Source organism: Triticum aestivum, chromosome 7B (assembly GCF_018294505.1).
Source record: "Triticum aestivum cultivar Chinese Spring chromosome 7B, IWGSC CS RefSeq v2.1, whole genome shotgun sequence".
NCBI lineage: Eukaryota > Viridiplantae > Streptophyta > Magnoliopsida > Poales > Poaceae > Triticum > Triticum aestivum.
Window position 1 is genome coordinate 646,042,348 of NC_057813.1, and position 72,089 is coordinate 646,114,436.

Below are 72,089 nucleotides of genomic sequence, written 5' to 3' on the forward strand. Positions count from 1 at the left end.
TGAGAGATATGTTTTATGGTCATGCCCCGCTGATCAATGGTTTATTCTTAATGAATCTCGAACGTGATGTTACACATATTGATAGTGTGAATACCAAAAGATGTAAGGTTGATAATGATAGTCCCACATACTTGTGGCACTGCTGCCTTGGTCACATTGGTGTCAAACGCATGAAGAAGCTCCATGCAGATAGACTTTTGGAGTCTCTTGATTACGAATCATTTGACACGTGCGAACCATGCCTCATGGACAAAATGACCAAGACTCCGTTCTCCGGAACAATGGAGCGAGCAACCAACTTATTGGAAATCATACATACTGATGTGTGCGGTCCAATGAACGTTGAGGCACGTGGTGGCTATAGTTATGTTCTCACCCTCACTGATGACTTGAGAAGATATGGGTATGTCTACTTAATGGAACGCAAGTCTGAGACCTTTGAAAAGTTCAAGGAATTTCAGAGTGAGGTTGAAGATCAACGTGACGGAAAAATAAAGTTCTTACGATCACATCGTGGAGGGGAATATTTAAGTCACGAATTTGGCACACACTTAAGGAAATATGGGATCATTTCACAAGTCACGCTGCCTAGAACACCTCAGCGAAATGGTGTGTCCGAACGTCGTAATCGCACTTTATTGGATATGGTGTGATCTATGATGTCTCTTACCGATCTACCACTCTCATTTTGGGGCTATGCTTTAGAGACTGCCGCATTCACTTTAAATAGGGCTCTGTCAAAATCCGTTGAGACGACACCGTATGAATTATGGTTTGGGAAGAAACCTAAGCTGTCATTCCTAAAAGTTTGGGGATGCGATGCTTATGTCAAGAAACTTCAACCTGAAAAGCTCGAACCCAAGTCAGAAAAATGCGTCTTCATAGGATACCCTAAGGAAACCATTGGGTATACCTTCTACCTCAGATCCGAAGGCAAGATCTTTGTTGTCAAGAACGGGTCCTTTCAGGAGAAAGAGTTTCTCTCGAAGAAGTAAGTGGGAGGAAAGTAGAACTTGATGAAGTACTGCCTCTTGAAGCGGAAAGTAGCGCAACTCAGGAAGATGTTTCTGTGGTGCCTGCACCGGCTAGAGAGGAGGTTAATGATGATGATAAAGGTACTTCAGATCAAGTTGCTACTGAACTTCATAGGTCCACGAGGACACGTTCCACACCAGAATGGTATGACAACCCTATCCTGGAAATCATGTTGTTAGACAAGGGTGAACCTTCGAACTATGAAGAAGCGATGGCGGGCCCAGATTCCAACAAATGGCTTGAAGCCATGCAATCCGAGATAGGATTCATGTATGAAAACAAAGTTTGGACTTTGACAGACTTCCCCGATGATCAGCGAGCGATAGAAAATAAATGGATCTTTAAGAAGAAGACGGGCGCGCATGGTAATGTTACCATCTATAAAGCTCGACTTGTTGCTAAGGGTTATCGACAAGTTCAAGGGGTTAACAACGATGAGACCTTCTCACCCGTAGCGAAGCTTAAGTCCATCTAAATCATGTTCGCAATTGCCGCATTCTATGATTATGAGATATGGAAAATGGACGTCAAAACGGCATTCCTTAATGGCTTTCTTAAGGAAGAATTGTATATGATGCAGCCGGAAGGTTTTGTCGATCTTAAGAATGCTAACAAGGTATGCAAGCTCCAGCGCTCCATCTATGGGTTGATGCAAGCATCTCGGAGTTGGAACATTCGCTTTGATGAAATGATCAAAGCGTTTGGGTTTATGCAGACTTTTGGAGAAGTCTGCATTTATAGGAAAGTGAGTGGGAGCTCTGTAGCATTTCTCATATTATATGTAGATGACATAATGTTGATGGGAAATGATATAGAACTCTTGGAGAGCATAAAGGCCTACTTGAATAAGTGTTTTTCAATGAAGGACCTTGGAGAAGCTGCTTACATATTAGGCATCAAGATCTATAGAGATAGGTCGAGACGCCTCATAGGTCTTTCACAAAGCACATAACTTGATAAGATATTGAAGAAGTTCAATATGGATCAGTCCAAGAAGGGGTTCTTTCCTGTATTGCAAGGTGTGAAATTGAGCTCAGCTCAAAGCCCGACCACAGCAGAAGATAGAGAAAAGATGAGTGTCATCCCCTATGCTTCATCCATAGGGCCTATTATGTATGCCATGCTGTGTACCAGACTTGATGTAAACCTTACCGTAAGTTTTGTAGGAAGGTACCAAAGTAATCCTGGCATGGAACACTGGACAGCGGTCAAGAATATCCTGAAGTACCTGAAAAGGACTAAGGATACATTTCTCGTTTATGGAGGTGACGAAGAGCTCGTCGTAAAGGGTTACGTCGATGCTAGCTTCGACACAGATCTGGATGACTCCAAGTCACAAACTGGATACGTGTATATTTTGAATGGTGGGGCAGTAAGCTGGTGCAGTTGCAAGCAAAGCGTCGTGGCGGGATTTACATGTGAAGCGGAGTACATGGCAGCCTCGAAGGCAGCACGTGAAGCAATCTGGATAAAGGATTTCATTACCGACCTAGGAGTTATTCCCAATGCGTCGGGCCCGATGACTCTCTTCTGTGACAACACTGGAGCTATTTCCCTTGCCAAGGAGCCCAGGTTTCACAAGAAGACCAGACACATCAAACGTCGCTTCAACTCCATTCGTGAAAAAGTTCAAGATGGAGACATAGATATTTGTAAAGTGCATACGGATCTGAATGTCGCAGATCCGTTAACTAAACCTCTTCCGCGAGCAAAACATGATCAACACCAGAACTCTATGGGTGTTCGATTCATCACAATGTAACTAGATTATTGACTCTAGTGCAAGTGGGAGACTGTTGGAAATATGCCCTAGCGGCAATAATAAAATGGTTATTATTATATTTCCTTGTTCATGATAATTGTCTATTGTTCATGCCATAATCGTATTGATCGGAAACCGTAATACATGTGTGAATACATAGACCACACCATGTCCCTAGTGAGCCTCTAGTTGACTAGCTCATTGATCAACAGATGGTCATGGTTTCCTGACTATGGACATTGGATGTCATTGATAACGGGATCACATCATTAGGAGAATGATGTGATGGACACGACCCAATCCTAAGCATAGCACAAGATCGTGTAGTTCCTTTGCTAGAGCTTTTCTAATGTCAAGTATCATTTCCTTAGACCATGAGATTGTGTAACTCCCGGATACCGTAGGAGTGCTTTGGGTGTACCAAACGTCACAACGTAACTGGGTGACTATAAAGGTGCTCTACAGGTATCTCCGAAAGTGTCTGTTGGGTTGGCATGAATCGAGACTGGGATCTGTCACTCTGTGCGACGGAGATGTTGAAGGAAATATGCCCTAGAGGCAATAATAAAGTTATTATTTATTTCTTCATATCATGATAAATGTTTATTATTCATGCTATAATTGTATTAACCAGAAACATGATACATGTGTGAATACATAGACAAACTTAATGTCACTAGTATGCCTCTACTTGACTAGCTCATTAATCAAAGATGGTGATGTTTCCTAAACCATAGACATGTGTTGTCATTTGATTAACGGAATCACATCATTAGGAGAATGATGTGATTGACTTGACCCATTCCGTTAGCTTAGCACTTGATTGTTTAGTATGTTGCTATCTTCATGACTTATACAAGTTCCTATAACTATGAGATTATGCAACTCCCATTTTCCTTAGGAACACTTTGTGTGCTACCAAACGTCACAATGTAACTGGGCGATTATAAAGGAGCTCTACAGGTGCACCAAAGGTACATGTTGAGTTGGCGTATTTCGAGATTAGGTTTTGTCACTCCGATTGTTGGAGAGGTATCTCTAGGCCCTCTCAGTAATGCACATCACTATAAGCCTTGCAAGCAATGTAGCTAATGAGTTAGTTAAGGAATGATGCATTACGTAACGAGTAAAGAGACTTGCCGGTAATGAGATTGAACTAGGTATTGGATACCGACGATCGAATCTTGGGCAAGTAACATACCGATGACAAATGGAACAACGTATGTTCTTATGCGGTTGGACCGATAAAGATCTTCGTAGAATATGTAGGAGCCAATATGAGCATCCAGGTTCCGCTATTGGTTATTGACCGGAAACGTGTTTTGGTCATGTCTACATAGTTCTCGAACTCGTAGGGTCCGCACGCTTAAGGTTTCGATGACAGTTATATTATGAGTTTATGAGTTTTGATGTACCGAAGATTGTTCGGAGTCCCGGATGAGATTACGGACATGACGAGGAGTCTCGAAATGCTTGAGACATGAAGATTGATATGTTGGAATCCTATGTTTGGATATCGGAAGTGTTCCGAGTGAAATCGGGATTTTACCAGAGTACCGGGAGGTTACCGAAACCCCCCGGGAGCTTAATGGGCCTTAGTGGGCCTAGGTGGAAGAGAGGAGAGGAGGCTAGGGCTAGTCCGCGCGCCCCTCCCCCCTAGTCCGAATAGGACAAGGAGAGGGGGGCGGTGCCCCCCCTTTCCTTCCTCCCCTCCACCTCTTTCCCCTCTCTCTCCTAGTCCAACATGGAAAAGGGGGGAGTCCTACTCCCGGTAGGAGTAGGACTCCTCCGGCGCGCCTCTCCCCTTGGCCGGCAGCACCCCCCCTTGCTCCTTTATTTACGGGGGCAGGGGGCACCTCTAGGCACAACAATTGATCTCTTGATCTCTTAGCAGTGTGCGATGCCCCCCTCCACCATAGTCCTTGATAGTATTGTAGCGGTGCTTAGGCGAAGCCCTGCGACGGTAGAACATCAAGATCGTCACCACGCCGTCGTGCTGACGGAACTCTTCCCCGACATTCTGCTGGATCGGAGTCTGGGGATCGTCATCGAGCTGAACGTGTGCTAGAACTCGGAGGTGCCGTAGTTTCGGTGCTTGATCGGTCGGCCCGTGAAGACGTACGACTACATCAACCGTGTTGTTCTAACGCTTCCGCTTTCGGTCTACGAGGGTACGTGGACAACACTCTCCCCTCTCGTTGCTATGGATCACCATGATCTTGCATGTGCATAGGAATTGTTTTGAAATTACTACGTTCCCCAACAGTGGTATCCGAGCCTGGCTTTATGCGTAGATGTCATATGCACGAGTAGAACGCAAGTGAGTTGTGGGAGATATAAGTCATACTGCTTACCAGCATGTCATACTTTGGTTCAGTGGCATTTTGAGATGAAGGGACCCGGACCAACATTACGCGTATGCTTACGCGAGACTGGTTTCACCACTACGAGCACTCGTTGCTTAAAGGTGACTGGCGGGTGTCTGTCTCTCTCACTTTAGTTGAACCGAGTGTGGCTACGCCCGGTCCTTGCAAAGGTTGAAACAACATCAACTTGACAAACTATCGTTGTGGTTTTGATGCGTAGGTAAGAACGGCTCCTGCTAAGCCCGTAGCAGCCACGTAAAATTTGCAACAACAAAGTAGAGGACGTGTAACTTGTTTTTGCAGGGCATGTTGTGATGTGATATGGTCAAGACGTGATGCTATATTTTATTGTATGAGATGATCATGTTTTGTAACCAAGTTATCGACAACTGGCAGGAGCCATATGGTTGTCGCTTTATTGTATGAAATGCAAACGCCCTGTAATTGCTTTACTTTATCACTAAGCGGTAGCGATAGTCGTAGAAGCAATAGATGGCGTAACGACAACGATGCTACGATGGAGATCAAGGTGTCGCGCCGGTGATGATGGTGATCACGAAGGTGCTTCGGAGATGGAGATCACAAGCACAAGATGATGATGGCCATATCATATCACTTATATTGATTACATGTGATGTTTATCCTTTATGCATCTTATCTTGCTTTGATTGACGGTAGCATTTTAAGATGATCTCTCACTAAATTATCAAGAAGTGTTCTCCCTGAGTATGCACTGTTGCGAAAGTTCTTCGTGCTGAGACACCACGTGATGATCGGGTGTGATAGGCTCTACGTTCAAATACAATAGGTGCAAAACAGTTGCACATGCGGAATACTCAGGTTAAACTTGACAAGCCTAGCATATACCGATATGGCATCAGAACACGGAGACCAAAAGGTCGAACGTGAATCATATAGTAGATATGATCAACATAGTGATGTTCACCATAGAAACTACTCCATCTCACGTGATGATCGGACATGGTTTAGTTGATTTGGATCACGTGATCACTTAGATGACTAGAGAGATGTCTGTGTAAGTGGGAGTTCTTAAGTAATATGATTAATTGAACTTAAATTTATCATGAACTTAGTACCTGATAGTATTTTGCTTGTCCATGTTTGTTGTAGATAGATGGCTCGTGATGTTGTTCCGTTGAATTTTAATGCGTTCCTTGAGAAAGCTAAGTTGAAAGATGATGGTAGCAATTACACGGACTGGGTCCGTAACCTGAGGATTATCCTCATTACTGCACAGAAGAATTACGTCCTAGAAGCACCGCTGGGTGCCAGGTCTGCTGCAGATGCAACTGATGACGTTAAGAACGTTTGGCAGAGCAAAGCTGATGACTACTCGATAGTTCAGTGTGCCATGCTTTACGGCTTGGAACCGGGTCTCAACGACATTTTGAACATCATGGAGCATATGAGATGTTTCAGGAGTTGAAGTTAATATTTCAAGCAAATGCCCGGATTGAGAGATATGAAGTCTCCAATAAGTTCTATAGCTGTAAGATGGAGGAGAATAGTTCTGTCAGTGAACATATACTCAAAATGTCTGGGTATAATAATCACTTGATTCAACTGGGAGTTAATCTTCTTGATGATAGTGTCATTGACAAAATTCGTCAATCACTGCCACCAAGCTACAAGAGCTTTGTGATGAACTATAATATGCAAGGGATGGACAAGACTATTCCCGAGCTCTTCCTAATGCTAAAAGCTGCGGAGGTAGAAATCAAGAAGGAGCATCAAGTGTTGATGGTCAATAAGACCACCAGTTTCAAGAAGAAGGGCAAAGGGAAGAAGAAGGGGAACTTCAAGAAGAATAGCAAGCAAGTTGCTGCTCAAGAGAAGAAACCCAAATCTGGACCTAAGCCTGAGACTGAGTGCTTCTACTGCAAGCAGACTGGACACTGGAAGTGGAACTGCCCCAAGTATTTGGCAGATAAGAAGGATGGCAAGGTGAACAAAGGTATATGTGATATACATGTTATTGATGTGTACCTTACTAATGTTCGTAGTAGCACCTGGGTATTTGATACTGGTTCTGTTGCTAATATTTGCAACAGAAACAGGGACTACGGATTAAGCGAAGATTGGCTAAGGACGAGGTGACGATGCACATGGGAAATGGTTCCAAAGTCGATGTGATCGCGGTCGGCACTCTACCTCTACATCTACCATCGGGATTAGTTTTAGACCTAAATAATTGTTATTTGGTGTCAGCGTTAAGCATGAACATTATATCTGGATCTTGTTTGATGCGAGACGGTTATTCATTTAAATCAGAGTATAATGGTTGTTCTATTTATATTAGCAATATCTTTTATGGTCATGCACCCTTGAAGAGTGGTCTATTTTTATTAAATCTCGATAGTAGTGATACACATATTCATAATGTTGAAGCCAAAAGATGCAGAGTTGATAATGATAGTGCAACTTATTTGTGGCACTGCCGCTTGGGTCATATCGGTGTAAAGCGCATAAAGAAACTCCATACTGATGGACTTCTGGAATTACATGATTATGAATCACTTGGTACTTGCGAACCGTGCCTCATGGGCAAGATGACTAAAACACCGTTCCCGGAACTATGGAGCGAGCAAATGATTTGTTAGAAATCATGCATACTGATGTATGTGGTCCAATGAATATTGAGGCTCGCGGCGGGTATCGTTATTTTCTCACCTTCACAGATGATTTGAGCAGATATGAGTATATCTACTTGATGAAACACAAGTCTGAAACATTTGAAAAGTTCAAAGAATTTCAGAGTGAAGTGGAAAATCATCGTAACAAGAAAATAAAATTTCTACGATCTGATTGTGGAGGAGAATATTTGAGTTACGAGTTTGGTTTACATTTGAAGCAATGTGGAATAGTTTCGCAACTCACGCCACCCGGAACACCACAACGAAATGGTGTGTCCGAAGTCGTAATCGTACTTTACTAGATATGGTGCGATCTATGATGTCTCTTACTGATTTACCGCTATCATTTTGGGGTTATTCTTTAGAGACGGCCGCATTCATGTTAAATAGGGCACCATCAAAATCTGTTGAGATGACGCCTTATGAACTGTGGTTTGGCAAGAAACCAAAGTTGTCATTTCTTAAAGTTTGGGGCTGCGATGCTTATGTGAAGAAACTTCAGCTAGATAAGCTCGAACCCAAATCGGAGAAATGTGTCTTCGTAGGATACCCACAAGAGACTATTGGGTACACCTTCTATAACTGATCTGAGGGAAAGATTTTTGTTGCTAAATTCGGATCCTTTCTAAAGAAGGAGTTTCTCTCGAAATAAGTGAGTGGGAGGAAAGTAGAGCTTGATGAGGTAACTGTACCTGCTCCCTTATTGGAAGGTAGTTCATCACAAGAACTGGTTCCTGTGACAACTACACCAATCAGTGAGGAAGCTAATGATATTGATCATGAAACTTCAGATCAAGTTACTACCGAACCTCGTACATCTGCCAGAGTAAGATCCGCACCAAAGTGGTACGGTAATCCTATTCTGGAAGTCATGTTACTTGACCATGGCGAACCTACGGACTATGAGGAAGCGATGATGAGCCCAGATTCCGCAAAATGGCTTGAGGCCATGAAATATGAGATGGGATCCATGTATGAGAACAAAGTATGGACTTTGGTTGACTTGCCCGATAATCGGCAAGCCATTAAGAATAAATGGATCTTGAAGAAGAAGACTGATGCTGATGGTAATGTAACTGTCTACAAAGCTCGACTTGTTGCGAAAGGTTTTCGACAAGTTCAAGGGGTTGACTACGATGAGACTTTCTCACCCGTAGTGATGCTTAAGTCTGTCTGAATCATGTTAGCAATTGCCGCATTTTATGGTTATTAAATTTGGCAAATGGATGTCAAAACTGCATTCCTGAATGGATTTCTGGAAGAAGAGTTGTATATGATGCATCTAGAAGGTTTTATCGATCCAAAAGGTGCTAACAAAGTGTGCAAGCTCCAGCGATCCATTTATGGACTGGTGCAAGCATCTCAGAGTTGGAATAAACGCTTTGATAGTGTGATCAAAGCATATGCTTTTATACAGACTTTTGGAGAAGCCTGTATTTACAAGAAAGTGAGTGGGAGCTTTGTAGCATTTCTAATATTATATGTAGATGGCATATTGTTAATTGGAAATGATATAGAATTTCTGGATAGCATAAAGGGATACTTGAATAAAAGTTTTTCGATGAAAGACCTCAGTGAAGCTGCTTACATATTGGGCATCAAGATCTACAGAGATAGATCAAGACGCTTAATTGGACTTTCACAAAGCACATACCTTGATAAAGTTTTGAGAAAGTTCAAAATGGATCAGGCAAAGAAAGGGTTCTTGCCTGTATTACAAGGTGTGAAGTTGAGTCAGACTCAATGCCCGACCACGGGAGAAGATAGAGAAAAAATGAAAGATGTTCCCTATGCTTCAGCCATAGGCTCTATCATGTATGCAATGTTGTGTACCAGACCTGATGTATGCTTAGCAATAAGTTTAGCAGGGAGGTACCAAAGTAATCTAGGAGTGGATCACTGGATAGTGGTCAAGAATATCCTGAAATACCTGAAAAGGACTAAGGATATGTTTCTCGTTTATGGAGGTGACAAAGAGCTAGTCGTAAATGGTTACGTCGATGCAAGCTTTGACACTGATCCGGACGATTCTAAATCGCAAACCGGATACGTGTTTATATTGAACGATGGAGCTGTTAGTTGGTGCTGTTCTAAACAAAGTGTCGTGGCGGGATCTACATGAGAATCGGAGTACATAGCTACTTTGGAAGCAGCAAATGAAGGAGTCTGGATGAAAGAGTTCATTTCCGATCTAGGTGTCATACCTAGTGCATCGGGACCAATGAAGATCTTCTGTGACAATACTGGTGCAATTGCCTTGGCAAAGGAATCCAGATTTCACAAGAGGACCAAGCACATCAAGAGACGATTCAATTCCATCTGGGACCAAGTCCAGGTGGGAGACATAGAGATTTGCAAGATACATACAGATCTGAATGTTGCAGACCCGTTGACTAAGCCTCTTCCACGAGCAAAACATGATCAGCACCAAGACTCCATGGGTGTTAGAATCACTATTGTATAATCTAGATTATTGACTCTAGTGCAAGTGGGAGACTGAAGGAAATATGCCCTAAAGGCAATAATAAAGTTATTATTTATTTCCTCATATCATGATAAATGTTTATTATTCATGCTATAATTGTATTTACCGGAAACATGATACATGTGTGAATACATAGACAAACTTAATGTCACTAGTATGCCTCTACTTGACTAGCTCATTAATCAAAGATGGTTATGTTTCCTAAACCATAGACATGTGTTGTCATTTGATTAACGGGATCACATCATTAGGAGAATGATGTGATTGACTTGACCCATTCCGTTAGCTTAGCACTTGATCGTTTAGTATGTTGCTATCTTCATGACTTATACAAGTTCCTATAACCATGAGATTATGCAACACCTGTTTGCCGGAGGAACACTTTGTGTGCTACCAAACGTCACAATGTAACTGGGTGATTATAAAGGAGCTCTGCAGGTGTCACCAAAGGTACATGTTGAGTTCGCGTATTTCAAGATTAGGTTTTGTCACTCTGATTGTCGGAGAGGTATCTCTGGGCCCTCTCGGTAATGCACATCACTATAAGACTTGCAAGCAATGTAGCTAATGAGTTACAGAATGATGCATTACGTAACGAGTAAAGAGACTTGCCGGTAACGAGATTGAACTAGGTTTTGGATACCGACGATCGAATCTCAGGCAAGTAACATATCGATGACAAATAGAACAACGTATGTTGTTATGCAGTTTGACCGATAAAGATCTTTGTAGAATATGTAGGAGCCAATATGAGCACCCAGGTTCCGCTATTGTTTGTTGACCAGAAACGTGTTTCAGTCATGTCTACATAGTTCTCGAACCCGTAGGCTCCGCACGCTTAGGGTTTCGATGACAGTTATATTATGAGTTTATGAGTTTTGATGTACTGAATTTTGTTTGGAGTCTCGGATGAGATTACGGACATGACGAGGAGCCTCGAGATGGTCGAGATATGAATATTGATATATTGGAAGCCTATGTTTGGATATCGGAAGTGTTCCGAGTGAAATCGGGATTTTACCGGAGTACCGGGAGGTTACCGGAACCCCCGGGAGCTTAATGGGCCTTAGTCGGCCTAGGTGGAAGAGAGGACAGGAGGCTAGGGCTGGGGCGCGCGCCCCTCCCGCCTAGTCCGAATAGGACAAGGAGAGGGGGGCGGCGCCCCCCCTTTCCTTCCTCCCCTCCACCTCTTTCCCCTCTCTCTCCTAGTCCAACATGGAAAGGGGGGGAGTCCTACTCCCGGTAGGAGTAGGACTCCTCCAGCGCGCCTCTCCCCTTGGCCGGCCGCACCCCCCTTGCTCCTTTATATATGGGGGTAAGGGGGCACCTCTAGGCACAACAATTGATCTCTTGATCTCTTAGCCGTGTGCGGTGCCCCCCTACACCATAGTCCTCGATAATATTGTAGCGGTGCTTAGGTGAAGCCCTGCGACGGTAGAACATCAAGATCGTCACCACGCCGTCGTGCTGATGGAACTCTTCCCCGACATTCTGCTGGATCGGAGTCCGGGGATCGTCATCGAGCTGAACGTGTGCTAGAAATCGAAGGTCCCGTAGTTTCGGTGCTTGATCGGTCGGGACGTGAAGACGTACGACTACATCAACCGCGCTGTTCTAACGCTTCCGCTTTCAGTCTATGAGGGTACGTGGACAACACTCTCGCCTCTCGTTGCTATGCATCACCATGATCTCGTGTGTGCGTAGGAATTTTTTTGAAATTACTACGTTCCCCAACAGATGTATCTCTGGGCCCACTCGGTAATGCATCATCCTAATGAGCTCAGTGTGACCAAGTGGTTGGTCACGGGATCATGCATTATGGAACAAGTAAACACTACTAGGGAAAACCTTATACACAGAATCTTAGCAGCAGCGTGGTTTAAAAACAAACGATACTGCTAATTAGCAGTAGCGAGCTTGAGGAAACCGCGCTACTAATAACCTGATAGTAGTAGCGCCGGTTTTTACCCCTCGCTACTACAAAGTGATTTCCACCGTGCCTCCCGGGACTAGTCGTAGTAGTAGCGCGGGTTATAAACCTACGCTACTACTAAGTCGATAGTAGTAGCGCTGGTTATAAACCCCACGCTACCACCTGCATCTGCTCCCACCCCACCAACCACTCAACCGTCCACCCGCCCACATTTATCAAAAAAAAGTTCCACCCAAACCTCGATCCAAACCCCCTCCACCGTCGGCCTTCTTCCACCTCCTCTCCTCTCCCAATCCACGAGTGTGTGTAGCCCCGAGCACTGCAGCCGGCCGGCAAGGCCTCCACACGACCGGCGCCACCGCCACCCTCACCCCTCCCCTCACTAGAAGACGATGAGAAGAGAATAGGTCAGGCGGCGGCTCTCAATCCGAGATCCGCCAAGGGCTTGGACCTGGAGATCCACATCCATGGCCGACGGCTAGGACCTGGAGCTCCACCTCCATGGCGCTGGCGCATCTCCCCAATCGCGAGCTCACGCGCCTGGACAGGACCTCCATCTGTCCATCTGCTTCCGCTCCGTTCGGCCGACGACTCCATGGCCGCCAAGGTTCTCTCTCGATCTACCTTCCTTTCCCTTTCCTTTTTTCCTTCCCTTCCCTCCCTCATGCGCAGCCAACTTTGGTTTGCACAGACGTAGACGCACACACACAGTAGTGTTGCTGACTTGTTGCGTGAGGCAGCAGGCGAGGTGAGGTGAGGCAGGAGAGGACTACCCCAAGAGCCTACAAGCCCTCCTTCCTCCACAACAATGAACAGATCCAACGGCCGTACCCACCTTCTTCCGATCCCCAATCTAATTTCTCTTCCTCTCTTGCAAAGGAAGGACAAATTTGATACTGTACCCGTCACTGTCGAGTCTCACAATCCCATATCAATTCATCTTCTCATCTATCTCAGTGGTGAATTACTACTATTATTATTATACATGTCGTCCTGTAGGTAAATTTGACCTTAATTTTGGCCCAATGTATGTACTGTAGATCTGAAAGTCCGCTTCTCCAATTCTTCTTATTTTAATGAGGCCAACTTTGTTCAAAGCAGAGTTGAGTTGAATTAATCATTAGGTTCGCTGGGATTCCACCTATTTGTGGTGTCCTTCCTCTAGCTGCTGACTATTATTGAGAATTATTACTAGTTCATGAACTATTATTGAATGAATCATTAAGTAGTATGTGTGTGTATGACAGGCCTGTTGTTGTGTTCATGTGAATATCATCATACTGTCGTGTGGTAATTTCGTAGCGGATCAATGTGTTGGATGATGGATCAATCTCTATATATCTGCTGTTGAATGGCTGCCCTGTGAATGGTTCTACGCTCTGCGATGAACAGATCATTGCGTGGCATGGCTTGTCGGCCTGTTCATGTAATGAGTTGTTGCTTGCCATAGCATATAGATCACTTATAAATGAAAATGGCAGATTTAACTCAGTTCAGTCCATTTTAATTCAGTTCATGCAATGTGTTTATTTTATCTTAATTCGGCGTAGCATATAGAGGTTTATGTCTGGCCTATTCATGTAATGTGTTTATTTTAACTTAGTTCAGTCCATTTTATTTTTTGCAGATAACGGATTGTAAACAATTTTGAGTTGCCCACAAGAGAAATAGAGGTTTGGAGTGACAATTGAAGCCGGCACAAACTGAAACTACCAAAGGTTGCATGTGAAAATCCACCTTATGCATATATTCATTTATTTTTTAAGTTACTATTAAGAAAAACTCGAATATGAAAAAATCCACCTTCATTTTAATATTCTGCACAATATTGGATCATAGTTCACTTGTCATTTTATAGTTGTTTGCTTCGTGCTATTTAAATTACATATTGTAGTAAACTGAAAGATGCTCTTGTCTGGTCCTTGAATAAAATTCCACTAGGCCTATGCGCTGTTGGACGGGGGTCATCCTCCTGTTCTAAAAAAATGCGCAGTTGGACTAGGTTTCCTTTTGTTCAGTTAGAATCTTGATGTTTTGTTTCCCCTATAAGTTAGCTAACTTCGCTTTTCTTGATGAAATTGTCAGGAGTGATGGTTTCTTCATATGTAGTTCTATCAAAGATATGTTCAATGTTCATGCAGAGCCATGGACCATTCTATTCTCTATGACCCCGGCGACGGAGGCTGCCAGGACGGAGCCGATGGCTCCGGCCAGCGAAGGGAAGGCAGATGACGAGTGGGTCAATGTATTTGGGTGAGGAAACCATGATGCTCTTCTTTACTTGTTTTTTGAGGAAGCTGTAGCCTCCCGCATGCGCATGGTAGATTCAGTTGTGCAAGTGGGTAGTATCTTGATTTCCACTGGACATGTTGCCAAGGAGCTGAAAACAATTGATGCTTTGCATAGGTTCATGGCCCTGCCATGTGCTTGCTCATGTCTATGTCCATGAGCAACAGCAAAATCAATCATTTAGTAGCATATCGTCTTAGACCTTAGTACTTGCCCTAGCAACTGGATATACCGGACTCTATAGTGCTAGTGCACTTTTATTTTTGTTAAATTTGTACACCCTGCCTGAGAAAACAGTAGCCGTCACTTAGCTTTTTGTTGGTGCCTTATATAGGATGCACTTCCTCTATTACCGGACGACATCCACTAGGTTGATGATCCTAAACAGCCTGGGAGAGTGAATGCTTCAATGCTCATCACATACGTGTATGTAGAGTCTGGACTAGTTCATAATCTGTTTTCAACATTTGTACTACTAGATAAGTAGTAATTCTGAACAACTTTGTGGCTTGCAAAAACCAGATTGCAAGTAATTCTTAACATCTTTGTAGCTTGCAAGAACATACTTGAAATCAGTTGACACATGACCCCCGCGACAGAAGGCACTGATTAATGCTAATGATTTAGTAACTACAAATTTCTGTATTTTTCTTTGCCTTGTCCCGCCCAGCAATGTATTGTATTTGTCTTCCAAGACTGAACTTGGTGCCAAACATTGCGGCGCGAAGTAAACACATCACCCTGCCTGATGTGGTACTATATATAGTGAATAACCTAACAAGAAATCTGCTAACACACAAAGTAATTTAGTTCACATATGCATTTCTGTGTTTCTTTTGGACTTTATGTTTTTCTATGCATTTGCCAAATCTATATATTTAGTTTGAATAAGAAGTGAGGAATTAAGCATATATATTCGGCATGAGCCCCTTTAAATTGCTAGATGATAAGGAATGTTAACTTAATGGGTCTTGTGAATTGTAATATACTATTTAGTTTAACTGATGCAATTTGCGTACTAACTAGTTTTCACTTTCCCGACGTGGGCGCAGGGGTGATCGACGGTGACTAGCGTGGCCCGGTGGGCGTTGTGCTCTTCAACCACTTGGAGGCGGACTCTGCTGTGAAGCACGGTGGCCACGTCGAACAGATGAACGTGCAGGTGATTTTGACACCGGAGGTCTTCGAGGTGGAGGTCCTCGACGCCATCGTCCGGGGGAAGGAGGATTTGGGTACATTGGCGTCTGAACTCCAAGCCTTGGTAGATATATATAGAGAAGTGATTTGTTTAGGTTGGTGGTGGACCACTAGGGGAGGTACTTCGATGATGGTTGTGTGTCTGATGTTAAATGGAATCCTGAGATGGTTCTCTGACGTTGGTTTGCTTTGCAATGGACGTAATACCATTCATGAATACCACATTTAACTTTTATTTTTTTAATTCCTAAATTGTTAGTAGTAGCGTGGGTTAAAAGTGAGCGCTACTAGTAGTTAGGTTACTAGTTAGGTTAGTAGTAGCGTGGGTGTTAGCTTAGTAGTAGCGCGGGTGCACCCGCGCTACTACTAATCATTTAGTAGTAGTGCGGGTTTAGCCCACGCTACTAGTAATAGTTAGCTGTAGCGCCTTATTGGTACCGCAGCTATCCACGCTGCTGATAGCCTAAAAACCCGCGCTGCTGCTAGCCTTTTCCCTAGTAGGGAAAGTGACTGGCCGGTAACGAGATTGAACGAGATATTGTGATACCGACGATCGAACCTCGGGCAAGGAACGTACCGATTGATAAAGGGAATTGTATACGGGATTGATTGAATCCTCGACATTGTGGTTCATAAGATGAGATTATCGTGGAGCATGTGGGAGCCAACATGGGTATCCATATCCCGCTGTTGGTTATTGACTAGAGAGTTGTCTCGGTCATGTCTACGTGTCTCCCGAACCTGTAGGGTCTACACACTTAAGGTTCGGTGACGCTAGAGTTGTAGAGATATTAGTATGCGGTTAACCAAAAGTTGTTTGGAGTCCCGTATGAGATCCTGGATGTCACGAGGAGTTCCAGAATGGTACAGAGGTAAAGATTTATATATAGGAAGTCCAGTTTCAGCCACCGAGAGAGTTTCGGGGGTCACCGGTATTGTACCGGGACCACCGGAAGGGTCCCGGGGGTCCACCAGGTGGGGCCACCTATCCTGGAGGGCCCCATGGGATGAAGTGGCGTGGGAACCAGCCCCTGGTGGGCTGGTGCGCCCCACCCAAGGGCCCAAGGCGCCTAGGGTTGGAAACCCTAGGGGTCGTTGCCCCCCGATGGGGCATGCGCCCCCCCGGTTGGAAACCCTAAGTGGGCCGTTGCCCCCCAAGGGGCCGCCGCCCCCCCTCTAGATGGGATCTCCAAGGGGGCAGGCACCCCCTAGCCCCTATATATAGTGTATGGGAGGGAGGGCAGCCGCACCCTTTGAACTATTGATTTACATAATTGGAAGTAACCAATTAGGTTCACAAAGAAACCTAGAAATCGATCACTGATCCAATTTGACTACCTCTATGGGATAGACCTCAACAAAAAACTGTTGAGTAACGGCAGCAAGTGATTGAGTTCAGTAGTTCCCCGTAGAAAATTATTGGCTCTAGAGATATGGTAATATGGAGAGGACAAAATTGTTTGAAGCACGCACAGAACCGGAAGCGCCCCTTGTTTCGAAGAAAGCCATGGCGCCTCCCTCTCCCTCCCATGACACCTCTTCCTCCTCAAGTAGCACTTGGCGAAGCCCTGCTGGAATGCCACTGCTTCCACCACCATGTCGTCGTGCTGCTAGATCTCCATCAACTTCTCCTTCCCCCTTGCTGGATCAAGAAGGAGGAGACGTCTTCGCTCCGTATGTGTGTTGAACACGGAGGTGTCGTCCGTTTGGCGCTAGGATCATCGGTGATTTGGATCACGACGAGTACGACACCATCAACCCCATTCTCTTGAACGCTTCCGCTCGTGATCTACAAGGGTATGTAGATGCACTCCTCTCTCTCTCGTTGCTAGATGACTCCATAGATTGATCTTGGTGATGCGTAGAAAATTTTAAATTTCTGCTACGATCCCCAACAATTAATGATTATGATGGCGAAGAAATTAATGATTATGATGGCGAAGAAAATATTGATCTTGATAAAAAAGAGACTGGTGAGGTATATTTATATAAGCAGGCATCTGGTGATCATCACATGTTTTAAATGATTTGAAGATATATTAACGAATCAATCTTTCTTCTTTTCAGCCCTTCGGATTGAGAAAATCTTCTACAGGAAGAGTGCGAGGCCCGGGAAAAAAGTTGAAGCAGGGCGTAAAGTACAACATCGATGCCGTCAAAACTAATGGCGAACCAATAGCGCCTAAGAACATTGCGAACAAGTTCGTTCGTCAGTGCGGAGTTCTTGTGAAGGGCAAACTCCCAATCTCCCTTCAACAATGGAAAGAGCCATCAAAGCCCCGTCTAGATCTTACTTTTGTCGATGACAGAGCAAAAAAAGCACTTTGGGAAGATCTCATGGAACATTTCACCCTACCAGATCATTTCACAACTGCAGATGTGGAGAAAGTCAAGGACGCTGCTCTTAGAAAGATGGCAATTGCATTCAACAACCACAAGAAAACCGTATGGAGTAACTACGTCAAAGCAGGAAAGAAGACTCCAGAATTCAGGGAAACACTGGAGAACGAAAGAGAACACTGGGACGATTTCGTGAAATTCAAGGAATCAGAATTATCTAAGGAACAGTCCAAAAAAACAAGGCCAATACCGCAAAAAAGAAGCAATTCCATAGGCTGGGGCGAGGTGGCTACGCGGTGGCAATGCCTAAGTGGGATAAGTCTGAACAAGAGATGCTGGCCGCACAGGTCACTCCAGTTACATTGAGCTGGCCCCCCAGGTGCAGAAGTTGGTTCTATGCGAATGGGGGGCATTGGACCCGAACACAGGCGAGGTTTCTAAGAAGGCATGTATTAAAGGAGCCGATGATAAGTTAGTTGAAGCAATAGAAGAAGCTCGAAAGGGGGTGTTCATGCCCAACAAAGAGAACGACGAGCTTACGCGCACCCTGGGATATCCTGAACACCTAGGAAGAAGACGAGGCAAGGGCGTTGTTCCGTGGTATGAGGGCTTTTTTGAGTGGAACGCCGACTACAGAAGTCGTGCGAGAATGAAGATGGAGGAGGAGAAGAAGAAGAAGCTAGAGGATGTTGGGGAACGTAGCAGAAATTCAAAATTTTCTATGCATCACCAAGATCAATCTATGGAGATTCTAGCAACAAGAGAGGGAGAGGATGAGCATCTTCATACCCTTGAAGATCGCTAAGCGGAAGCGTTACAAGAACGTGGTTTAAGGAGTCATCCTCGTAGCGATTCAGATCGCGGTTGATTCCGATCTAAGCACTGAACAATGGAGCCTCCGCATTCAACACACGTACAAACCGGTGACGTCTCCCATGCCTTGATCTAGAAAGGAGAGAAGGAGAGGTTGGGGAAGACAACTCCAGCAGCAGCACGATGGCGTGGTGGTGTTGGAGCAGCGTGGTACTCCGGCAGGGCATCGCCAAGCACCGTAGAACAAGGAGGAGGTGTTATAGGAGGGAGGGGCTGCGCCAGGGAAGGGGTAATGCAGCCCTCCCACCCGCCTCTATTTATAGGGTGAAAGGGAGAGGGGGCCGACCCCTCTAGATCCCATCTAGAGGGGGGCGGCGGCCAGGAGGGGTGGCTTGCCCCCCACGCAAGGTGGAGGCGCCCCCCTCCCCTAGGGTTTCCAACCTAGGCGCCTTGGGCCCTTGGGGAGGGGCGAACCAGCCCACTAGGGGCTGGTTCCCTCCCATATTGATCCCATTATGTCCCCCGGGGCAGGTGGCCCCACCCGGTGGACCTCTGGACACCTTTCGGTGGTCCCGGTACAATACCGATAACCCCCAAAACCATTCCGGTGACTGAAACTGGACTTCCCATATATAAATCTTCACCTCTGGACCATTTCGGAACTCCTCGTGACATCCGGGATCTCATCCGGGACTCCTAATAACCTTCGATAACAACGTACAAACTTTCCCTATAACCCTAGCGTCATCGAACCTTAAGTGTGCAGACCCTACGGGTTCGGGAATCATGCAGACATGACCGAGACAGCTCTCTGGCCAATAACCAATAGCGGGATCTGGATACCCATGTTGGCTCTGACACGTTTCACAATGATCTCATCGGATGAACCACGATGTCGAGGATTCAAGCAACCCCGTATACAATTCCCTTTGTCAATTGGTACGTTACTTGCCCGAGATTCGATCGTTGGTATCCCAATACCTCGTTCAATCTCGTTACCGGCAAGTCACTTTACTCATTCCGTAATGCATGATCCCATGACTAACTACTTAGTCACATTGAGCTCATTATGATGATGCATTACCGAGTGGGCCCAGAGATACCTCTCCATCATACGGAGTGACAAATCCCAGTCTCGATTCGTGCCAACCCAACAGACACTTTTGAAGATACCTGTAGTGCACCTTTATAGCCACCCAGTTATGTTGTGACGTTTGGTACACCCAAAGCATTCCTACAGTATCCGGGAGTTTCACAATCTCATGGTCTAAGGAAATAATACTTGACATTAGAAAAGCTCTTAACAAACGAACTATACGATCTTGTGCTATGCTTAGGATTGGGTCTTGTCCATCACATCATTCTCCTAATGATGTGATCCCGTTATCAATGACATCCTATGTCCATGGTCAGGAAACCATAACCATCTATTTATCAACGAGCTAGTAAACTAGAGGCTCACTAGGGACATGTTGTGGTCTATGTATTCACACATGTATTACGGTTTCCATTTAATACAATTATAGCATGAACAATAGACAATTATCATCAACAAGGAAATATAATAATAACCATTTTATCATTGCCTCTAGGGAATATTTCCAATAGTCTCCCACTTGCACTAGATTCAATAATCTAGTTCACATCACTATGTGATTGTAATGAATCCAACACACATGGTTTTTGATCATATCTTGCTTGTGAGAGAGGTTATTAGTCAACGGGTTTGAACCTTTCAGAACCGTGTGTGCTTTACAAATATCTATGTCATCTTGTAGATGTAGCTACCAGGCGTTACTTGGAGCTATTCCAAATAACTGCTCTACTATATGAATCCGGTTTACTACTCAGAGTTATCCAGATTAATATCAAAGTTTGCATCAACGTAACCCTTTACGACGAACTCTTTTACCACCTCCACAATCAAGAAAATTCCTTAGTCCACTAGTTACTAAGGTTAAGTTTGACCGCTGTCATGTGATCCATTCCTGGATCACTCTTGTACCCCTTGACTGACTCATGGCAAGGCACACTTATGGTGCGGTACTCAGCATAGCATATTGTAGAGCCTACGTCTAAAGCATAGGGGACGACCTTCGTCCTTTCTCTCTCTTCTGCCGTGGTCAAGTCTTGAGTCTTACTCAATACTCACACCTTATAACACAGCCAAGAACTCCTTCTTTGCTGATCTATTTTGAACTCCTTCAAAATCTTGTCACGGTATGTATTCATTTGAAAGTACTATTAAGCATTTTTTTATCTATCCTTATAGATCTTGATGCTCAATGTTCAAGTAGCTTAATCCAGGTTTTCCATTGAAAAACACTTTTCAAATGACCCTATATGCTTTCCAGAAATTCTACAGCATTTCTGATCAACAATATGTTAACAACATATACTTATCAGAAATTCTATAGTGCTCCCACTCACTTCTTTGGAAATACAAGTTTCTCATAAACTTTATATAAACCCAAAATCTTTGATCATCTCATCAAAGCGTATATTCCATCTCCGAGATGCTTACTCCAGTCCTTAGAAGGATTGCTGGAGCTTTGCATACTTGTTAGCATCTTTCAGGATTGACAAAACCTTCTGGTTGTATCACATACAACCTTTCCTCAAGAAAATCGTCGAGGAAACAATGTTTTGACATCCTATCTGCAAGACTTCATAAATAATGCAGTAACTGCTAATATAATTCCAATAGACTCTTGGCATCGCTACGAGTGAGAAAGTCTCATCATAGTCAACTCCTTGAACTTATCAGAATACATCTTAGCGACAAGTCGAGGTTTCTTAATGGTGACACTTACCATCATTGTCCGTCTTCCTTTTAAAATCCATCTGTACTCAACAGCCTTACGACCATCGAGTAGTTCTTCCAAAGTCTATACTTTGTTTTCATACATGGATCCTCTCTTGGATTTTATGGCCTCGAGCCATTCATCGGAATCCAGGCCCACCATCGCTTCTCCATAGCTCATAGGTTCATTGTTGTCTAACAACATCACCTCCAAGATAGGATTACGTACCACTCTGAAGTAGTACGTATCCTTGTCGACCTATGAGTTTTGGTAGTGACTTGATCCAAAATTTCATGATCAATATCATCAACTTCCTCTTCAATTGGTGTAGGCGCCACAGGAACAACTTCTTGTGCCCTGCTACACACTAGTTGAAGTGACGTTCAATAACCTCATCAAGTCTCCACCATCCTCCCACTCAATTCTTTCGAGAGAAACTTTTCCTCGAGAAAGGACCCGATTCTAGAAACAATCCCTTTTGCTTCCGGATCTGAGACAGGAGGTATACCCAACTGTTTTTGGGTGTCCTATGAAGATGCATTTATCCGCTATGGGTTCGAGCTTATCAGCCAGAAACTTTTTCACATAAGCGTCGCAGCCCCAAACTTTTAAGAAATGACAGCTTAGGTTTCTCTAAACCATAGTTTGTACGGTGTCGTCTCAATGGAATTGCATGGTGCCCTATTTTAAAGTGAATGCGGTTGTCTCTAATGCCTAACCTATAAATGATAGTGCTAATTCAATAAGAGACATCATTGTATGCACCATATCCAATAGGGTGCAGTTATGATGTTCGGACACACCATCACACTATGGTGTTCTAGGCGGTATTAGTTGTGAAACAATTTCCACAATGTATTAATTGTGTACCAAACTCGCAACTCAGATATTCACCTCTATGATCATATCATAGTCATTTTATCCTCTTGTCACAAAGATCTTCAACTTCACTCTGAAATTATTCGAACCTTTCAATAATTCAGACTTGTATTTCATCAAGTAAATATACTCAACATCTACTCAAATCATTTGTGAAATAAGAGCATAACGATATTCACTGCGTGCCTCAACACTCATTGGATTGCACTCATCAAATGTATTACTTCCAACAAGTTGCTCTCTTGTTCCATCTCACTGAAAATGAGGCCTTTCAGTCATCTTGCTCATGTGGTATGATTTGCATGTCTCAAGTGATTGAAAATCAAGTGAGTCCAAACAATCCATCTGCATGGAGTTTATTCATGCGTATATACCAATAGACATGGTTCGCATGTCTCAATCTTTTCAAAAAAAATGAGTTAGTCCAAAGATCCATCAACATGGAGCTTCTTCATGCATTTTATACCAATATGACTCAAATGGCAGTGCCACAAGTATGTGGTACTATCATTACTTTTGGTACGAACATGTGTATCACCATGATCGAGATTCAATAAACTCATTTTAGGTGCAAGACCATTGAAGGTATTATTCAAATAAACAGAGTAACCATTATTCTCCTTAAATGAATAAGCGTATTGCGATAAACATAATCCAATCATGTCTATGCTCAACGCAAACACCAAATAACAATTATTTAGGTTTAACACCAATCTCGATGGTAGAGGGAGCATGCGATGCTTGATCACATCAACCTTGGAAACACTTCGAACACATATCGTCATCTCACCTTCAGCTAGTCTCTCTTTTATTCCATAGCTTTTTATTTCGAGCTACTAACACTTAGCAACCGAACCGGTATTTTAATACCCTGGTGCTACTAGGAGTACTAGTAAAGTACACATCATAATCTATATCCAATATACTTCTGTCGACCTTGCCAGCCTTCTCGTCTACCAAGTATCTAGGGTAGTTCTGCTTCAGTGACCGTTTCCCTCATTTCAGAAGCACTTAGTCTCGGGTTTGGGTTCAACCTTGGGTTTCTTCACTAGAGCAGCAACTGATTTGCTGTTTCATGAAGTATCCCTTCTTTCCCTTGCCCTTCTTGAAAACTAGTGGTTTTACTAACCATCAACAATTGATGCTCCTACTTGATTTCTACTTTCGCAGTGTCAAACATCGCGAATTGCTCAAGGATCATCATGTCTATCCCTGATATGTTATAGTTCATCACGAAGCTCTAATAGCTTGGTGGCAGTGACTATGGAGAACTATCACTGTCTCATATGGAAGATTAACTCCCACTTAATTCAAGTGATTGTAGTACTCAGACAATCTGAGCACATGCTCAATGATTGAGCTTTTCTCCGTTAGTTTGCAGGCTTAAGAAACTTGTCAGAGGTCTCATACCTCTTGACGTGGGCACTAGTCTGAAATCCCAATTTTAGTCTTTGGAACATCTCATATGTTCTGCGATATTTCAAAAACATCCTTGGCACCTCAATTCTAAACCGTTTAACATTACACACTGAACTCACGTAGTCATCAAAATGTTTATGTCAGATGTTCGCAACATCCACAGATAACGCTCGAGGTTCGGCACACCGAGCGGTGCATTAAGGACATGAGCCTTCTGTGCAGCAATGAGGACAATCCTCAGTTTACAGACCCAGTCCGCATAATTGCTACTATCAACTTTCAACTAAATTTTTTCTCTAGGAACATATCTAAAACAGTAGAACCAAAGCGTGAGCTATGACATAATTTGCAAAGACCTTTTGACTATGTTCATGATAATTAAGTTCATCTAATCAAATTATTTAATGAACTCCCACTCAGATAGACATCCCTCTAGTCATCTAAGTGATACATGATCCGAGTCAACTAGGCCGTGTCCGATCATCACATGAGACGGACTAGGCATCATCGATGAACATCTTCATGTTGATCGTATCCACTATACGACTCATGTTCAACCTTTCGATCTCTTGTGTTCCGAGGCCATGTCTGTACATGCTAGGCTCGTCAAGTCAACCTAAGTGTTTTGCATGTGTAAATCTGGCTTACACCCGTTGTATGCGAACGTTAGAATCAATTACACCCGATCATCACGTGGTGCTTCGAAACAACGAACTTTCGCAATGGTGCATGTTAGGGGGAGACTTTCTTGAAATTTTAGCGAGGGATCATCTTATTTATGCTATTGTAGTTCTAAGAAAATAAGATGTAAAAACATGATGAACATCACATGCAATCAAATAGTGACATGATATGGCCAATATCATTTTGCTCCTTTTGATCTCCATCTTCGGGGCGCCATGATCATCATCGTCACCGGCATGACACCATGATCTCCATCATCATGATCTCCAGCATCATGTCTTCATGAAGTTGTCTCGCCAACTATTACATCTACTACCATGGCTAACGGTTTAGCAATAAAGTAAAGTAATTACATGGCGTTATTCAATGACACGCAGGTCATACAATAAATTAAGACAACTCCTATGGCTCCTGCAGGTTGTCATACTCATCGACATGCAAGTCGTGATTCCTATTACAAGAACATGATCAATTTCATACATATCATATCATTCATCACATTCTTTTGGCCATATCATATCACATAGCGTACCCTGCAAAAACAAGTTAGACGTCCTCTAATTGTTGTTGCATGTTTTACGTGGCTGCTATGGGTTTCTAGCAAGAACGTTTCTTACCTACGCAAAAGCCACAACAGTGATATGCCAATTGCTATTTACCCTTCATAAGGACGCTTTTCATTGAATCTGATCCGAGTAAAGTGGGAGAGACTGGCACCCGCTAGCCACCTTTATGCAACAAGTGCATGTCAGTTGGTGGAACCTGTCTCACGTAAGCGTACGTGTAAGGTCGGTCCGGGCCGCTTCATCCAACGATACCGCCGAATCAAGATAAGAATAGTAACCGTAAGCATATTAAACAAACCAACGCCCACAACTACTTGTGTTCTACTCGTGCATAGAATCTACGCAATAGACCTAGCTCATGATGCCACTGTTGGGGAACGTAGGAGAATTTCAAAATTTTCTACGCATCACCAAGATCAATCTATGGAGATTCTAGCAACAAGAGAGGGAGAGGATGAGCATCTTCATACCTTTGAAGATCGCTAAGTGGAACCGTTACAAGAACGCGGTTCAAGGAGTCGTACTCGTAGCGATTCAGATCGCGGTTGATTCCTCTCTAAGCGCCGAACAACGGCGCCTCCGCGATCAACACATGTACAGCCCAATGACATCTCCCATGCCTTGATCCAGCAAGAAGAGAAGGAGAGGTTGGGGAAGACAACTCCAGCAGCAGCATGACAGCGTGGTGGTGTTGGAGCAGCGTGGTACTCCGGCAGGGCTTTGCCAAGCACCGTAGAAGGAGGAGGAGGTGTTAGAGGAGGGAGGGGCTGCGCCAGGGAAGGGGTAATGCAGCCCTCCCACCCCCTCTATTTATAGGGTGAAGGGGATAGGGGGTCGGCCCCACTAGATCCCATCTAGAGGGGGGCGGCGGCCAGGAGGGGAGGCTTGCCTACTAGGGGCTGGTTCCCTCCCATAGCAAGGTGGAGGCGCCCCCCTCCCCTAGGGTTTCCAACCCTAGGCGCCTTGGGCCCTTGGGAAGGGGCGCAGCAGCCTACTAGGGGCTGGTTCCCTCCCATATTCATCCCATTAAGTCCCCCGGGGCAGGTGGCCCCACCCGGTGGACCTCTGGACACCTTTCCATGGTCCCGGTACAATACCGATAACCCCCGAAACCATTCCGGCGACTGAAACTAGACTTCCCATATATAGATCTTCACCTCCGGACCATTCCGGAACTCCTCGTGACATCCGGAATCTCATCCGGGGCTCCGAACAACCTTCGGTAACCACGTACAAACTTTCCCTATAACCCTAGCATCATCGAACCTTAAGTGTGTAGACCCTATGGGTTCGGGAATCATGAAGACATGACCGAGACAGCTCTCCAGCCAATAACCAACAGTGGGATCTGGATACCGATGTTGGCTCCCACACGTTCCACGATGATCTCATCAGATGAACCACGATGTCGAGGATTCAAGCAACCCCGTATACAATTCCCTTTGTCATTTGGTACATTACTTGCCCGAGATTCGATCATTGGTACCCCAATACCTCGTTCAATCTCGTTACCGGCAAGTCACTTTACTTGTTCCATAATGCGTGATCACGTGACTAACTACTTAGTCACATTGAGCTCATTATGATGATGTATTACCGAGTGGGCCCAGAGATACCTCTCCGTCATACGGAGTGAAAAATCCCAGTCTTGATTCATGCCAACCCAACAGACACTTTCGGAGATACCTGTAGTGCACCTTTATAGCCACCCAGTTACGTTGTGACGTTTGGTACACCCAAGGCATTCCTACGGTATCCGGGAGTTGCACAATCTCATGGTCTAAGGAAATGATACTTGACATTAGAAAAGTTCTTAGCAAACGAACTATACGATCTTGTGCTATGCTTAGGATTGGGTCTTGTCCATCACATCATTCTCCGAATGATGTGATCCCATTATCAATGACATCTTATGTCCGTGGTTAGGAAACCATAACCATCTATTGATCAATGAGCTAGTCAACTAGAGGCTCACTATGGACCTGTTGTGGTCTATGTATTCACACATGTATTACGGTTTCCAGTTAATACAATCATAGCATGAACAATAGACAATTATCATGAACAAGGAAATATAATAATAACCATTTTATCATTGCCTCTACGGCATATTTCCAACAGAGGACGAGTAGAGGAAGTAGGAAGCAGAATGCCTTCAAGCCCTAGAATCAGCGCACGCGGACTTGGCACTCAAATTGCAGAGGCAGCAGCAGCAGATCGACTCGCTTAGCCAGGAAAGGGGGTCTTAGCAGCGGCCGCAGCTAGCGGATGATCCATCATTGGATAGCACCATCCCATCCATGCCGAGAAGCAGCGTGGGTTCCGCCCCGGGCGACACACTTCTGGATAGATACCATGTGGATGATATCATGGAGAACACTAACTGTGAGCTACACTTCAAAATAAAAAACATCTCCGGGAAGGCGGCAGACGTCGTTGCTTATATAAATCACCCCGGAGCAACCTACCATTGCAGAATGATTCCAGCCGGCTATGCTCGTGTCGTGGTTGATGAGATGGTGGACCAATATTCGGGGCTACAGCTTGACATTCCTGGAGGTGATGGGGAGCACACACTGGGAGAGGCCATACATCGTATCATCCTATGGAGAAAGGATTGCATCATCTTTCGAAGGCCATCGACACCGCATCAGCTAGAGCTTGAAATTCCAGGAGGTGACGAGGAGCATAAGACTCACGCTCGTCCAACGCGTGAGGCCACTCCTCCTGGTTCAACTCAGCCAACGCATGAGGCCACTCCTCCTGCTTCAACTTAGCCAACGCGTGAGGTCACTCCTCCTCCTCCAAGTCCACCAATGCGTGCCACTCCTCCTCCAAGTCCGACACCACGTCAGCCACCTCCGCTGCCTCAGCAATCACAAAGGAGAGCAGCCGCAGCTATGGTGTATAGTGCTACAAGTCGAGGTAGTACAGGAGGTACAGGCGGAGGCAAGTGATTTCAATATGGTCCAAAAAGCCTCGCGCCTCTTCCGCAGAGGCCTTACGACATGACCAAGGAGCAAAATGAAGCCATAGTGAAGGCCCAAGTGGATGCGCATTTTGCACCAAAAGCGGCACCGCCACCAAGGGAGGAAGTGCCCGAGGATAAGATTGACCACTTTATTCGCATGGCGCGAGCACCAGCTCCCAAGCCTGTTGACTCAGACTATGAGCGCCAAATCAGGACGGCATATCGAGCACGACAAACGGGGTCGAGCTCGAGCTCGAGCCAAGAACTGGCCAAAAATGTGTGAAAACCGTTCCCCAGCTAGGAGAACAGGCGGCACAATCGATCCCCCCACTTGTTGTACCAACACATGAGAGTACCGGCGCCGGTCAGCTGGAGCATAGACGGAACACTGAAATGCTCGGTATCACTGTTGGACAACTCCTCGAGATTGAGCCCATGCCTAAGCTTAAAGAGCAGGATATAAAAAGGAAATATGTCCGCGGCCAACCTTTGGTCAAGCCTGAGGAGGTCAAGAACCTCCCAATGAGAATGTATCAATTGCATGATTGGTATATGGAAATTACCAAGAGTAACAATCGAGAGGGTCTCATGGTGAAAGTCAAGGAAGAGTATTACTTCAATAAGCTAGCTCTGTCCATTGAGTATTCAAAACTATTTTAGTTATTCAATCAAGACGCACTCGACCAATCCATCGTCAGTTGCTATTGTCTGTAAGTGATTTCTTTCTGTAATTCAAGTCTCAAGCTAGATGTAGTGCTCCTTGATCGATCATTACCTATAATTATCCTCACTATATTCTTTTCTGTGGTATTATGCAGGATGAAGATGTATGAAATGAAAAAAGCTGGACGATATGGCATTGGGTTCATTGGCCCAAATATCGTTAATGAAGAAACATGGACATATGAATGGTATAAAGCAGATGTAGAAAAAAACATGCTAGAGTTTTTGAAGCGCCTCAATAGCAATGAACATATACTACTTGCTTACAACTACACGTGAGTCACACTGTCTTGTACTACAAATTCTGTTTTTACTTACTAGCTAGCTAGATGTTAATAATTAAGTGTATAGGGTTTAGGGTAGTTGATGAGTGTTATGCACATGCCCTCTTAATTAAGACACGCAAACTTGTGTGCATGCAATTACCATTGGATCTTGTTAATCATTAAAGTCGACGAAGGAACATTTGAAATACTGGACTCTCTATTTAAAGATAAGAGAGACTACACAATCGTGAAGGGGATAGTCGACAGGTAATTTCAATCATTATTAACTATATGTCGGCCTCTTTAGTTCATCATTTCCTGATATCAACTATTTAATAACTCGTTTATTCATTTTCTTTGCCAGTGGGCAGGGCTTGGGCAAAGTTCAGGAATTCAAAAGAGGTTTCAGGCGAATGAAGAGAAAAGCTGCATTGGTTTCGACCCAAGGTATAATTAATTAAGTGGTACTATCTAGACACCTACCATGCATCTTTTTAATTCTAATTTCAATACCATTAATTATCATGCTTGATTAATTATTATCTGCTTAAATTCTATTCTCGTAAAGGCCTTGAAGCATGCGCGGGGGACTGATGTGTGTGCATACTATGTTTTCGAGAACATTCGCGTGATGACGTCTGAAATGACCAAAACTGGTAGACAGCTATGGGTACATGCGTTTGACAGACAATATTCATAATTTTTACGTCATTATCGATATCTGGTCACATAACTAATAAACATGCATATTGATCTCCTTCTTAACAGTTCGAATCGGCGCGGGAGCAGCTCCTACCAGTGAAGCGCATACGAGGACTTCAAGAGTAAATAGCGGGATTTTTGCTCGACAAGGTCATGGATCCCAAAGGAGAATTCTACTACGAGCTACCGCCCCAATGAACTGCTCCCAATTATCATCATGCTCCGAAGGCACCAAAGCAAATGCCACTGGCTCTGATGGCTACATGTACGGAAAACTGTTTCCTACAAGCAGTGGTAGTTACCACCACTTGCATTTTGTATGTTGTATGTAGTATCTATCAAAATCGAAAGTATGTACGTGTAGTATGTAGTATATAACAATGATTAGGTAGTATATATACTAATTTTTAGGTAGTATGTACCATGTTTTGAGTATGCCATTTTTACGTACAAATATGTATGTATTTCACAAATATAGCAAAAACTATGGGCTCATATGTAATTTTTTTCATGTAACTTGTTTTGAAATATCTTAGATATAGTATATGAACATATTTAAAATAATAAAATAGTATATATAGTACCACATGGTAGTATATGATATATGTGGGGTAACTACCACCGGGTGGTAGGATGGATATTCCCCTCTCTCTCTCTCTCTCTCTCTCTCTCTATATATATATATATATATATATATATATATATATATAGGTTCTACGAGAAATTCTATTTATATATATGCATGACGTGTACAATATGTAGTATCGTAAAATACCAACAAACAAAAAAGAATTAAATGGAAAACACAAAAATAAAGAAAAAATAAATAATAAAACCAAAAACCCCCAAACTTTTGAGTACCGGTTACGAACCGGTACTAAAGCTCTCCCCACACCCGGCCCTGGCTCGTGCCACGTGGTGGCCTTTAGCGGCGGTTCGTGCCGAACCAATACTGAAGGGGGGACCTTTAGTCCCCACCCTTTAGTGTCGGTTACAGAACCGGCACTAAAGGCCCTTACGAACCGGGGCTATAGCCCGGTTCTGCACTAGTGATCCTTATTTACTTGCACAAATTTTTTCAGATTTTTTTAAACCGAAAAATCTGAATTTTGAATTTTTCAATAAAAAAGGCCTCCATGGAGGTCGAGAGCCAAACGTCCTGTTATAACCTCGCTATAGCATTTTGAGCAGGGTGTCGCTAAATGATACTCATGTACAATAGTCCGCTAATAGCTATATTGGAAGGACCACCGCTATTTGACATAGCCCGCTATTTAAAACATTGATAGGAACAACTGGAGAGTGAGATCAAGGGTGGAAGTTACAAAGTTATAATTATCAGTTGCCCAAGTGTGACGTACGTGTGGTTTATTTTGAATTTTCGGATTTCTCTTTTCAATCTTTTTTTATAATGGGTGATTTTATTATCTCAAAATACAGCATCAAGCGGAAACAAATCTTATGAGGCTAGCCATAGTGGGAGTAACTTAGGCAGTAACTTAACACATCCCAAGACAATTTTGCTTATATGGCATGTATTTAATGAGGAAAGAGGTGCTTGTGGTAACATAATATGTTACTGTAACATAGCGCTTCCCGAGGCAAAATGAGTCTATGAGCTAATAAATGAAGCCATCTATGACACGATAATTCATCGTGGAGCCCGGGCTCATCTGCTCCCTCTCAGCAAAAAATTCAAAAAAATACTAGAAAAATTCAAAAAATTCCAAACTGTTTTGTGGTGGTAGATAATTTGACGCGTAAGGTGTGCCCCAAAATTCGACTTATTTGGAAATCTGAGTAGCTCTCAGCAAAAAAGACAAATCGGGTCAAAACAGTGCGTGAACAGTAAATATTTTTACAGACCCTGATTTTGTCTTTTTTGCCGAGAGCCGCTCAGATGCTCAAATGAGTTGAATTTTGGGGCGCACCTCACGCATCAAAATATCTACCACCACAAAAAAATTTGGAATTTTTTGAATTTTTCTAGTATTTGTTTTGAATTTTTTTTCTAAGTGTGGGTGCAGCTGAGCCCGGGTGCAGATTAGCCGCACTCTCTATGACACTACTACTATGTTAATTTGCACTATAAAGATAGTAACTTAGACTAGTGTCATATGCATGATAATAATATAAGTTACTCCCCCACTATGACCAGCCTGAGTTGTTAGGAATTAATTAGTAGATTAATTAGCACATGCTAATTAATGGATAGTCATTAGGAAAGGGGTGTGTCCAACCCCGAACAGTCATGTCCCTTTTCTTTTTCTATTGCCAATAGGCACCTGTTCTGAAGGGATGCCTCCGAATAGACACCTCTTCTTCCCACCTCTTCCAGATGTATATATACTTGAGAATCAATGGAAACCAGGACTAATTGTCCTTTCGCTTTCAATCTCGTTTTACTCTAACACGTTATCAGCCACGTTGCTCTCCATCGAGCGAATGGGCGCCAAAGAAAACCGCTCGTCGCCGACGCAGCCTAGGTTTCGTCCTCTCCGTTCGCGACCTCGTCGTCGGTGAGGGGTCCTCAAGGCGTCCCGCGCCACGAGTGCAGAGGAGACATCGGCCCCGACGCACTCCTCTCGAGACGGCACCGCGCCCGCCTGCGCCATGGCTAGCAGCGCCAGGCCGTGGCCGCCCTCGCGCGCGCCCGCCCTGCGCTAGGGCTCGCCCGGGCCCCGGCCGGCCGTGGCCGCGCCAACCCGCGCCAAGCCGTGGCCGGGACCGCCCGTCCGATCCCGCGCCAGGCTGTGGCCGGTCTCGCGAGGCCATGGCTGTGCTCGCCCTAGCCCGCCCGCGCCATGTTGTGGTCATGCTCCCGCGCGCCGCCCAGCGCCCGGGCGCGCTCGCGCCGCCGCCGCGTTACTGGGCCCCCTGCGTGCCCGTGGCCGTCCGGCCTCGACTGGCCGCCGCTCGGCCGCACAAATGGCTTCTTGCGGCTCTGAGACCCAGCAGTAGCTGCTACCCATGGCGGAGCAGCCAACGGTGCCCTCCGCGACTTCCAGCTCCGAGTGCGGCGAGGCGGTGAGGTCCCAGCCTGGGCAGATGCCGCCCCGCCGACGCACGCTGAACTTTTTCCCTCGTACAGGGAAAATCCCGACCAGGGGAATGGATTGATGATTCCTATCCCCCGTACAGGACAAAGGAAGAGCAATCTTATCTCTTCGCAGTTTGCACTTTAGTACTTGCGGCTTTACCTATTTTTGAGTAGGCCAAAACTTGTATTAATTGTGATTTTGCAGTTAATTCTAGCAGTGATTTTATTCCTGTTTTAGACCGTTAAATCTGGTACATATATTTTAGTATCATTTTCTGTTGAATATCAATATATTCCAGATACTAAATTGATATTTCCACGTTTGACATGTGTCGAGATTAATTACATCTATTATTTGCAATTGAGATTTTTTTATATCTTGCAAAGATAAATTCAGTACCTCTGCAGTACTGTTTCTCTGTTGCGTACGAGGTATTCTAGAATATTTCAATGATGTATCTATTTCCATGTTAACCACATGTCGAGATTAATACGTCTATTTGCAATTGAGATTTTCAATTTCTTGCGAATACATATGCAAAATTTAAGGTGATTTTTTCAAACTGATGCTTGGGATCACAAGGTAGTCATATGGACCTACTACCTACGTAGATTACTGATGACAACTGATAAAGCCTACATTTTATGTTTCGACATTATGATTTCTTTACAAAGTGCTCTCCCACACATTTTTCTAAGTCATGACATAAGGCATTTGAAGTATGAGTATCTACGGATTTCACCGGATTATACTCCTTTAAAGCTGCTAGATCTACTCCCAATTTTCCCTTTGGAGATTATCTACAAAGTGTCATGCTTAACAATTTGAAGTTCACACTAATGATTTCAAGCCAACTTCTTGAAATTTTCATTAATTTTGCAAAGTTCGTTACAACATCAACCATGATGGTCCTTAATTTATCATCCATAAATTAATTATCTCTGGTTTACCCATACAAGTAACCGATGGCTAAAGAATTTGAGGCACTCGCCCTTAATGGCCACAACTACGCTATGTGGGTCGTGGACATCAAGATCCGTCTTGTCCTATGTGATAACGCAAGCAATCCCAAGATAGCAAGGACCCCAAGGGAAAAAGTTTGGATCCAACTTCAACCTTCACCCACATATTGCAAATGGAACTGGTTGTTCGCACGATGTTCCACTGGGACCGAGCAACACCATGACTCTCGATCAGCCAGAGGACCTTGGTCACACGGAGAATATGTTGGTTGAGTACACCTAAATCTATATATTTGGAGACTACAGTTAGTCTCTCAATCTCCTTAATGATCTATTTATCTATGTCCATTTCTGATGTTGTAATAAGAATATAAGTATTGTTGTCATCATATATTTGAATCAGCACTTTGGTACAATACATTTGTATGTATTCTCTATATATCTGACAATGATTTTCATATTGAGAATCTTCAAGTCTATATATAGATTTCTACGGGAGTCAATCCGATGAAAAATGATATGTGCCTTGTGGACATATGCACCACAAACTCTATACTCAGGGAAGTCCAATGTTTCCACTCTCATTGAGAGAAAGGAGATATTTTAAAATCGCTAGACGCGATGAGGTATTTGTTGGCTCAACTCGAGTCATATTTACTATCCCTATGGATACTCGAGTCGGATCAAGGATGCATTATCGTTTCTGGGTTCAACTCGTATCCTACTAAACTATAGAGATATTCGCCAGAATAGTTTCCGTAGCGAAACTTATGAGGACAACAAAGAGAAATATCTTATCTTTACCATATGAAACGGATATGGCAAACACATTATCTATGCATCATCATGATTGCACTACACATACTACAAAACCCGTAGCACATGTTGCCTACAAGATAGTTTTCTAGAATGTCTTTTACATGACAAACTTGGCATACTCGCCTTGGTCATCCAGACATTGGGTTGAAATAGAATCTATCAGCAATTTCATTGGTTTATGATTATTATGATTCTAAATTCTAATCATTTTTGGATTTTATGTGCACTACATGTGAATCAAGGAAGCTAATTTTAAGGCTCGCGCACCTTAAAGTCTACACTGAACCACTTAGTCTCCTTGAACACATCAAGTCAAGGTAAAGTGGCTCTTCCTAACCATTGGCTAGACTATTCAGGTATTCGATGGTTCTAAAAGACACATCTATACGATGGTCTCAAGTGTGCTTTATCCACATGAAACCATTGGCTCATTATCCTGAACATCAATTACAATCAAAATTGAATGGACAACGTTGTAGAATTCTCCTTGCGTCCCTTCACTATGGCCCTGGGATTGAAGTTTAGCACTTTGTCCTATATGCCTAGACTCAAACTGGTTTAGTAGAATCCGTTGTCCAAAGAATTAAGTCATTCCATGATCTTAACCTCATAATTGCAACTTACCAACTTTACGTTGGAGTCATGCAGTCTTACACGCTCATGACCAAACCACATAATGTCATTCCCCTTTATCTTTGATATGTGGAAATCTACCAAGTATTTCCCATCTGCGGTAATTCGGTTGAATACCGATATCACCACCCCGACATACATCATTGGCCCTCAACATATATTTGGGATCTATGTGAGGAATAGCTGTATAACCGTCAATACCTCAAGCCCCTCACATGGGTAGTTATTCAAGGTCAGTATGTTGATTCAATGAGGAATATTTCCAGGCATTAGGGGGAGATTTCAAGTACCATACAAAATACCATGAAATTAGTGGAATGCTCAACACGTTTCTGCCTCAAGTCCACGTACTCAAAGATCTGAACCATGCGTTCAAAAGATTTGCAACACATTGCAAATAACCTGTCAGATTCATTTGCTGAAAATAAAGGTGTCACATAATCCTACAATCCTGCAAAAAAATGCCCGAAAGAGTGGAGGTACCAACAAAACCACTCAACTCCCCGTTCATAGTAACATGGGGAGTAGTATGGCAATAGTACATTAGGATTCGGCTTCTCGCAAGCAAGGATACCGAGGCCTCTGAATCAGTAAATGCAAGTCAACTTCACGTTGGCAGACACCTAATGGGTAGTATACACCCAGTGGAAGGGAAACCTCCACCAACCCAGGTCATAGTGCACACAATGACCAGGACATCGGGATACCCGACTCAACCGCATTGGAAATCGTGAACAGTCACCATGGGTAACGATATTTCCATCAACTCTATGTTGATATATAGATTCTGGAGAAACATATAACCGGAAGTCTACAATTGTCGACATACATTTCTCAACTAGATTTAAAAAACCATTCACATGATTCAGGTCCAAAGACCATGGCCATGGCAAAGTGTGAACAACACTCGGACTGAACTCGAGCAAAGGGTATAATCTAGGTAGAAATAATCTTGCTCAATAAAGGGAAAGGTATTCACATAAGCAATACCTACACCAGTTTTCTCCTGAAAACAGAATTGGGAACAACGAGGTGGTGAAACATAGAGCAAGTCTTGTAGCACAAGGGTTCACGCAGATACCCAACTTTTCTCCAGAGATGAAATCTCATTCCGATAACTTATATCATTGGCAGTACAAAATCATCTATCTATGCAGTTGATAGATGTAGTGATAACATATCCATGTTGATCACTAGATTTAGACATAGATGGTTCCCAATGGAATCTCACTTCTGAATCGAAATGCAAAACACAACATACACTTTGTAAAAACCAATAAGTGACCATATGACTTATTGTTATCGGTACATTTTGGTACAGCCGACATAGTGAGTTCCTTATACACAAGGATTACTCCTACAATGATGATTACCCATGCATGTCTGTCATACACAGGGATTACTCCTGCAATGACGAAGCACATGATCATATTAATGGCGGGTTTTGAGATGAAGGATTGGGTAAAACCTCGAGCACCTTCACTCATACATTATGGTACACTATGTTGTCTATATCCAAAATATATTGGAGAAATTCATTGTGGACAAATCTTATACATCCATAACTCACATGGCTTCATTCTCTAGACGTAGAGAAAGATCCATTAGAACCATGAGTTGATGGGAATGAGATATTGGGACACAAAGTTCCATATCCTTGTGCCATTGGACCCACCAAACACAATTGGTTGGGAGTCAAGAATATCTTTTGATATCTCCAAGGCATCAAACATTTTTGTGGTGCCGTACAACCTGCCACCATGGGCATGCATGGATCAGTCCAACTTCATGATGTCATTGCTTATCCCGGGTCCAGAGTCTCCACGAAAGGATTTTGATGTCTTTATGGAGCCCCTCGTAGAAGAACTGCTCCAGCTCTGGACTGGTGTACCTACATACGATGCCTTGAGTCCGGAAGAAAAGGTCAATCTACGTGCTGCAATCATATGGTCCATCCATGATTTCCCGGCTCTGCACACTCTGTCTGGGAGGATCACAGCGGGTTATTAGGCTTGTGTCCATTGTGACAAAGACCCTTGCTCAAAGAGAATAAGGGACAAGATCTGCTATATTGGGCACCGCCGCTTTCTTCCTCGAAACCATCGCTAGCGAAGAAGCAAAGATTTTAATGGTGAGAATGAAACCCGTGACAAGCCAGCTGAATTCACTAAAGAAGAGCTGGAGCAGCAACTTGAAAAGGTGAAAGATGTGAGACCAGGAAAGCTAGCGAAGAAAAGAAAGCGTGAGGAAGGTCAATGTTGGGACCGGAGGTCTTGTTTGTGGGACCTGCCATACTGGGCTGATCTGAAATTAAGGCATAATCTCGATGTAATGCACATTGAGAAAAACATATGCGAGAATCGGCTAGGGACGTTTCTGAACATTGAAGGGAAGACAAAGGACACGATTAGTTCTAGGCTTGATTTGGAGGACATGGGCATAAGAGAAGATTTACAGCACAATGAAGATGAAGATTCATTTGAAATGCCACGAGCATGGTATACAATGAGTAAAGAACAAAAGCTTGCATTCTGTGAATTCCTAAGAGCGGTGAAATTTCCAGATGGTTATGCTGCTAACCTAGCAATGTGTGTTACTTCTGATGGATTCAAGCTTTCAGTACTAAAAACTCATGATTGTCACATCCTCCTCCAAAGGATTTTACCGGCGGGCCTCCGAGGAATCATGGACAAGGATATATATGAAGAGGTTGCTGAGCTGGGAAATTTCTTTAGAGAACTGTGCTGCAAAACACTCAAGTTAACTGTCCTGGAAAGACTTGAAAAAGAAATCCCAATTATTCTTTGCAAGCTCGAGAAGATTTTCCCTCAAGTTAACTGTCCATTTGGCGGTGCACTTACCGAAAGAGGCAATGCTTAGAGGCCCTGTGCAATACGGTTGGATGTACCCAATCGAAAGAAGGCTGCTTACTTGTAAGCGTTATGTGCGAAACACGGCAAGACCTGAAGGTTCTATTGCTGAAGCATATGTCGTTGACGAGTGCTTGAATTTTTGCTCTAGATACTTTGGCGATGTGGAAACAAGATGAAACCGGCCGGGCAGAAATAGAGAGCGGTCTGATTCGCAAAGTGGTGATGTCTCTATTTTCAACCATGGTGTGAACTTTCTTGGAGCCTCACAATACTTGGAGGCTGGTGATGAGTATGACAAGATGGTTTGGTTTGTGCCCATCAATTGCGCCGAGGTTCTACCATATATTTAGTACGTTATATCTTGTGCACTCATTATATATTTTTTTGCTTGGGTTGGCACCAGCGTAATGTTTTAGTTCACATGTTTTGTTGGCATTGCAGGAAATGCAAGGAAGAGTTAAATCAGGAACGAAGCAATATCCATGTTGATAAAAGGGTTGCCAAGGGGTTTGCTAAGTGGTTTAAGAATCATGTGAGATCTTTAGCCACATGTTTTATGTTTTCTGTGTTATTCACCAATTGTTAAATACCATTGGTTGTTCAATGGTTTATTTGTGCAGATTGGAAAGTTGCATGAGCAGAAGAAGGTCAGTGATGATCTATTTGCTTTGGCATGCTTATCGGATAAGCGAGTGAGAGTGTATTCAGCATGCATTGCTGACGGTGTCCAGTACCACACCGTTGACCGCCAGGAAAAAAGGAAGACACAGAATAGTGTAATAGTCACTGAAGGGTCACATGATCGTGAGATCATTGACTTCTATGGTCAGTTGAGAAGCATCGTAGAGTTGCATTACAACTCTAGTGGTGGCATCCATCGCTCGGTTGTCTTATTTCGCTGTGACTAGTTTGAGCTTGGTAGCAAGAAGAAGAGAGACTCTTTTGTCAAATATGATGGCCACTTCAAAAGCATCAACACTGCAAGGTGCTGGTATAAGAGTGATCCCTTTATTCTAACAACACAAGCAACAATGGTGTTTTATCTGCCAGACACTCTTTTGCACGGAAAATGGTGAGTTGTGCAAAACTTTGAGCACAGACACTTGTGGAGTGTGACTGAGACAGAAGTGGAAAAGAGCCCCGGTGATGGTGGACTAACATACCAAGATGATCACTCTACAGAAGTTCCGTTGCAAGCTGATGATGACTCTATGGAAGTTCTGGTGCAAAGCAGAGTGCGAAGGGACCGGGAACGTGTGATCGTTGGTGCTGCAACAGTTGAAGGCTTCAAGAAAAGAAGAAAGGTGGTAGCGGATGAACATGAGAGCGAGGATGACGAAAACCGGACTGATCATACTATGCTGCAATATTGTAGTGATGACGAGGAAAACAGGAGTGGTCATAGAGTTCCTTGTTTTCGTATCGACGACGATGAGTAGCGAATGGACTGGCAAAGGTAAATACTATTACTTCATGTTCTTTGTTTTGGTATCTATGCGACCTGATGTGATCAATCTTCTCTCCAGGTAGAAAAATGCTTGAAGATTCTAGGAGCAAAATGATGTGATCCTGATGGTTGTAGAAAAATGATGATCCTGATGGCTGTAGCAATAGTGATGTAGTTATCCTGATTCACAGTGCTTTAAGATTCCAGCAGCAAAATGTAGTTTTTGTAATATGGAGCAAAATGTAGTTTTTGTAGTTGTTATGCTTGCTATTTTGAACTGAATTGAGATGTTATGTTTCATGAAGTTTTTTTGAACTGAATTGAGATGTTGTGTTCTGATGGCATGGAGCTGATGGCAAAATGAAGTTTTATACTGATGGAGATTCAAATTTTGGTGATCTACAAGTTGTGTTCTGATGGCATGGAGTTGTTGTGCTCAGAATGTTGTAATGTAAAAGATTGCAAAATTTTGGTGATCATACAAAAGATTTTTTTAACTATTTAGTTCAAGTTTTGGTGATCATTTAGTTCAAGTTTTGGTCAGAACTATTTAGTTCAAAATGAATGTTGTCTAGTAGTTTTTTTTTAACTGAAGATGCTATTTTAACTGAGTTTTGGTCAGAACTGCATGTTTAACTGAATTGTGCTTTAACTGAATGTTTAACTGAATTTTGCTTCAGTGAGCAAAAAAATATGCGCCTGCGGGGACTCGAACCCACGACCATGCGCTTGTTTCACTATGTTACTACCACTGGGCTAGGAAGAGATTACTGGTCTTCCACTCTATGCCAACCCTTTTAAATATATCAAACTAGTCAAGTATCAAGCACACACCTCACTGACAAGTGGGCCACTCGACCCACTCGCTGACAAGTGGGCCATTTTGCTATTGTACCGAAGCTACCAAAAATATGCGCGCGGCCAAAAAATTTGCGCGTGCGGGGGCTCGAACCCACGACCTGGCACTTATTTCACTGTGTTTCGACCATTGGGCTAGGAAGAGGCTATTGTTTCACATGTTTTGCCCACCCTTTTCAATATATCAAACCAGTCACGTAGCAAACACAGAACTCGCTGATAAGTGGACCCGCTCCCTCTCTTTTCCCCACTTCTCCTCACCACTCGACCCGCTCCTCCTCTCCATCGACGGCGCCGCCCACTGCCGCCGGCTCCTTCCTCTCCCACTGCCGGCCTCCCCACCGCCGCCGGCTCCTTCCTCTCCCACCGCTACCGACTCCTTCCTCTCCCACCACCGCCGACTCCTTCCTCTCTCTCCCAAGGTATGAATCCTTCCTCTCTCTCCCCTTCCTGGTTGGATTAGTTTACTACTACTGGTTAGATTAAGGTTCTTGCCTTCACCTAGATTGGATTAGATTAGATAGGGATTGGATTAGATTAGGGTTTGATTTGGTTAGGGTTTGATTGGGACTGCATTAGATTATATTAGGGTTGGATTAAATTAGGGTTTGAGTAGTGGGAATTGATTCAGTTAAGGATTATGTTGTCAAGTATGCTTTGTGCCTTTTGGTAAGAGTGGGAAGTATGCTGTCAAGGATTATTCAGTTAAGGGTCATTGTCAAGTATTCAGTTAAGGATTCCGTTAAGGAATTAGATAAGTACAGATGTATGAGACACTTGGTATGAGCTGTAGAATGTTTTGTTCCATTTGATATGCAGCAAGTATGAGCATTATCAGGCAGCGAGACACTAGTGTGTTCTAATTTGTTTTTCTTTTTGTAATGTTTTATCCGAGTGGCTAAGCACTGCTATGTAGGTGTACAAATACAATGTGATCATGCTAAGCACTGCTATGTTGGTGCTTATGTTCTGATGTGTACAAATAGAATTCTATCTAGGTGTTTGCACTGCTAAGATTTTCTTGGTCTCTTGTTTTTTTCTGTTTTGATGTTATATTCATAGAAGTTTGCATATGTGTCCATCATGTAATGTCATCATGCTACCTCAAAAGGTTGAGAAAGGCCAGTGTCAGAAATGATCATAATCTCTTGATGATGCATGAAGTATTTCCTGCTATAATTTTCTTCAGTCACACTGTTGTTTTGCTATGATTGATAAACCTGAGACTTCTTTCTATTATAATATTGAAACTGTTGTTTTGCTGTGCACTATTGGTCCATTTATAATAGATATGGTTTTGGTCACTTTATATTTCTGTGTTTTGGTCAATTTATAGTATATTTTAGTGTTGTTGATGTTGGTGGTCACCTGATGATGTTGCTGTTGCTGTGTTAGTTTACTATGCTATTGATGTTGATGTGCTTGTTTATACTAGGAGCAAATTGAGGCCATTGCCATTTATAGTAGTATTGCAAATTGAGGCCCTGGCAAACACATGTAGTAATTATTCTACTGTTTTGAAGTGCTTGTTTCCTATTTCTGTCCAGTCCTGTTGTTTAATTTACAATCTTGCTTTTCAGAGAAGTGAGATGGCTGGCTTGGAAGGTTTCGAGTTCTTCGAGATCGTAGTTGAGAAATCTTGCAGTAGGCAGGTATGTTTATCATCACTCATTTCTTTATCATCACTCTGCTGTCTAGTGCTTGATTGCCACAATTAACCACTGCTTGACCCTCACTGCAGAGGCTGCCTGACAAGTTTGCGAAGATGCTCGCCGGCTGTGAGCCCCACAAAGTGAAGCTGCGGGAGGCCGGCAGCGGGCTTCACAGGCTGTGGGACGTGTCGGTGGTGTTCGATGGTGAAGGCCACATGTACCTAGGGCCCGGCTGGGAGCATTTCGCCCGCGCCCATGAGCTACAGCTCGGGTACTTCCTTGTCTTCCGCTACGACGGCAATGCCATGTTCACCGTGAAGATGTTTGACAACACCATGTGCCGCATGTACTACCAGCACGACGATGATGCCAGTAAGCTCTCTGCCTCTCTTCTTCCTGTACTTTTGGCTTCCTCTACCAGCACGACGACAACACCATGTTCACACTTTGTTGCATTTGGCCAGGCAGTGGGAGCAGCAGCGGGGATGACGAGGAGCAGATCAGGGATGACGAGGAGCAGAGTAGGCAAGAAGAGGAGCAGAGAAGGGATGACGACTTTGCTATGGTGGTGGCTGACGACGACCTTGCTATGGTGGTGGCTGACGACGACCCTGCTATGGTGGTGGCTGACGACGACCCTGCTATGGTGATGGCTGACGACGACCTCGCGATTGTGGTGCCTGACGCTGACCTCGTGATGGTGGTGCCTGACGATGACCTCGCGATGGTAGTGGCACCGGCGATTCCACAGCTGGGCGACAGGACCATGCCAATTGTGGTAGAGGAGTACATCCACGTTGGGATTCGCCACTCTGAGCGCATCAGGTTGATGAAGGAGAATAAGGAGGAGTGAAGATGTTAAGAAAATGAACTGGCAATGTTAAGCATGTTGGGTTTAAATTTGTTAGTGTAATCTGAACATGTCAATGTTAAGTATGCCAGGTTTAATTTTGTGCATGCTCATGGATGTTGTATGACAGTGTCATCTAAACATGTCAATTTCTTAAAAATGAATATTTAGTTTGGTAATTGATGGGAATTGGAATTTTTTATGCATGCTCATGGATGAAAGATAAAATTATGGGGTTTTATGCATGCTCATGTATGAAACAATATAAGTTTCATTTTTTGAATGCTAAAAACATGACTCAAACCCTAGCCACGGACGACCGCCGTGACGAAATCCGACGGTTTTTGAAAACATCGTAAAAAATTCAAAAACTGTTTTTCATTTTTTGAATGCTAAAGACATGTGTTTTTTCGTGAAGCGGCTACAAGGTAGGCATTTCATCATAGAATCGACAACAGATTGACACGCCTCAAACCCTAGCCACGGACGGCCGCCACAACGAAATCGGCCGGTTTTTGAAAACACCATAAAAAAATTCAAAAAAATCAAAATAATGGGAGACCTCCGCGTCACAACATCAAATGTGGCCTACCAACTAGCAAAAATACTAAACTTGCAATACGGATGTTTTCTTGAAAAAGTGTTCTAAAAAACAACCTACCATCAAGGAAGATTCATGGCTTTCAAGCCAAACTAGCAATGATATGGCCGCATCCGAAGAATAGTTTCTGATAATATGCCCAAATTTGGCACATGCCTCCGTCTTGTGATGGCAAACAATGTTGCCAAAGCGAGGTTCCAACTTGTTTACCAAGAAAAACCGTTTTTCATTTTTTGAATGCTAAAGGCATGCATTTTTCATGAAGCGACTACAAGGAGGGTCACCCCAAACAGCGCCATTCCATGTCTATCTCAAAGTAGACCCTATTTTACGGACGGTCGCCAAAAAGCATGCATTTCCGACTCTCGTAGCTACTCCCGGCAATTCAGACCACCTTCGGCCGATTCAGCTGGAATCGGCTGGGATTTGAACTGCGGGTCCTCCATAGCTTGCCCGTTAGTTTTGCCAAAAATGCTTTTTAGCTTCACAGGTAGGCATTTCATCACAGAATCGTAAACAGATTGGCACGCCTCAAACCCTAGCCACGGACGGCCGCCGCGACGAAATCGGCCGGTTTTTGAAAACACCGTAAAAAATCAAAAAAAATCAAAAAAATGGTAGACCACCGCGTCACATCATCAAATGTGGCCTACCAACTAGAAAAAATACTAAACTTGCAATACGGATGTTTTCTTGGAAAAGTGTTCTCAAAAACGACCTACCATGAAAGAAGATTCATGGCTTTCAAGCCAAACTAGCAATGATATGGCCGCATCCGATGAATAGTTTCTGATAATATGCCCAAATTTGGCGCATGCCTCCGTCTTGTGATGGCAAACAATGTTGCCAAAGCGAGGTTCCAACTTGTTTACCAAGAAAAACCATTTTTCATTTTTTGAATGCTAAAGGCATGCGTTTTTCGTGAAGCGGCTACAAGGAGCGTCACCCCAAATGGCGCCATTCCATGTCTATCTCAAAGTAGACCCTATTTTACGGACGGTCGCCAAAAAGCATGCATTTCCGACCCTCGTAGCTACTCCCGGCAATTTAGACCACCTTCGGCCGATTCAGCTAGAATCGGCTGGAATTTGAACTGCGGGTCCTCCATAGCTTGCCCGTAATTTTTGCCAAAAATGCTTTTTAGCTTCACATGTAGGCATTTTATCATAGAATCGACAACAGATTGGCACGCCTCAAACCCTAGCCACGGACGGCCGCCTCCACGAAATCGGCCAGTTTTTGAAAACACCGTAAAAAAATGGGAGACCTCCGCGTCACATCATCAAATGTGGCCTACCAACTAGCAAAAATACTAAACTTGCAATACAAATGTTTTCTTGAAAAAGTGTTGTAAAAAACGACCTACCATGAACGAAGATTCATGGCTTTCAAGCCAAACTAGCAATGATATGGCCGCATCCGATGAATAGTTTCTGATAATATGCCCAAATTTGGCGCATGCCTCCGTCTTGTGATGGCAAACAATGTTGCCAAAGCGAGGTTCAACTTGTTTACCAAGAAAAACCGTTTTTAATTTTTTGAATGCTAAAGGCATGCGTTTTTCGTGAAGCGGCTACAAGGAGGGTCACCCCAAACGGCGCCATTCCATGTCTATCTCAAAGTAGACCCTATTTTATGGACGGCTGCGAAAAAGCATGCATTTCTGACCCTCGTAGCTACTCCTGGCAATTCAGACCACCTTCGGCCGATTCAGCTGGAACCGGCTGGAATTTGAACTGCGGGTCCTCCATAGCTTGGACGTTAGTTTTGCCAAAAATGCTTTTTAGCTTCACAGGTAGGCATTTCATCACAGAATCGTAAACAGATTGGCACGCCTCAAACCCTAGCCACGGACGGCCGCCGCGACGAAATCGGCCGGTTTTTGTAAACACCGTAAAAAAATCAAAAAAATCAAAAAAAATGGTAGACCACCGCGTCACATCATCAAATGTGGCCTACCAACTAGAAAAAATACTAAACTTGCAATACGGATGTTTTCTTGGAAAAGTGTTCTCAAAAACGACCTACCATGAAAGAAGATTCATGGCTTTCAAGCCAAACTAGCAATGATATGGCCGCATCCGATGAATAGTTTCTGATAATATGCCCAAATTTGGCGCATGCCTCCGTCTTGTGATGGCAAACAATGTTGCCAAAGCGAGGTTCCAACTTGTTTACCAAGAAAAACCATTTTTCATTTTTTGAATGCTAAAGGCATGCGTTTTTCGTGAAGCGGCTACAAGGAGCGTCACCCCAAATGGCGCCATTCCATGTCTATCTCAAAGTAGACCCTATTTTACGGACGGTCGCCAAAAAGCATGCATTTCCGACCCTCGTAGCTACTCCCGGCAATTTAGACCACCTTCGGCCGATTCAGCTAGAATCGGCTGGAATTTGAACTGCGGGTCCTCCATAGCTTGCCCGTAATTTTTGCCAAAAATGCTTTTTAGCTTCACATGTAGGCATTTTATCATAGAATCGACAACAGATTGGCACGCCTCAAACCCTAGCCACGGACGGCCGCCTCCACGAAATCGGCCAGTTTTTGAAAACACCGTAAAAAAATGGGAGACCTCCGCGTCACATCATCAAATGTGGCCTACCAACTAGCAAAAATACTAAACTTGCAATACAAATGTTTTCTTGAAAAAGTGTTGTAAAAAACGACCTACCATGAACGAAGATTCATGGCTTTCAAGCCAAACTAGCAATGATATGGCCGCATCCGATGAATAGTTTCTGATAATATGCCCAAATTTGGCGCATGCCTCCGTCTTGTGATGGCAAACAATGTTGCCAAAGCGAGGTTCAACTTGTTTACCAAGAAAAACCGTTTTTAATTTTTTGAATGCTAAAGGCATGCGTTTTTCGTGAAGCGGCTACAAGGAGGGTCACCCCAAACGGCGCCATTCCATGTCTATCTCAAAGTAGACCCTATTTTATGGACGGCTGCGAAAAAGCATGCATTTCTGACCCTCGTAGCTACTCCTGGCAATTCAGACCACCTTCGGCCGATTCAGCTGGAACCGGCTGGAATTTGAACTGCGGGTCCTCCATAGCTTGCCCGTTATTTTTGCCAAAAATGCTTTTTAGCTTCACAGGTAGGCATTTCATCACAGAATCAACAACAGATTGGCACGCCTCAAACCCTAGCCACGGACGGCCGCCGCGACGAAATCGGCCGGTTTTTGAAAACAACGTAAAAAATTCAAAAACAATCAAAGAAATGGGAGACCTCCGCGTCACATCATCAAATGTGGCCTACCAACTAGCAAAAATACTAAACTTGCAATACGGATGTTTTCTTTAGCTACTCGGTTTGATTTTAACCATTATTTCTACAAAGTTTACAAAAAAACCTATTTTTCTTCCTCAAAACCTCTAAAAACTGGTGAAAATTTTCCTCCCACCCCACCAAAATTTCCCTCCTAGCACCAAATTTTACCTCCCACCCCACAAAAATTTCCCACCACTTCTCTCCCACTACCATTCGAGACCCACCACCCGTCTCCCACTAAACACGCAGGATCCTCCCCTCCCACTCCCATCCCACTCCCCAAAATTTCCCCTTTCCATTCCCCTCCCCGACGAACCCTAGCTTCTCTCCACTCCCTCCCCTGCTCCGCGCCGCCCCGCCGCCCCACTCCCTCCCCTCCTCCATGCTGCCCCGCTGCCCCACTCCCTCCCCTCCTCCGTGCCGCCCCACCGCCCCACTCCCTCCCCTCCTCCGTGCCGCCACGCCACGTTGCGCCGCCCTCCCCGATAACGAATCCCCTCCCCTCGACAGCTACATCGCCTGCATCGACTACATCGACTACATCGACTACATCGACGACGATGGCGGCTACATCGACTACATCGACTACATCGACGACGACGACGGCTACATCGACTACATCGACGACGACGACGGCTACATCGACTACACAGACGATGGCGGCGGCTACATCGACGACGACCACCGCTGCATCATCAACAATATCCGCCCCTAGGTACTTCTCCATCTCCCCTCGATATTTGGTGGATCCATCTCCCTTCCTCTGCTGGATCCATCTCCCCTCTGGTTCGGTGGATCTTCTAGGGTTAGGATCTTCTAGGGTTAGGATCTCCGTCTTGTTCATGGGGTTAGGGTTAGGGTTGATGGGGTCAGTGTTAGGTTTCATGGGGTTCGTGGGGATGATCTCCCTCTGGTTCATGGCTAGAACATGATGGGGTTAGGGTTCTTGTTGCACGCCCATCCTGATTGTTCAAGTAGAATACTTCTTTTATGTTGTGCATGGGGTTTGTAGCAGTGTTCTTCTTATATGATATGTGCATGAAGCTTGTGTTCTTATTTCCAGTGAACAAGAGAATGCTTAGTACTTACTGTGGTATTGGAAGTCCTGGTGTATTAAGGGAGTATGACTAGTTTTAATATATACCATATTGGTGCTAATTAATTTTTGGTGTTTTAATATAAAAGGTTGATTCTAGTTGTCGAAATGTCTGAATTTGTGTTCTTCGAGTCTGTAGCCATGTTTGCTGTGTAGAGGCAACATAATCAATAGTTGTTTCATGCTTTACCAGTGGCAACATCTGGTTGTTTTGAAGGTCCTCATGATATACTCTTCTAAATTGCATGCATAAGCATGATTTCAAGGCCTACTATTATTGTTAACAATGCTTGCTTCTTTATTCATCAACTATTGGGCGATCAGGTGCTCTGAATGCATAAGCTTGCCTCCATTAGGGAAAACAATTGAGTACTTCATTTGCTTATAGATGATTGCAGGTACATGGATAAAATTGCAAGTTAAAACATAAAAGTAATTGTTGTAAATAGTTGTTTTTGCTAATCCACATTACGGAAGTATAATTTGTGTGCACTGTATTGGTATCCAACTATATATAATTGTAATACATGTGAGTTCTGTTCTTGTCTGTGGTACCACAACCTTAATTCACTTAGCTTGATGTAGTTTGCTTCACATATATTACTGCTAATGCATTGCTTCACATATATAGTTTGCTTCAATTCAGTTGCTTGCTAGCATACATATGGTTAGGGTTTGCATCAGCAGTACTACTAGCACTTTGCTTGCTTGTTGTGTACTTTAAATGAGGCACTAGGAAGATTTCTTGATGTACATTACTACCTCCTGCTTGATGTAGCGAAGATATTAAGAGATGCTTCATATCTTTCCAGTGTACATGCATGCTTGTTTAGTACACTTACATGTTTGCTTAATTAATAACACTAGATCACTGTATTGTTGATCCATCAAGTTTGTTTCACATGTATTACATGTATGTGCATGTTGGTCCAAATGCTTTCCTTTATTGATACAAGTGCATCATTATACTTTATCCCTGTTGTATCTGATTGTTGTTTATTCTATTTTGCAAGCACCACCTCAAGATCATCCATGGAAAGGATGACAAGGTCAGACGTGAGGCCAACCGTTGGTATGCAACTTTCTCCTTGTGGTTATACTGTTAGTTTCATAAAATATGTGTCTTAATATGCTATGTGAAATGTATTGCTCCAATCTGAATAAGCTAGCTTAATTGTGCCTGTGTGCTATTAGTCTTCCTTACCTGAATAACTAGGATTAAATGATAATAAAATTTCATAAGATATGTTTGGCTGTCTGTCCATGCATTCCAAACATTCACCTAATAGTTATGTTTCCTTTATCATGCAAAGAAGAGCCTCTCACCGAGTACGAGAAGGTTAGGGCTAGAAATATCATGAGGAACAATCGGCTGTTCCAGTCCCTTGACATCGGTGCAATAGCATCGATGCTTAGGAAAACAAATGATGTACGAGAAGGTAGAAGTGATGAGTTCAAGAAGATAGTGGAGTTATCAACGATGACCCAGAGTGCAATCCTAAGGAGGATGAAGTTATTGGTGGAGAGGAAGTGGATGATGTTGTAGTGAGCAAGACTGTTAAGGTGCAAACTCTGTCTTGCTTGGAGGGCTGGGGTTCTTTTATGCTATGTTATTCCTTGTGCTCACATATTTCTCTTGTGATCTAATGCTTTTTTCCGTGTTGTTTATACGAGGCACTGAAGGAATCTAGGACGAAGAGGCCTGGTGTTAAGAAGACAGTCAGCAGGAAGAAGAAGAGCTCAGAAACATCTGCTGCAATGCCTCCAGGAAGGGTGATGGCCCCAGCTCCAGGACAAAAAAAGAGTATCCTGGACGTGATGAACCTGCCCTTGATAGAGTCACAAGGCAGAAAGCAAAGATGGCGACTGCGACGAACCATCAGGAAATTCTGCTGCGCATGGACTCTGAGACCTCGGTGCAAATGGGTGATGAGTTGCCGCCCATGGATGAAGGAACCACTCTCAGCATGGATGGAAGTGGCACTGTCTGCCTAGAAGGAGGAACCATCTGCATTGATGAAGCAGGCACTGTCCACACAGACCTCAGCCCTGTTGCACCTTTTATTGACAGGAATGCTGTCATCAATGAAGAAGAACAGCAGCTTGTGCTTCAATCAGGCAAGTTGACCTTTGCAATGCTATCTTTTACTAGTGCATTTTCCAAATGGAATGATCATGTATGCTTTTGTCGATTCCTGCATTTGTCGATTACTATTATAATTTATGAGTTCAATTTCATTTTCAGATGCAATGACTACCAAGACTAGACCTAGAAAGGGCAAAGGGCTAGAGAGGATCACCAAGTCGCTTGGTAGCAAGGTGCCTATCCAAATTGCCGAAGGGATGAAGCGTCCAGAGAAGCCTCTGCAGTCAGCAAAGCTTGCTTCTGAGTGTGGACTCGTTGCAAGAAACCATCTTCCGGTTCTTCCTCACTTCAAGCTATACAAAAAAATGCTAGTCTATTGGAGAACTACATTGGGAAAGTTGTTGTAAGCTACTTGTTTCAAAGTTAATTTGCTATCTATTTTCTGTTACACCTATGCATGATCACTAATATTGTTCCTACCTTGTTTGTTGTCTTGGTAGGCAAATTTTGAGATGAACACGGACTCAAAAACCATCAAGACCGCGTGCAAAGATATTCTGCAAAAAAATTCAAGGAACAGACGCCATCATATCAAGAAGAAGTATTTTGATACCGTAGCCGCAAATAAAGTCAGCATCAAGTCTCCGGTACCTGATCTGATGGATGGTGAATGGCAAGCTCTGGTGGAGATGTGGTCTAACCCAAGACACAAGGTTTGTCTCTGCTTTGTTTGATGCTTTATGTTCTACACATGATATGTTAGTGCTAGATCATGCTGACAGTACGCTTTTTTGTAGGAAACCTGTGTATCAAACAAGATGAATCGAGAAAAAGTCATGTACAATCAGAGAACTGGTTCTAGGCACTACACAGCACACATTTTTGCCACTGTGAGAACTTTTCTCTAGAGACCTTACCATTTGATCCTCGTTGGATAACATTTCTGATTCTTGCTGAATAACATTTTGATTTTTGTTGAAAAACATTTCAGAAAGAAGAGCATAAGGGTGAGGAGCTGTCTGCGATTGACTTGTTTAAGGCCACCCACAGCAGCAAGAAGCACGGGTTTTCAGAGCCAATCAAGACTGCTATAGTAAGTCACTCCATGCTTTGTCCATGCCCTGTTTGATTCATGCCAGCTTTGATGCTAGCTTTGTCCATGCCAGCTTTGATGCTTTGATGATTTGATGATGTTTGATTCGGAGCCAGTTCCATGCTTTGATGTTGTTTGATAGTTCCATGCTAGGCTTAATGAAAATATTAGATCAACTTAATGAAGATAGTTCCATGCTATGTTCCATGCTTTGATGCTATTTGTTGCATTTTTTATGACATGATGAAATTTGATCTGAATATTAGTCAGGAAGCCATCTTATATAGAACCACCATTCTAGGCTTAATGAAACGATCATATTGTTCCAATTGCATGTCTCCAGGTCACTAGTCATCATCTTCTTGTATAGATTTTGTGTGCTGGTTTGGTTACTTCAAGTAGTCCATTTGTGTGCTGGTTTGGTTTCTCCACAAATGCCTATCATTTTCCTCCATATGCTAGCTTGAGATGGAAGAAATGAAGGACGCGCCGATACCAGAAGGTGAAGAGCCAAAGTCTACTGTTCAAATTGTCGAAGAAGTGCTGTTGAAATCTGTCAAGCAAAGCACATTCCTCACGAATGTTGGGCTCCAGTCATCTAGGAACAACTCCCGCAAAGAAACTGCTGAAGTATTTGCTCATGTTCGTGACCTTGAGCAGAAGCTGCAGAGGTCCGAGCTTCAAGCTGACCTGGTGCAAGAAGAATTGGCGGCAATCAAGATGAAGGCGGAAGAATCTGAAGCTGCACGCGACAAGGAACTTGAGCTGCTGCGCAAGAAGTCTCAAGAACAGGAAGAGAAGTTAGCCCACTTGATGGCTCTCTTTGGAGCTAAGGCAGTTTGATGGCTGTGCTCCTAAGGTAGTTGCATTGCTGTCTAGTTTGATGGCTGTGCAGTTTCTCTTTGAGCATTTTGTTGCATTGCTACCTAGTTTGAACATGTGAAGTTAAGGCTGTTGCATTTTGTGAACCTGTGAAGTTATGTGATCTTGTGAACCTGTGAAGTTATGTGAAGTTATGGATCACTTGTGAAGTTGTGGAGTTATTGTTTATTTTCTGTGAAGTTATGTGGATCACTTGTGCACCTGGGCTTGTGGATCACTTGTGCACCTGGGCCTTTCTGTTTATTGTTTATTTTATGTGAAGTTATGCAAAATGAGAACTTGGGCTCTAAAAAGGCCAAGGCCCAAACAAGAATTAGACCAAAAAGGCTTGGTCCTAAAAAAGGAAATGACTGTAAGAATTTTTTTATAAAAGGCTGCATAGCAGAAAATAAAAAGGCCAAGGCCCAAATTCGAACTAGACCAAAAAGGCTGTGGCCCAAAACAATAGTGGACTATAAAACAAAATTCATCAGAAAAAGGCTCCATTCCCAGAAAATAAAAGGCCAAATTATTGGGCCAGACCCATACACATAAGCAAAATAACGAGAGAAAAAAAATTAAACGGGCCGAATTATTGGGCTTGGCCCATGTAGACGGCTGAAATGGACCGGGCTGATTCTATTTTACGACCTTTTCATTTGGTCGTAATTATGCCACATCAGCTTGCCATGGTGGATCTGACGTGGTGTGGTCGGATTGCTAGTGACCAAAATAATTGGTCGTAAATTCTACGACCTTTTTTGTCATAAACGTCTACGACCATTCTAGAAGAAAGGTCGCTATAGTCAGTTTACGACCCTCAGCTTTTGACCTTCTGTTTTTGGTCACAAACAGGTCACAAATTGAAAACAGTGACCATTTAGTGACCAATAGTGGTGGTCACAAGTTGACATATTTCTTGTAGTTATAAAGGGAATAATAAATATGACAGAGAAAAAGTTCCAGAACCTAAAGTCTCATGACTGCCACGTGATTATGATGCAACTGCTTCCAGTTGCATTGAGGGGGCTTCTACCCGAAAACGTTTGATTAGCCATTGTGAAGCTGTGTGCATTCCTCAATGCAACCTCTCAGAAGGTAATCGATCCAGAAATTATACCAAGGTTACAAAATGATTTGGTGCAATGTCTTGTCAGTTTCGAGTTGGTGTTCCCACCATCCTTCTTCAACATCATGACGCACATCCTAGTTGACCTTAGCGAAGAGATTAATGTTTTGGGTCCTGTATTTCTACACAATATGTTCCCCTTTGAGAGGTTCATGGGAGTCTTGAAGAAATATGTTCATAACCGTGCTAGGCCAGAAGGAAGCATCTCGAAGGGTCATGAAAATGAGGAGGTCATTGAGTTTTGTATTGACTTTATTCCTGACCTTAAGCCGATTGGTGTTCCTGAATCGCGGCATAAGGGCAGACTGAATGGAAAAGGCACGCTAGGAGGGGATCAAATAATATGTATGGACAGGCATTCTCTCACTGAAGCACACTACACAGTTCTACAGAATTTCGCCTTGGTGGCTTCGTATATGGAGAAACACAAGAATTTTCTACACTCCAAACACCCGGACCAGTCTGACGACTGGATTACACGTGAACAAACGAGGACTTTCGCTTGTTGGTTGCAGACACGTGCCATGCATGATGGCGATATTGAACATGACCTGTACTTGCTGTCCCAGTTACCATCTTCGAATATAATGACTTTCAAAGGGTACGAGATAAATGGGAACACATTTTACACGATCGCCCAAGATAAGAAGAGCACCAACCAAAACAGTGGTGTCCGCTTTGATGCAACAACCAACATGGGAAAGGAAACATATTATGGTTACATAGAGGACATATGGGAACTTAACTATGGAGGTGGTTTGAAGGTCCCTTTGTTTTGGTGCAAATGGGTCAATATGACACGAGGCGGGGTAATGGAAGACCCGCAGTATGGAATGACAACAGTGGATCTCAATAATCTTGCGTATGCAGACGAACCATTCGTCCTAGCCAATGATGTGGCGCAGGTTTTCTATGTGAAAGACATGTCTACTAGGCCGAGAAAAAGAAAAGATAAGAAAGCGAATGGATCATACGTTGATCCAAAGCGCCACATAGTTCTTTTAGGGAAAAGAAACATCGTGGGAGTGGATGACAAGATAGACATGTCAGAAGATTATGAAAAGTTTGATGAAATTGCTCCATCTGAGCATCCAGTTAAATGATGAAGATTGTCCATGGTTACGGCGCAAAGGGACACACGCGAAGAAGAAGTTTCACACTCAAATATCCCACACTAGCATGTGATAGGCTTCACGGCCATCACTTTCTTCTAAAGTGACTTTCCAGACTTATATATCTGGAAAGTGCCTCTTCGAACAAAATGGAGGGAATCTTTGTAATAGTTAGGGTACTTATGTGTTTTGGTATTTGATACGCGAAGAAATTTTATGAGCAAAAACTGGATGCACTTCGTCTACAAATTAGTTCGTCCAATAATTCAAATTTAAACTATTCAAATTTGTAAACTACTGGCACTAACAGAAAGTTTGTAATTTTTTGTAACTACAGAAAAGTTATTTAGAAATAAATAAATAAAAATAAATAAAGTAGAAAAGAAAAAAAAACTAAATTTTTTGGTGAGACAAAAACTAAATAAAAAATTAAACTATTCAAATTTGAAAACTACTCGCACTAACAGAAAGTTTGTAATTTTTTGTACATAAAGAAAAAATATTCAGAAATAAATAAATGAAAATAAATAAAGTAGAAAAGAAAAAAACTAATTTTTTGTTGAGACAAAAACTAAATAAAAAAAATTAAACTATTCAAATTTGAAAACTACTCGCACTAACAGAAAGTTTATAATTTCTGTACCTAAAGAAAAAATATTCAGAAATAAATAAATGAAAATAAATAAAGTAGAAAAGAAAAAAACTAAATTTTTGTTGAGACAAAAACTAAATAAAAAAGCCCACCTACTGGGCCACAGCTGCCTGCATACGACCAGCAACCCAACCTGTAATTGGGCCAGGATGCAGGCCCGCAGGGCCTAGTAGGCCCACAGAGCTAAGAGGCAGAGTTAGGAGAGGTATCACCAAAGGTACATGTTGAGTTGGCATATTTCAAGATTAGGTTTTGTCACTCCGATTGTCGGAGAGGTATCTCTGGGCCCTCTCGGTAATGCACATCACTATAAGCCTTGCAAGCAATGTAGCTAATGAGTTACAAAATGATGCATTACGTAACGAGTAAACAGACTTGCCGGTAACGAGATTGAACTAGGTATTGGATACCAACGATCGAATCTCGGGCAAGTAACATACTGATGACAAATAGAACAACGTATGTTGTTATGCAGTTTGACCGATAAAGATCTTCGTAGAATATGTAGGAGCCAATATGAGCATCCAGGTTCCGCTATTGGTTATTGACCGGAAACGTGTTTCAGTCATGTCTACATAGTTCTCGAACCCGTAGGCTCCGCACGCTTAAGGTTTCGATGATAGTTATATTATGAGTTTATGAGTTTTGATGTACCGAAGTTTGTTTGGAGTCCCGGATGAGATTACGGACATGACAAGGAGTCTCGAAATGGTCGAGACATGAATATTGATATATTGGAAGCCTATGTTTGGATATCGGAAGTGTTCCGAGTGAAATCGGGATTTTACCGGAGTACCGGGAGGTTACCGGAACCCCCCGGGAGCTTAATGGGCCTTAGTCGGCCTAGGTGCAAGAGAGGAGAGGAGGCTAGGGCTGGGCCGCGCGCCCCTCCCCCCTAGTCCGAATAGGACAAGGAGAGGGGGGGGGGGCGCCCCCCCTTTCCTTCCTCCCCTCGACCTCTTTCCCCTTCTCTCCTAGTCCAACATGGAAAAGGGGGGGAGTCCTACTCCCGGTAGGAGTAGGACTCCTCCAGCGCGCCTCTCCCCTTGGCCGGCCGCACCCCCCCTTGCTCCTTTATATATGGGGGTAAGGGGGCTCCTCTAGGCACAACAATTGATCTCTTGATCTCTTAGCCGTGTGCGGTGCCCCCCTCCACCATAGTCCTCGATAATATTGTAGCGGTGCTTAGGTGAAGCCCTGCGACGGTAGAACATCAAGATCGTCACCACGCCGTCGTGCTGACGGAACTCTTCCCCGACATTCTGCTGGATCGGAGTCCGGGGATCGTCATCGAGCTGAACGTGTGCTAGAACTCGAAGGTCCAGTAGTTTCGGTGCTTGATCAGTCGGGCCGTGAAGACGTACGACTACATCAACCGCGCTGTTCTAACGCTTCCGCTTTCAGTCTATGAGGGTACATGGACAACACTCTCGCCTCTCGTTGCTATGCATCACCATGATCTTGCGTGTGCGTAGGAATTTTTTTGAAATTACTACGTTCCCCAACAGATGTATCTCTGGGCCCACTCGGTAATGCATCATCCTAATGAGCTCAATGTGACCAAGTGGTTGGTCACGGGATCATGCATTATGGAACGAGTAAACACTACTAGGGAAAACCTTATACACAGAATCTTAGCAGCAGCGTGGTTTAAAAACAAACGATACTGCTAATTAGCAGTAGCGAGCTTGAGGAAACCATGCTACTAATAACCCAATAGTAGTAGCGCGGGTTTTTACCCCTCGCTACTACAAAGTGATTTCCACCGTGCCTCCCGGGACCAGTCGTAGTAGTAGCGCGGGTTATAAACCTACGCTACTACTAAGTCGATAGTAGTAGCGCTGGTTATAAACCCCACGCTACCACCTGCATCTACTCCCACCCTGCCAACCACTCCACCGTCCACCCGCCCACATTTATCAAAAAAAGTTCCACCCAAACCTCGATCCAAATCCCCTCCACCGCCGGCCTTCTTCCACCTCCTCTCCTCTCCCAATCCACGAGTGTGTGTAGCCCCGAGCGCTGCAGCCGGCCGGCAAGGCCTCCTCACGACCGGCGCCACCGCCACCCTCACCCCTCCCCTCACTAGAAGACGACGAGAAGAGAATAGGTCAGGCGGCGGCTCTCAATCCGAGATCCGCCAAGGGCTTGGACCTGGAGATCCACATCCATGGCCGACGGCTAGGACCTGGAGCTCCACCTCCATGGCGTTGGCGCATCACCCCAATCGCGAGCTCGCGCGCCTGGACAGGACCTCCATCTGTCCATCTGCTTCCGCTCCGTTCGGCCGACGACTCCATGGCCGCCAAGGTTCTCTCTCGATCTACCTCCCTTTCCCTTTCCTTTTTTCCTTCCCTTCCCTCCCTCATGCGCAGCCAACTTTGGTTTGCACAGACGTAGACGCACACACACAGTAGTGTTGCTGACTTGTTGCATGAGGCAGTAGGCGAGGTGAGGTGAGGCAGGAGAGGACTACCCCAAGAGCCTACAAGCCCTCCTTCCTCCACAACAATGAACAGATCCAACGGCCGTACCCACCTTCTTCCGATCCCCAATCTAATTTCTCTTCCTCTCTTGCAAAGGAAGGACAAATTTGATGCTGTACCCGTCACTGTCGAGTCTCACAATCCCATATCAATTCATCTTCTCATCTATCTCAGTGGTGAATTACTACTATTATTATTATACATGTCGTCTGTAGGTAAATTTGACCTTAATTTTGGCCCAATGTATGTACTGTAGATCTGAAAGTCCGCTTCTCCAATTCTTCTTATTTAAATGAGGCCAACTTTGTTCAAAGCAGATTTGAGTTGAATGAATCATTAGGTTCGCTGGGATTCCACCTATTTGTGGTGTCCTTCCTCTAGCTGCTGACTATTATTGGGAATTATTACTAGTTCATGAACTATTATTGAATGAATCATTAAGTAGTATGTGTGTGTATGACAGGCCTATTGTTGTGTTCATGTGAATATCATCATACTGTCGTGTGGTAATTTCGTAGCGGATCAATGTGTTGGATGATGGATCAATCTCTATATATCTGCTGTTGAATGGCTGCCCTGTGAATGGTTCTACGCCCTGCGATGAACAGATCATTGCGTGGCATGGCTTGTCGGCCTGTTCATGTAATGGGTTGTTTCTTGCCATAGCATATAGATCACTTATAAATGAAAATGGCAGATTTAACTCAGTTCAGTCCATTTTAATTCAGTTCATGCAATGTGTTTATTTCATCTTAATTCGGCATAGCATATAGAGGTTTATGTCTGGCCTATTCATGTAATGTGTTTATTTTAACTCAGTTCAGTCCATTTTATTTTCTGCAGATAACGGATTGTAAACAATTTTGAGTTGCCCACAAGAGAAATAGAGGTTTGGAGTGACAATTGAAGCCGACACAAACTGAAACTACCACAGGTTGCATGTGAAAATCCACCTTATGCATATATTCATTTATTTTTTAAGTTACTATTAAGAAAAACTCGAATATGAAAAAATCCACCTTCATTTTAATATTCTGCATAATATTGGATCATAGTTCACTTGTCATTTTATAGTTGTTTGCTTCGTGCTATTTAAATTACATATTGTAGTAAACTGAAAGATGCTCTTGTCTGGTCCTTGAATAAAATTCCACTAGGCCTATGCGCCGTTGGACGGGGGTCATCCTCCTGTTCTAAAAAAATGCGCAGTTGGACTAGGTTTCCTTTTGTTCAGTTAGAATCTTGATGTTTTGTTTCCCCTATAAGTTAGCTAACTTCCCTTTTCTTGATGAAATTGTCAGGAGTGATGGTTTCTTCATATCTAGTTCTATCAGAGATATGTTCGATGTTCATGCAGAGCCATGGACCATTCTATTCTCTATGACCCCGGCGACGGAGGCTGCCAGGACGGAGCCGATGGCTCCGGCCAGCGAAGGGAAGGCATATGGCGAGTGGGTCAATGTATTTGGGTGAGGAAACCATGATGCTCTTCTTTACTTGTTTTTTGAGGAAGCTGTAGCCTCCCACATGCGCATGGTATATTCAATTGTGCAAGTGGGTAGTATCTTGATTTCCACTGGACATGTTGCCAAGGAGCTTAAAACAATTGATGCTTTGCATAGGTTCATGGCCCTGCCATGTGCTTGCTCATGTCTATGTCCATGAGCAACATCAAAATCAATCATTTAGTAGCATATCGTCTTAGACCTTAGTACTTGCCCTAGCAACTGGATATACCGGACTCTATATTGCTAGTGCACTTCTATTTTTGTTAAATTTGTACACCCTGCCTAAGGAAACAGTAGCCGTCACTTAGCTTTTTGTTGGTGCCTTATATAGGATGCACTTCCTCTATTATCGGACGACATCCACTAGGTTGATGATCCTAAACAGCCTGGGAGAGTGAATGCTTCAATGCTCATCACATACGTGTATGTAGAGTCTGGACTAGTTCATAATATGTTTTCAACATTTGTACTACTAGATAAGTAGTAATTCTGAACAACTTTGTGGCTTGCAAAAACCAGATTGCAAGTAATTCTTAACATCTTTGTAGCTTGCAAGAACATACTTGAAATCAGTTGACACATGACCCCCGTGACAGAAGGCACTGATTAATGCTAATGATTTAGTAACTACAAATTTCTGTATTTTTCTTTGCCTTGTCCCGCCCAGCAATGTATTGTATTTGTCTTCCAAGACTGAACTTGGTGCCAAACATTGCGGCGCGAAGTAAACACATCACCCTGCCTGATGTGGTACTATATATAGTGAATAACCTAACAAGAAATCTGCTAACACACAAAGTAATTTAGTTCACGTATGCATTTCTGTGTTTCTTTTGGACTTTATGTTTTTCTATGCATTTGCGAAATCTATATATTTAGTTTGAATAAGAAGTGAGGAATTAAGCATATATATTCGGCATGAGCCCCTTTAAATTGCTAGATGATAAGGAATGTTAACTTAATGGGTCTTGTGAATTATAATATACTATTTAGTTTAACTGATGCAATTTGCCTACTAACTAGTTTTCACTTTCCCGACGTGGGCGCAGGGGTGATCGACGGTGACTAGCGTGGCCCGGTGGGTGTTGTGCTCTTCAACCACTTGGAGGCGGACTCTGCTGCGAAGCATGGTGGCCACGTCGAACAGATGAACGTCCAGGTGATTTTGACACCGGAGGTCTTCGAGGTGGATGTCCTCGACGCCATCGTCCGGGGGAAGGAGGATTCGGGTACATTGGCGTCTGAACTCCAAGCCTTGGTAGATATATATAGAGAAGTGATTTGTTTAGGTTGGTGGTGGACCACTAGGGGAGGTACTTCGATGATGGTTGTGTGTTTGATGTTAAATGGAATCCTGAGATGGTTCTGTGACGTTGGTTTGCTTTGCAATGGACGTAATACCATTCATGAATACCACATCTAACTTTTATTTTTTTAATTCCTAAATTGTTAGTAATAGCGTGGGTTAAAAGTGAGCGCTACTAGTAGTTAGGTTACTAGTTAGGTTAGTAGTAGCGTGGGTGTTAGCTTAGTAGTAGCGCGGGTGCACCCGCGCTACTACTAATCATTTAGTAGTAGCGCGGGTTTAGCCCATGCTACTAGTAACAGTTAGCTGTAGCGCCTTATTGGTACCACGGCTGTCCCCGCTGCTGATAGCCTAAAAACCCGCGCTGCTGCTAGCCTTTTCCCTAGTAGGGAAAGTGACTTGCCGGTAACGAGATTGAACGAGGTATTGTGATACCGACGATCGAATCTTGGGCAAGTAACGTACCGATTGATAAAGGGAATTGTATACGGGATTGATTGAATCCTCGACATTGTGGTTCATCCGATGAGATTATCGTGGAGCATGTGGGAGCCAACATGGGTATCCATATCCCGTTGTTGGTTATTGACTAGAGAGTTGTCTCGGTCATGTCTACGTGTCTCCCGAACCTGTAGGGTCTACACACTTAAGGTTCGGTGACGCTAGAGTTGTAGAGATATTAGTACGCGGTTAACCAAAAGTTGTTCGGAGTCCCGTATGAGATCCTGGATGTCACGAGGAGTTCCAGAATGGTACAGAGGTAAAGATTTATATATAGGAAGTCCAGTTTCAGCCACCGAGAGAGTTTCGGAGGTCACCGGTATTGTACCGGGACCACCGGAAGGGTCCCGGGGGTCCACCAGGTGGGGCCACCACTACTAGGAAAAGGGCTATAGATGGGATTGACACTAATGGCGCACCAGAAAGATGGTGCGCCATTAGTATATACTAATGGCGCACCACAATCTGATGCGCCATTAGAGTTTAAACTACTAATGGCGCACCATGCTAAGGGTGCGCCATTAGTATCAAAAAAATTTTTTAACTAGTGCGCCTGTCCAAACATACTAATGGCGCATCCGGGCAAAGTGCGCCATTAGTAGTTGTAACTACTAATGGCGCACCAGGCAGTGGGTGCGCCATTAGTATAGAATTTTTTTTTTGAACTAGTGCGCCTATCCAAACATACTAATGGCACATCCTGCTTAAGTGCGCCATTAGTAGTTGTAACTACTAATGGCGCACCATGCAAGAGGTGCGCCATTAGTAAGTGGGCAGCAACAAGATATTTGGGACAGCCTCTCCTACCCACACACTCACTTTCTCCCCACTTCATTCTCTCCACCTCCTCCTTGTCTCGGGTGCCTCCTCTTTTTCACCTCATTTCCACCATAAATTCATTCAAATTAAGTGGTTAAATTACCTTGTTTTAATAGGTAAGTAAGGGGGGAAGCTATATTTAGGTTGTTCTCCTTACAACAATGTGCACATGCACTTTTTACGGCCTAGCTAGATCTATGTATGTTCGTGGTGTTGCATATGTTTGTGGTGTTGCATATGTGTTTGTGTTTGGAGGTGTACCGGTATTTGATATGCGATAGTTGCCAATATTTTGCCGGAATGTTGATTCATTTCCGTTTCGGCGAGAATTTTGGCATTAAGCATTCTTTTTGGTCCTATTTTTAGGGAAAGTCATGCCAAATTTTTGTTTGGTTCTAAAATATCGTTTTGCTCTACCCCGCAGGCGACCATGGTCCGCACGATGACCGAAGGCATCGTGAATAGGTTTTTGAGGTCCGCGAAGGCCGAGATGCTTCAAAAGAACGAGACGGAGATAAGATGTCCGTGTCGAAGATGCAAGCTGAAGAGCCTTATTGCGGACCCGGATTCCGGGCAGGTGCGGGACCACCTGCTGTTGCGTGGTTTCATGGATGGCTATCGGTGGCAAGGTGATGAAGATGACTACGAAGTCGTCCATGCGGGCCGGGCAAGAAATGAGGAAGGGCAGCAAGACAACCACCGCGGCTCGGGCGGGCGAGAAGACGAAGAATCCCCAGGAGATGATCACGACTGTGATGCTGTACACAGTCATCATGTAGAAGATGCAGGACATGATGATGAGGAAGATGCCGGAGCAGGCGACGGGCATGATCATGAAGATGATGATGCCGGCGGAGCAGACGACGCTGGACCATCGATGGGCTGGGTGCAGGACCCTCATATTCAAGAGCTGCTTCTCAAGCAGACGGATAACGCAAGAGCTGCCGCCCGAGAGAAAGCCAAGATGGATCAACTTGAGTTAGACGCGGTTACTCCATTGTATGAAGGATGCAGGCCCGAGGATACCCGCCTGAAAGTAACGCTCATGGCCCTGGAGATGAAGGTAAAACACAAAATGACCGACGCATGCTTCGACGAGAACATGTCATTCTGGCACGAACGTCTTCCCAAGGGGAACAAGTGCCCGACCAGTTTGGAGGAGGCGAAGAAAATCGTGTGTCCTCTGGATTTACCGCACGTGAAATACCATGTGTGCATGAACAATTGCATCATTTATCGGGACGAGCACGCGGAGTCTACCATATGTCCGGTGTGCGGCGTCACTCGATACAAGAAGAGGAAGAAAGCTCCTCGAAAAGTGGTGTGGTACTTTCCGATCACTCCTCGTCTGCAGCGCTATTTCGCGGACCCTAAGGTAGCAAAGCTCCTGCGTTGGCACGCGGATAGGGAGGAGAAGAAGCGGGAAGATGACGCAAATGATCCGGAGATAGATAAAAAAGACAAGATGCTGAGTCACCCTAAGGATGCGAGCCAGTGGCAAGCGTTGAACTTCGAAGACTCGGAATTTGGGAACGATCCAAGGAACATCGTGCTGGGCGCGAGCACCGATGGAGTCAATCCGTTTGGCAGCCAGAGAAGCACACATAGCACCTGGCCTGTGTTTGTGTGGATGTACAACCTTCCCCCCTGGTTGTGCATGAAGAGGAAGTACATTCACATGAGTATGCTAATTGAAGGGCCGAAACAACCAGGGAACGACATCAATCTGTATCTGGGGCTGCTGAAAGAGGAGCTTGACACGCTGTGGAAAACGCCAGCCAATACGTGGGACGCCGCAGAGAAAGAATATTTCCCTATGAGAGCCGCACTGCTCACGACGGTGCACGACTATCTCGGTTACGGATATGTCGCGGGGCAGGTAGTCCACGGATTTTCTGGATGCGTAAGGTGCATGGATGACACAACGTATCGCCAGCTAGATAGAGATCCCGGGTCTTCGAAAACCGTGTTCATGGGACATCGAAGGTGGCTTCGCGACGATGACCCGTGGAGGAAACGCAAGGATCTGTTCGATGGTGAAACCGAACCCCGAAAACGCCCGTGTACGAGGAGCGGCGAGGAAATAGACAAGCTGTTGAAAAATTGGAAAGACTGCCCACTGCCGGGAAAGAAGCAAAAGGCGCCAGAGCCGGGAAAGAAGCGAAAGGCGCCAGAGCCGCTGCTGAAGGTATGGAAAACGAGGTCTGTTTTCTGGGACTTGCCGTACTGGAAGATCCACCGTGTGCCTCACAGCCTTGATGTCATGCATATCACGAAGAACGTGTGCGAGAGTCTGCTTGGTACCCTGCTCAACATGCCAGAGAGGACCAAAGATGGGCCGAAAGCAAGGGCAGACTTGAAATCAATGGGCATCAGGCAGGAGCTTCACGCTATATATGATGATGATGATGATGATGATGATGATGATGATGATGATGAGGCGAAGCAGGACACAGAAAGTCGTCGCAAAGGCAAAAAGGCCAAGAAGACCGGAAATGACTACCCTCCCGCGTGCTTCACTCTAAGTCAGGAGGAGATCGAGCAGTTTTTCACCTGCCTCCTAGGAGTAAAACTTCCTTACGGTTACGCGGGGAAGATAAGCAGATACCTAGACCCAGCGAAGCAGAAGTTCAGCGGGATGAAGTCTCACGACTGTCACGTGCTGATGACGCAGATACTTCCAGTTGCAATCCGTGGGATCATGGACGCGCACGTCCGTGAAACGCTATTTGGCCTATGCAACTTCTTCGACGTCATCTCTCGGAAGTCGATTGGCGTGAGGCAACTCAGAAGGCTACAGGAAGAGATCGTGGTGATACTATGCGAGCTTGAGATGTACTTCCCGCCCGCATTCTTCGACGTTATGGTGCATCTGCTGGTCCATATAGTGGAGGATATCATCCAACTCGGGCCGACGTTCCTGCACAGCATGATGCCGTTCGAAAGGATGAATGGTGTCATCAAAGGATACGTTCGCAACATGTCACGTCCAGAAGGAAGCATAGCCAGGGGCTTTCTGACCGAAGAGTGCATCTCCTACTGCACGAATTATCTAGGCATCGAGAACCCCGTTGGTCTGCCCGTCAACAGGCACCTCGGCAGGCTCGCTGGATGGGGTCACCGTGAGGGTCGCCGCGAAATGCATGTCGACTTCGAGGGTCGACTCGCCGACTTTGAAAGAGCAAACCTAGTCGCGCTACAACACATAGACGTGGTCGATCCTTGGGTGGTAGAGCACAAAACCTTTATTAAAAAGACGTACAATGACCGAGGCCAACAGATGACGGATGGAGATACACTCAAAGAGCACAACTCATGTTTCACGCGTTGGTTCAAGCATAAGCTTCTGTCGTACCCTTTACATGAGGATTCTTCCGCGGAAGAACAACTCATATTCGCCTTGTCACAGGGCGCCGAGCACAACCTGATGACCTATGAGGCGTACGATATCAACGGCTACACATTCTACACCGAGGCCAAGGACATGAAGAGCGATGGTTATCAGAACTCCGGGGTAACGATGGAATCCTACACCGGTAACGACAAGGACAGATACTACGGAAGGATCGAGGAGATCTGGGAGCTGAGCTACGCTGGAGAGAAGGTCCCGATGTTCCGTGTCAGATGGGCCAAGAACGTCATAAAAGAAGACCGGTATTTCACCACCATGGTTATACCCGAAGCCAAATCCAAGACCGCGGGCGCAAACGTCACCGCGAAAAATGAGCCATGGGTACTGGCTTCCCAAGTGGACCAATGCTTCTTCATTACCGACCCGCCAAAGCCCAGTCGTGTTGTCGTGAGGAGAGGCAAAAGGAAGATCATCGGAATGGATGGAGTAGCCAATGAGCAAGACTTCGACAAGTACGGCGACCCGAGGATCGAACATGACGACGATGATGAAGTAGCAGCATACACCACAAGAAGAAGCAGGACCACCCTACCTAAAGGATGTCCGTTCCACAGAAGAACTCCATTTGCGAAAAACAAGGGCAAGAAGATTGTGAACAGATAGCTAGCTAAGATCGATTGTATTTAAATCGTAGCCTTCATTTCTCGATTGTATTTCATGGGTACTTTTTGAACTATCATGAATATTTTTAAATTTCATGGACAATCGATCTCGATCCCCCTCCATCTCGATCGCTATCCCACCTCGCCAGATCCGGGCCCCCTCGCCGCCGAGCACCCCCCAGTCCACCGGCCGCCGCCGCCGACCCCCCGCACCCTCGATTCCCCTACCCAACCGCCGCCGCCGACCCCCCGCACCCCGCGCACCGTCTTATAAAAAAAATTAGTATCAAACAGCTTTTTAAATGCTACTGTCTTATAAAAAAAATATTACTGTTATTATTTAAACAAGTTTGAACATATTTAAACACAAATAAGTATCAAACAGCTTTTTAAATGCTAAAAAAAATTTGTGGAGCCCACCTCGATCCCCCTCCATCTCGACCGCTATCCCACCTCGCCAGATCCGGTCCCCCTCGGCGCCGAGCACCCCCCCAGTCCACCGGCCGCCGCCGCCGACCCCCCGCACCGCGCACACCGTCTTATAAAAAAAATAAGTATCAAACAGCTTTTTAAATGCTACTGTCTTATAAAAAAATATTACTGTTATTATTTAAACAAGTTTGAACATATTTAAACATAAATAAGTATCAAACAGCTTTTTAAATGATAAAAAAAATTTGTGGAGCCTGGGAGTCGAACCCAGGACCTCCTGGAGTGAGAACTGGCTGCTGACCAGTCGAGCTAGTAGAGTGGGCTTGACATGGATAGGTTCTGGTACTACATAACCTTTCGGCTCGAGTTGAAATAAAAAAAATACTAATGGCGCACCACGGTGAGGTGCGCCATTAGTATGGACATGCTAATGGCGCACCACGGTGAGGTGAGCCATTAGTATTGTGGCCCCCCTTCGCCCGATCCCCCCTTCGCCCGATCCCCCCTTCGCCCGATCCCCCTTCGCCCGATCCCCCTCGCCAGTTCTCTCCCTCTCGATCCACCGCCGCCGCCGCCGCTGCCCTCGCCCTCGCCCTCGCCCTCGCCCTCTCCCTCCCTCGCCCTCTCCTCGCCGCCCGGACGCCGCCCGGACGCCGCGCCGACGCCGCCTCGACCCCGCCGCCCGGACGCCGCCCCGACCCCGCCGCCCGGACGCCGCCCCGGACGCCGCCCCGACCCGCCGCCCGGACGCCGCCCCGGACGCCGCCCCGACCCCGCCGCCCGGACGCTGCCCCGCCGCCCCGACGCCGCCTCGACCCCTGCCTCTCTACGAGGAGGTAACCCTAACCCCACCCGCGCCGCCCCACAACAGACTGTTTATGTTATCTCATTTCCTCTTCTCCAACGGATTCGATCATCTCCTCACTGCAATTCACACGCGGATTCCTTCGAGAATGTATTTTAGTGTAGAAGATAATGTGGCATTGTATGTCTTGTATCACTGCTTAGTTAACTAGGATTATTCAGCTGCAATTCACACATGAATTCCAGTGAAAATTAGGCGTAGTGGCCAATGTGACAGTCTTCAAGGCTTGGGTAAAGTGCTGTGCATGAACAGGATATATATCTTTACCAGTTAAAACTTAAATGAGCCTGGTAGGGTGAGCGCATGATCAATATGTACATGCTTAATCGAAGCAATGCCCTCTTATTGCTCTCTTGGTCATTAATTTTTCAGCCTGTCAGTTAGATGTTCTATCAATTGGTAGAGAGAAGGATTAGAGAATAATATCTCGCCACTGACGATCATCCAGCTGCAATTTACACACGAGTTCCTGTGAAAATTCAGGGTGGTGGTGGCCACTGTGACAGTATTAGCTTGAGTCTCCAATCATTGTTCTCATGTTTTGATTATCTGAAGGCCTTGGGTAAAATGTGGTGCATGAAAAGATTATCTTTATTTCCCAGTTTAAGATGAACTGAGTAGGTTTGATTGAGTGCATGATCAGTATTTACACCGCTTGATCGAAACAATTCCGTCTTATTGCTCTCTTGGTCATCAACGTTTCTGCCTATGAGTTCGATCTTCTACCAACTGGTAGAGAATAACATCTCACCACTGATGATAATGGTGTTCTAGCATCGCACATTGCTGCATTAAACAAGTTGGGTACAATAATAGCCTTTCATAACTTATAATGACAAACATTGGTTCCATTAACCCCACAAATCCCGACAGATTCAGGGGAACGGGGTTCAGACTCACGTAAGCAGCTTGCCATGAACCGTGCGGTAATGGTGTTCTAGCACGCACATTGTTGTGAATAGTATATATCGAGAGGACTCCACTATGCAACCTTTGACATGCTCATCACATACTGTTATTTATAGTGAACCTTCTTTACTTGTATTTACAGGGAAACAATTGGTACAATTCTTGCCCGGGGCCACAGCTGAAATAGAGACGCCAGTTAGTGCTGTTTCCATTAGGAGGATTCCAAGGTATATACCCCAATTCTATTTAAATATAAATTGGAAAAATCTCTTTCAAAATTTGGTACAATTGCTTGAATTTTTGGAAAAATCTCTTGAACAACTGCTGATATCCTAAAAATTCAGAACAGTATAGCTATCATTTTGAAGTTTGAAACTAAAAAATATCGACAGCAGTAATTGTTCTAAGATGGTTCAGGATAGTGGATCTTAGGCATTACATTTTTCTTTTTGATGAAATAGGCATTATATTTAAGCTGGCAGTACAGTAGGCATAACCTTCTACCTCACTTAAACAGTTGACAATTCTTTACCTTAGTCTTTGCATCCCATCAGCAAGCTTTTATTGGTCATTTTTCTTTTGTTTGAGAGAGAGTTAGCTGGAATTTTTGAATAAAACGTAAGTCTAATCCCAGCGAAAAATTCAAGCTATCTTAACCTCCAATTTTGAAACCAGATGACACTGATAATTTTAGTGGAAAACAAAGGACTCTTCTGTTATTTTTAGTGAAAAGTTGGTCCACCGACCACTCACATATCCAATTTCCATGATCCTCAACGGAAGTCAGAAACACAACATATCCATGGACTTCTCATTGTTCAAAATCTTCTCTTAGGATTAACCACAACAGCATATCGGGGGTTCAGGAATCAAAATATCAGTTACATCAAGAGTTAGCAATGACCAAACTGGCATGTAACAGAGACACTATAAAAGATAGCCAACATCCAGTTAGGCCAATTTTCTGAGGCTATTCCAAAATTAGACGGCATTTCCCCTTTGCAAGCGGTTGCATAGTCTTCAGCGAGGTGTGGTGCAGCTTCCTTGTGAGGGCATATGAACTTCTCCACAAATACCTTCTTGCTCAGCATGACTATGCTATAGTAGTCCCGGTACTGACCTAGCAATCCATTTGCCTTAAGAAACTGGATAATTAGAAGAAGAAACTGTCTCCTGATTTTGATGTATTTTGCCTAAAGTCTCTAATTTTGATGTATTTTTCTTAATTCAGCGAACCGTGAGATGGACTTAGAAGAAGAAACTGTCTCCTGATTGCAGTTGATTAATTAGTATATATGTTGTAGACTTGTAGCATACCTACCTCTATATGGTTTTATATTTCAACTTGATTTCTGAATATTCCAAACTTGTTCATGTACTGAACTACTAATGCCTTGTGATGCTCTGAATTACTTGTGATGCCTCTGAATTACTTGTGATCACATTGAGAAAGACTTGTAAAGATGATGATCATCTTTAACAGAAAACAATTTGTGATGATTTTGCTAGTTTGCTGGGTTTTGTCTCCGACCATCGTGTCGTGATGATTTTGCAGGTACCCCGAGAGGCCCTTGAGTTTGCCGGAATGTCGATTAACTTCCGTTCCGGCAAATTCGGGTACTCCATATGTCCTATTTTCAGCAAAGGTCATGCTGAAATTTTCCGTGAATTTTAGCATGACTTTGCTAAAAATAGGACATATGGGGTACTTGTGACTAATGCATAGGCCGGGGTATCTTAGTAGTTAATTAAGTAGGATCAAGTGCCCCGGCGTACTTGTGACTAATGCATGGCTTTTAGGGTGCCTCGGTGTCGATAAAAACCGAAATGATGAAAAGTTAGGCTTTTAGGGTGCCTTGGCGTCGAAAAACCCTCAATGATAAAAGCTTAGATTTTAGGATGCCTCGGTGTCGACAAACCCTAAATGATGAGACCATGATCTTGTTCCTTGACAATAACCAACTTTTTGACCAAACTTTGTTTCTATTTAGAGAGAAACATGGCCCACAACGATGAGGCCGGGGGTTCGGGCGGCAAGGCATTCTGGGAGCTGTCCCAGGAGATGGAGGAACAACCTCACTTGTATGAGGCCGCCGCCTTCCCCACCGATCCTGAGACCACGGATGGTGCCGCCGAGGATGACCACACTGATGCCACCACTGATGGTGCCGCCGAGGATGCCACCACTGATGATGGCGGCGCACGCACAGATAGCAGCCAGCCGAAGAGGCAACGGAAGGACCGGCGCCCGATCGTGCTCCGCACCCTCAAGGAGGAAGTTACTGAAGTGGACTCCAACGGGAATCCAACGGCGCCCGAACGAATAGTCAAGGGGTACTCGCTTCAGCTCGGGTGCATTGTCCGGAGCACCGTCTCGATCAACACCGAGAACCTGAGGCATCCTGACCGAGGGAATTTGCGCCACCTCCTCTTCACGAAGCTGCACGAACGATACAAGTTCCCCGCTGAATTCGAAAACACAAGCCTCAAAGGGAATAAAGTGAACAATGCTGCCCTCACGAAGATGAGCAAGGCCCTGTCTACTTGGAAAAGCAATGTGAAGAGAATGATCGAGAAAGGTGAGAGTTATGAGAAGATCAAGGAGAAAAATCCTTCGATCACCGAAGATGACTACAACGACTTCAAGATCAATTGCTCGAGCACCGCAAGCTCCCAATCAAGTGAGTGGGGGAAACAAATGCGGGAGCTGAACATAGGGGAACACACACTCGGTCCCGGCGGTTACAGAGTGGCGGAGCCTATATGGGACAAGGAGGAGGCGGACCGTGCCGAGCAAGGCCTACCGCCCCTCTTCGATAAATACGGTGACAAGCAGACCAGGAACTTTGTCAGGGCCCGGTACAAGAAGGACCCGAAAACAAAGGAGCTTACCACGGATCCGAAGACCAGGCGGCTTGAGCTTGTTCTGGTAAGGAATACACCCCCGCGTAATTAGCTCCATATGGTTGCATTCTAATTAATGAAGCCGAATTTCTAAATGGTTCACATTCCTTCCGCAGGCGACTGAAAGCAGTAGCGCGGGGTCGACTCAGAGCAACCCTTGGGACACCACTCTAAATAGGGGGTTGAATATAATGAAGAACAAGGATAAGCTCAGTAAGCCGACGTCAGCTGGTCGTGTGGCCGGCAAAGGCTTGTCGACAAAATGGGGGTCATACTATACCGCTGGTGTGCGGAAGGAGAAAAAGACCAGCTCGGAAAGCCAGGCGCGAGAGGTTCAAGAACTCAAGGCACAGGTGGCGCGGATTCCGGAGATTGTCCAAGAGCAAGTGGAACAACGACTCGGAGCGACGATCACCGCCCTTGTGCCTACCTTGATCTCGGGGTTGAGTGCGTGGATTGCGGGCGGCCAACAGGGGCCGCCCCCGATTCCTAGCTTCACGGCCAGCAACTCGCATAATGCGATGGCGGGGCCATTGGTGCCTCCGGCGGAGGCGGCATTGGTGTCTCCGACGCCGGCACGGGAGCTTAATGCACCCGGGTGTACGCCGGCCGGCACCTCTGCAGCAAGCGGCCCCTCCGTCAACTGCACGCCCGCCGTTGGCGGTGCCTCTACATTAGCCGAGCTCGACGCCATCATCACGGTAACTAATTAAGCCTCTCTCGGCCGAGGACTTCATCTCCTTGCCTTTGACTGGGCATCCCTGACGCCCTACATGTTTTCGCAGGGCGCCGCCGACGTTCCGTGCACTCTCCTCCACTTCGTGAACAACGAGTTGGTCGATGTCGCCAAGGGCAAAATCGTTCAACCGGGCAACCCCTTGTTCCACGGTACCCAGATGCCACCCAACTTGTTTAGGGTTCAACTGGTTCGGGTGCTGCCAGGCTGCGACGACTTGTTACCTCCGAATCGACCCGTCGGGGCCGACGATGATGACGTGATGACCCTCAGCGCCTGCCTGAGCTGGCCCCTGCTTTGGCCGAAGAGCCAGATTCGTTTGGGGGCGGGGGACACCACCCCAAAGACAACACCGCCAGTCGTGCCGGCGCCAAGTCGGCCCCATGGCAAGACCGCCGTAACGGTGCCAGACATCCCTATGCCACTGGATCCAAACATGCATATGGCACAGGATCAGAATGACGACGACGACGACTATGATACATTTGGCAACGTCGATCAGTACTTTGCCGAGCATGGGTACGATGGCGACTTCATGGGGCCTCCTTCTCAAGAACCAAACCCAACAAAAGACGTGTGCGATCTAGCTCGTACCGCGGAGAAGCCAAGTTGCAACAGGCGCCGTCTGGCGTTCAGCTCTCAGGAGACGCCTCCAGCTGCCGACTTCACCGAGCCTCAG